General features: G+C 43.1%; 1 long non-coding RNA gene across 1 annotated transcript; it reads left to right on the plus strand.

Annotated features, from left to right (window-relative positions):
• Positions 1 to 21,286: 21,286 nt before the first annotated feature.
• On the plus strand, positions 21,287 to 34,540 carry LOC118363138 (uncharacterized). Its single transcript, XR_004821359.2, has 3 exons — positions 21,287 to 21,664; positions 30,425 to 30,592; positions 31,457 to 34,540. It is a non-coding gene; the product is annotated as an uncharacterized LOC118363138 (long non-coding RNA).
• Positions 34,541 to 72,089: the final 37,549 nt, after the last annotated feature.

The raw sequence follows: 72,089 nt of genomic DNA on the forward strand, positions 1-72,089 counted from the left end.
GGGTCTTTGAGCAAGTCTCAGCAGGTGCCAAACACTTGTCTGTGGAACGCCAGTAGAGCAGTGCAGCAGACAGACCTCCCACGACTAACGTCCTCCATGTTGCTCGACTCGAGCTGTCTGACTGTCCTTCCAGAGTCGTGCAGTCACTTCACCTCACCTCCAGTCTGACCCTCTCCTAGAAGTTAATGCAGTGGCCCTTAGGAGCCATGTAGGGTAACCTTGAGTGATGAAAACGCTGAACATTTCCTATAGAAAGCAACAGTGTTGTGTGTTTTTTGCCTCTGATTTAGCATTTTTGTCCCTGTCATTATGTCTTATTTAGTACATTTTCAACTGTTATTAAGTAGTCAATATTTTCCTGTATGATGTCAGTCATCCATAAGGTTGATTAGCAATACAATAATTCAAAATATGGGCATTATGAAAATAATCGACCCCCCTTCTCCCTCTCTCTTTCTTCTCCCTCTCTCGTTCTTCTCCCTCTCTCTTTCTTCTCCCTCTCTCGTTCTTCTCCCTCTCTCTTTCTTCTCCGTTTCTCATCCTCTCCGACTGTGACATTGTCCCTTTCCCCCCAATCCCTTTTGTTGATCCGGGCCACATTTCAGCGTAGTGCTGGAGTTTGCTCTTTGACATTGGGTCTCAGTAAATTATGTAAATCCTAGATTGAGCGGGAGCCTGTGAGCAGATAAAACCTGAGCTAAGTGGATTACCTTTAATTACATTAATATTGTGTCTCTGTGTGACCTTATCGGCCCATCCCTCATCGTGTGTGGCAGACAGGCTTCAGTTCACCCAGAGATACCACCTTGGATGATACCGGTGCACACACAGGTTCGGAAGCACAGACACACACACACACACACACACACACACACACACACACACACACACACACACACACACACACACACACACACACACACACACACACACACACACACACACACACACACACACACACACTCAGTCCTCTAGTCCTCTATGTTCAAGCACAGCAACAGGAGAATATGAAAAATCGCACCAAACTGCAAATAGCGTGACATCACCTCTCCAATGCTTATGATAAACCCTCATTCACTGGTTTCTAACACTGGTGTGTATTGAAAATTGGAAGGATATTACTCCCCTGACTGGAAGGTGGATTAATAAATCCCCTGATCTTTTATTCAAGGTCCAGTATTATCACTTTAGTAACATGCAGCCTAAATGACCATGAATCAGCACTGAGGCTACGTCCCAAATGGTACCCTAACCCATATGCAGTGCACTACTTCTGACCAGAGCCCTATGGGCCCTTGGTGAAAAGTAATGCACTACGTAGGGAATAGGGTGTCATTTTGGGACTCAAGCCAGAGTGTCCTTTCCTCTGTCTGCCTGTCCTAATGCAAATTAATGCTGCCGGCCTCCTTTTGGCTGCCACCACCACAAGCAATTAAGATGAATATTCTCCATTTAGGGCTGTTCTGTGTGTGCGATAATCCCCAATTTCCCCTATCTCCTCTCCCCTTTTGAAAAGCAGATCATGTTGAAAGTTTCAAGGGTAGTTGTTTTGTGGTGTCATTTTCAGCAGGAGTGTGAAATAGAGTAAGTGGTATGACACTGCTGCTCACTGTTTGAAAAGCTTAAACAGTCTATTATTGCAGGTTATTAGTTCATACGAGTCCTGTTTCACTCTTGACGTTCTGCAAAAATCATGTTCAGTCGATGAGGGTCAACGCCAAGGAGAAAGTGCTTGCACCAAAACCTTTGGTGTGCTTGAAAGATGAGTAACTTTCCCTTGTCTTCTTTTCCTATTAAAACATTCTGTGTATCCCCTTTCAACCCTGGTGATGCAGCTGTATTGCACGCTACCGATTTGACTGCGCATATTATATCTTCTTCTCTCTCTCTTTTGAATCGGAGTCTCTGCCATTTAGACCAAATCAGAAAAGCCATTAGCCCTCCTGCTGGTTGTGAATGGGGTTGGTTTACATTTGCATCTACTTAGAGAATTAAACTGGCAGTCCATCTGGTATCATCTCTTTCACAATACAACTGTGAATTGTTTTGGAAATACAAATGAAAAGAGTGTGTTCCATAAGAAACAATTCAATTGAAAGCGATCTTTGTTAGTGGCTATTTAGCTGCCAACGATGATAGTCAGAATCATTACTGCACCAGTACAGTATCTAGTACTAAAACTGAATGGGTCACGATCATTTGTTCATACTGAGCTTACAACAACATCACACAGATCACTTCTTCTCGGGCTCAGCTCAGGCATCGTATTCAGGCATCTTATTCAGGCATCATATTAAGGCATCCTATTCAGGCATCATATTAAAGCATCAGATTCAGGCATCATGTTCAGGCATCATTCTCAGGCATCGTATTCAGGTGTCGTATTCAGGCATCATACTGTATTCGTCCAGTGGATAATTGACATAACCATCTAAACATGTTGTGTTTCCACAATGAGAAAAGATGCTTCTGCTATGACATCATTACATGATGGGATACCGGTACGTGATTGGTTCGAGAGGAACATTCAGCTGACAAAGGGGAATTACATATTACTTAAAGAGGTTGTCAATTGAGGCTCATTGTACAGTGTGTATGTGTGTTATTGTGTCTACGTGTGAGTATGTCAACATGCACAGGGCTGAGTGTACATGTGCTCGGAATTGGGTAGGTGATTTTGTAAAGGGCGTGGGCCTAGAACGAGTCATGTGGGTTAAAGCGTGTACACACGCGCGCACACACACACACACACACACATGCGGCCCCCCCAGTTAGTGTGAAACAAATCCATTTTTAATAACGGTTGTACCTAATAATCCTCTCAGCACCGGCAGCAGGTGAGGAAGAACATATGGGGTGAGCTGAAGGAGGACAACTACTCCAGCAGCTGTTTGTTGTAGCTGAGTCAGTGAGCTACGGAGCACGCTCAGTGTGTTTTTGGGCTGCGGTCCAACACAGGGAGGCAGACAGGGAAGGACACACACACATACGCAAGCAGGTATACACACACACACACACACACACACACACACACACACACACACACACACACACACACACACACACACACACACACACACACACACACACACACACACACACACACACACACACACACACACGCGGTCTGTCCTTGAAGCAAATGAGCGGTGAAAAGGGAAAGAGAGAAATAAGAGAGAAAACAATGTCCTCCTCTGCATCAACAACACACTTGTTTTTCTGTCATTTTCTCGTTTCGTTGCTAATAGGTGGTCAATTTTTGTGTACAAGATGGTGCTCTCTGCAAATGAGGCTATGTGGTCTTACATTGAGCCTGTTTGTTTTAAAAGAAGGACAGAGTTTGCGGTAGTGTAGCATACTTCTCCGTGTGAAAATTGTACTCAGCAACCTTTAAATATGCAATAATATAGCTCTTAGAACCCATTTACCCCCTTATACTTTTACACAGAGTGAAAATACATCTTTTGAGCAGAGTGAATGGGTTAGGCACGCAAGCGAGTACATAGGTAAATGTGTTTACATAGGTAACTTCGCACTCAGCATAAGTCATGCAGTAAGTGGCTCCGAAAGCATGTTTGTTCGACCCTCCATGGGATTTTCACACTCGGTGAGCTTTAAAATCTCTATAACCTGACATATTGGAATAGGGAAATGGAAAAAACTGAAAGCATCGGTCTCTATTCTCTCCTTTCCCTTCTGCCTCTCTTCTAAAGTGAAATCAGGGGGAGAACTCGGCCGAATCCAGTTTAATGGGGGTGACAAAATGAATCACAACTACTCAAGGCATCCATCACTGGTTACGAGGTGACCACAGATGATCTGTGGACCACTATATATTGATTACTCATGTAGTACAAGTGTCGGGTTTCATGTCGGAGGGCCGCAAAAAAGGCGGGCAAGACAGCTGGAGGCTTAACTCTTCTTTGATAGATTTTAATGGTGAATTATTGATTTCTGTCCAGCCAAGGTCTGCCGGTACGGGCCAAAGTCATTTGTTGGATGATGCCGGACACCCAGTTTGCTAGTCACAATCAATCATTTTGGCAACTGTGCACCGAAAAACTGGCAACAAACAAAAAAAAAAAGGATAAAAGGGAGAGAAAAAAATCAGAGTGAAGCAACTTGGACCCGAAACACAATTCCTGTTGGCTGTTCCTGTTTTACAGAAACCTCTGACGAAATAGGCTCGCCGTTACCTGAAGGAAATGAATGGGAAATATGAATCCCGTGTCAGTTTATTGAGTGGCGACGGAAAATTGCACCCGACGTGAAACAGTTTGAGTGCCCGAGAGAGTGAAAATGAGAGTCTCGGTTAAAAAAAAAAAGAAGAAGGATGCATTGTTTTATTTCAACATCCTTGAGGGAGAGACGGGAGCGACTGGAGGTTCAGGTAATCTGTTGTGTTACAACTCAGTGCCCGTTCTCCCCCCCCCATCTCGCCCCACCCTCATAGTGATAACACACAGCCACTAATAGGAACCCATCAATCACAATAAGCTTCCAATTTCGCCTGTGTCTCCCCACTCCCAGCCACTGTTTAAAGCTCCCTAATAGCGGTGATAACATAGTTCTATGGCTCCGATAGCGCTCGCCGCTCCTCCTCAGCCACTCTGAGGGTCATAGTCATTCCCAGATTGCGCAGGCTGCAAAGTCAGCATCTCTTTTACACGTTCGGAAATGAATACGGGGGAATGTGACAAGTAGCCTGAGAAGACAAGGGGAGGATGAGAGGTGGGTTGAGGTGGGTTGAGCCGCGAAGGAGGGGAGACGAAAATGTTGAGTGGGAGACTTGAGATACCGGTAGCTTGTCAGAGCACAGGATACACAGATGAACTGGGGATAATGGCTGATTTGGTTTTGATTATCTTGCTTACCTAATGATTTTTGCTCCAGCGCCCAGCTCAATTGCACTCGTAGGGGGAGAGGCATTCTATTAGGGTGTCAAGGAGGCTGGAATCGTTATCTGAGGGAGGGAGGGCCCGATGCACAACAACCTCTTCAGCGCTAACTGTTAAAGGGCCTTGGTCTGTCTGTGTGTGTGTGTGTGTGTGTGTGTGTGTGTGTGTGTGTGTGTGTGTGTGTGTATGTGCGCACTTTGCCTGGCTTTGCAGTGCCTTAATTAAAATGCCACATTAAAATAGGCTTTGGACAGAATCTGCTTCATTGACCTTTGCAGTGTATGTTTTGCAGTGTGTAAACAAACACATTAGGGTTAAATTCAAAACCAAAAGACTGCAAAACTAGAAGACTGTGCACTGCTCTTGATTGGATCATTGGCGTTTTAATAAGCTTGGCGTGACACCTAAAGCTTATTAAAGAGCAGTGATACCATCAAGAGCGGTGTCCATGTTTCTTCTTCTTCCTCCTCATCTTATTCAACTGTTTCCATGCACCTGCAACAAAGATCAGCTCAGATGTGCGATTGCCTTTAGAATTTCTAAACGCGAAGACTAAAACACATAGGATGGGTAGAAGAAGAATACTTACTACCACTTAAGACAACGCAAGGTCACAGTAAAGTCTGTGATACACAATCATTTGTGCATGCAGTGATGTCCAAATCTATATTCAGCATAATGTTGATCGTATTTCTATACTTTTGTCTCAATGGATTTCAACCTCTCAAATGATTGTTAAAATGTGTATTCTGAGCAACCAGAAGGGGGCACAAAATCACTGTACCCAATATATATATATACCGGTAGATTGAGGCCCACGTTGAACAGTAATCAACTCCTACTGTCAGAGGACTGCCGGGCTTCTTCGATAGACTGCAGGGAAACTACTCCAATTTTTATGACCAATTATCATTTTTTTTAAATGAATTTGAAACATTGAAAAAACATAAAAAAATTTAACAATAGGTTAAGATCGTTGTATGCTTGAAGTACATTTACATTTACATTTAAGTCATTTAGCAGTATTTATATTTAAGTGTTTTCAGATACATGTCAATAATGTAATGCCATACATCCCATAGTATTGTTATTTCTCAGTGTACTATCAACATTATAAATAGCATATGTGGTATTCAATTGTATTTCAGGATAAGGAAGATATTATTTTATGCATTTCCATTTTAGGGACTAGTATTTCAGAATAAAGTAACGTTATTTTTATGTATTGTTTGATACTATAATTGAGACACTCTTAACTATCCGAATCGAAACATAGATACTGTGTATAAAAAATACCTTCCAGACAATGATAACATTGCTGTCTAAGTTAATTGAATTGCATTTCCTATATTGGTTGAGAAAAAAAATGACTCCAATCATGGATAGTAATATCTTGTTATCATGGATAGTAATATCTTGTTATCATGGATAGTAATATCTTGTTATCATGGATAGTAATATCTTGTTATCATGGATAGTAATATCTTGTAATCATGGATAGTAATATCTTGTAATCATGGATAGTAATATCTTGTAATCATGGATAGTCATATCTTGTAATCATGGATAGTAATATCTTGTTATCATGGATAGTAATATCTTGTTATCATGGATAGTAATATCTTGTAATCATGGATAGTAATATCTTGTTATCATGGATAGTCATATCTTGTTATCATGGATAGTCATATCTTGTAATCATGGATAGTAATATCTTGTAATCATGGATAGTAATATCTTGTTATCATGGATAGTCCAATTTGTAAGTCGCTCAAGTCGCTCTGGATAAGAGCGTCTGCTAAATGACTTAAATGTAAATGTTAAATGATAGTCATATCTTGTTATCATGGATAGTCATATCTTGTAATCATGGATAGTAATATCTTGTTATCATGGATAGTCATATCTTGTAATCATGGATAGTAATATCTTGTAATCATGGATAGTAATATCTTGTAATCATGGATAGTAATATCTTGTAATCATGGATCATGGATAATGTAATGTGTAAAATATCTTACTCTTGGAATTGTAGAATAAACTATTTTGGTTTGATAAAACAAATAAATATATATATTTATATATATATATATATATATATATATATTTTTTTTTTTATTAATGGAAAACAGCATTTTATATAAAACATGTAAGCTTATGTGCATATGCACAGCTCTTTCTCTGTGTGTGTGTGTGTGTGTGTGTGTGTGTGTGTGTGTGTGTGTGTGTGTGTGTGTGTGTGTGTGTGTTTGCGTACGGCATGGGTGTGTGTATACCTGCTTGCTTGTGTGTGTGATTGTGTGCATACAAACATGTATGTGTGTGTTTTCTTGCATGTGCTCCTGTTTGTGTAGTAAACAATTTAGCCTGTGAATAAGAATCAGTGTGAAGGTTAATTAGCTCAGAAGCCTGGATAATGGCTTTACTTCCAAGATGGTTTTGTCACCTTTAGTGATAAGTGCATTGGCGGACTGAACCTGTCAATCAGGACTTTGAACAGGAGTCAAAACACCATGTTGTCCCAGCAACAGGACAACAACAAAGTAGTACCCAGGGCTCTTTAAGGGCGTCTGGGACATATGAGCGCAACAGAAACCCTGCGATTGTTCCCAGTAAATTCACCATGCAACATGCGATGTGCTACAAAACTGCTCAGAGACTGGTGCAAAGATGAGAAGGCAGGAACAATATCCTAGATGTGGATGTTGTCTCTGTCAGACCTCATTTCCAGCTTAAAATATACATGTTATCTTCTGAGTGGGTGCAGTGTTTAGGACCTTATGAACATTCTCTAAACTTACGATGTCGAGGTTTTGTTGATTTGAAAAAATAAACACACATTTTGTAGATTTTGACCCGTAAATACATCTGTCTATTTCTGTGTTTTTATCAGTTGGTCTTTCATTCTAATAAGCAGTCTGACTGAACACACTCTCTTAGGCATTATTGATTTTTGTCGCATGGAGGGTGGATGACGTTTATGGCATTTTTGGGGTTGTGTTAGCTCCTCAAACAGACCGGGGACTGAAAAGAGGAAAACAGAGGACGGATAGAGCAGATTGAACAATAAAATGTTCCTCCAGTTAGCGGAGCACAGACAGGTCAAAGTGAAGACTTGGTTTGGGAGGAACAATGGTTGCAGTCACACACGAGGGGTCTGAGTGTTGTTGCATGTTTGCTCCCCCGAATCCCTGCAGACAGCGAAATCACTGGCTTATTAAACCAGCAGATGCTACAGCTCTCGAAGAGAGAACAATATTATTCAGACTGTGCTGAATCCCAGCTAGGTGGTGTGTAACGGAAGAAAGACAAAGAAGATTGAGGAGGAAGATACATGGAAGAGGATGTCATCATTATAGCCGGCAAATGAAGAATCCTGTTTCACTTGGATTTGTTGCAAATCTTCCTTATTAAAACTGTTGATTCAATCGCATTTCCTACAATGCAATTTGATAGTGTGAATGTTTACTACTCCTTAGGTGACATGGACACATGCAATTGCAGCATTGCTCTTAAATGCGTATAGGATATATCCCATGACTGAAGATATCCAGAATGAAAATTAATGGATGAGCAATGAAATCGAACTTACTGAGGACATCAAATGTATTCTGCTTTTGACAGAGAAATATCTGTTTGGGAGCACATGGGAACGTCATTACTAAGTGATTTGCAGTGTTGACATTCTCATAACCCCTATGATGCTCCAGGCATTGAGGTCTAGGAGACCAACCCTCTCAGAGATCAACCCTCTCAGAAACCCCAACCAAGACCTGGGAGGATAATGTGAACCATAGAGTGAGGGAAGAAATATATATATATATATATATATATATATATATATATATATATATATACAGTGGGGCAAAAAAAAGTATTTAGTCAGCCACCAATTGTGCAAGTTCTCCCACTTAAAAAGATGAGAGAGGCCTGTAATTTTCATCATAGGTACACTTCAACTATGACGGACAGAAAATCACATTGTGGGATTTTTGATGAATTTTAATGAATTTATTTGCAAATTATGGTGGAAAATAAATATTTGGTCAATAACAAAAGTTTATCTCAATACTTTGTTATATAGCCTTTGTTGGCAATGACAGAGGTCAAACGTTTTCTGTAAGTCTTCACAAGGTTTTCACACATTGTTGCTGGTATTTTGGCCCATTCCTCCATGCAGATCTCCTCTAGAGCAGTGATGTTTTGGGGCTGTTGCTGGGCAACACGGACTTTCAACTCCCTCCAAAGATTTTCTATGGGGTTGAGATCTGGAGACTGGCTAGGCCACTCCAGGACCTTGAAATGCTTCTTACGAAGCCACTCCTTCGTTGCCCGGGCGGTGTGTTTGGGATCATTGTCATGCTGAAAGACCCAGCTACGTTTCATATTCAATGCCCTTGCTGATGGAAGGAGGTTTTCACTCAAAATCTCACAATACATGGCCCCATTCATGCTTTCCTTTACATGGATCAGTCGTCCTGGTCCCTTTGCAGAAAAACAGCCCCAAAGCATGATGTATCCACCCCCATGCTTCACAGTAGGTATGGTGTTCTTTGGATGCAACTCAGCATTCTTTGTCCTCCAAACACGACGAGTTGAGTTTTTACCAAAAAGTTATATTTTGGTTTCATCTGACCATATGACATTTTCCCAATCTTCATCTGGATCATCCAAATGCTCTCTAGCAATCTTCAGACCGGCCTGGACATATACATGTACTGACTTAAGCAGGGGGACACGTCTGGCACTGCAGGATTTGAGTCCCTGGCGGCGTAGTGTGTTACTGATGGTAGGCTTTGTTACTTTGGTCCCAGCTCTCTGCAGGTCATTCACTAGGTCCCCCGTGTGGTTCTGGGATTTTTGCTCACCGTTCTTGTGATCATTTTGACCCCACGGGGTGAGATCTTGCGTGGAGTCCCAGATCGAGGGAGATTATCAGTGGTCTTGTATGTCTTCCATTTCCTAATAATTGCTCCCACAGTTGATTTCTTCAAACCAAGCTGCTTACCTATTGCAGATTCAGTCTTCACAGCCTGATGCAGGTCTACAATTTTGTTTCTGGTGTCCTTTAATGGCTCTTTGGTCTTGGCCATAGTTGAGTTTGGAGTGTGACTGTTTGAGGTTGTGGACACGTGTCTTTTATACTAATAACAAGTTCAAACAGGTGCCATTAATACAGGTAACGAGTGGAGGACAGATGAGCCTCTTAAAGAAGAAGTTACAGGTCTGTGAGAGCCAGAAATCTTGCTTGTTTGTAGGTGACCAAATACTTATTTTCCACCATAATTTGCAAAGAAATTCATTAAAAAATCCTACAATGTAATTTTCTGGACTTTTCTTTCTAATTTTGTCTGTCATAGTTGAAGTGTACCTATGATGAAATTTACAGGCCTCTCCCATCTTTTTAAGTGGCAGAACTTGTACAATTGGTGGCTGAAAAGTTTTTTGCCCCACTGTATATATATATATATATATATATATATATATATGACAGAGAGAGAGAAACAGAGAGAGAAACAGAGAGAGAAACAGAGAGAGACCGAGCGAGCGAGCGGGGCTCCAAACCATTCAACATCTTTCTCCTTTTGCTTTCCACATCCGTAGTTAGTCCTAAAAGCGAGAGAAAGTACACTCCACACCATCACTGAATATCTCTTATTTTCTGGAAGTAACCCCCATGTAATATAGATTACTGATGTCAATGCATTATGGATATAAGACTAACACTAAATGTTATCCTTGTCAACATATTGTGTAATTCAGTGGTGGCTCCTCAGTGGAGGAAGGGGAGGACCATCCTCCTCAGTGAATCTCATAAAAAATAAAATAGTGAAAAATGTCATAAGTTAATAATTATGAAAACACACTGTTTTGCAGTGAAGGTTTACAGTAGCCTCAGCAGCACTCTGTGGGGTAGCAACATGCTATAGCCGGGGGACAGATGGCTTCCGTCCTACTCTGGGTATATTGACTGCAACACAAAATCTAGGAGGCTCGTAGTTTTATTATATTAGTTATATTTCATTATTTCTTTACACAATCACTTACTTATCTAGCTAGTTTAGTCTACTCAAATACCTGGCTCAAAAAGAGGGATGATATGTTACCTAGCTGGCTATGACTATCCAACACTGGAACTCTTCCAAGTCAAGGTAAGCTTTTGGTTTTACAAATGTATTGCCACCTGGGCCCGCCGGTGTAACTGCTAAACTGCTTACTGGCTGTACACTGTACTGCATGATTGTCGCGGGTTTACTAACGCGTTAGTTCTATTAGCTACAGAATGTTGACTGTGAGTTTAGCTAATATGCTGACAACGATGTAGGCTGTGTGTAGCAGTTATGGTAGGAAGGTTTGACTGGGAAAAGTTTTTTTGCCTCGTCACAGACAGGTGAGAGGAGGAGAGCGCATAGATGTGAGAAGGAAACAACAAGCTGTTTATATGTGGCTATGAAAGTGAATTCTTTGCGTGTGATCAGGGGTGTATTCATTCCGCCGATTCTTTTAAAACTTTCAAGGATCTGACCCCTTTTTTCAATTTTCGCCTAAAATGTCATATCCAAATCTAACTGCCTGTAGCTCAGGACCTGAATCAAGAATATGCATATTCTTGATACCATTTGAAAGGAAACACTTTGAAGTTTGTGGAAATGTGAAATTAATGTAGGAGAATATAACACAATAGATCTGGTAAATGACAATACAAAGAAAATCATCATATTTGAAATGCAGAAAGCCCATAATGTATTATTCCAGCCCAGGTGCAATTTTGATTTTGGCCACTAAATGGCAGCAGTGTATGTGTAAAGTTTTAGACTGATCCAATGAAACATTGCATATTTGTTCAAAATGTTGCATCAAGACTGCCCAAATGTGCCTAATTGGTTTATTAATACAATATCAAGTTCATAATTGTGTGCTCTCCTTAAACAATAGCATGGTATCCTTTCACTGTAATAGCTACTGTAAATTGGACAGTGCAGTTAGATTAAAAATAATGTAAGCTTTTTGCCCTTTTCAGATCTATGTCCTGGGCTTTCTTTTTGTGTTACTTACAACCTCATGCTAATCACATTAGCTCAACCGTCCCGTGAGGGGGACACCGATCCCGTAGAGGTTTTAAACGGATCCGGCCACCATTGGTGTGATCATATAACAGTGCATACAGTACCTAGCAATGTCCCTGCTATTTCATTTGAAACTAATCCACCATTTCAACCCATTGAATTCTGGGTAGGGTGGTCGTGTGCCGTAGCTTGAAGATATTGGCTCCACCGGTTCTTCATTCGATAACCACTGACACTAAATAAACCATGTCAATGCTTTAATTACCGAAATCCACTGTGGAAAACAAATAACGCCATTCCCCCACAACTAGCTCCTTGTCACTCCTCCCTGAAGAAATAGTTCCTTTGGGAGACAGACAGAAATCACTGGAGGCGTCTGTCCACCCGAGTGTACAGTCCCCTCACTGAGGAGGAACTCAATAAGAGGACTGAGTGGAGTGACTTGATCAGCTAGACCTAGCACCATAGACCCCTAATCATTGAAGTCTTGGTCCCGGTTAACGGGAGCTACTATTGAATGGAAATGCCATTGATCTGGAAGGTCTGCTAATGTGAGCTCATTATTGAATTAATTAAGCCTTGGTTAGTTGAGACGAGAGATAGAGGGGAGAAGAGAGCCAGAGAGAGAAAGAGCCAGAGAGAGAGAGAGAGAGCGAGAGAGGAAGAGAGAGAGAGAGAGAGAGAGAGAGAGAGAGAGAGAGAGAGAGAGAGAGAGAGAGAGAGAGAGAGAGATGGAGAGGATGATGGAGGATGGAGAGAGATGAGAGAGAGAGAGAGAGAGAGAGAGAGAGAGAGAGAGAGAGAGAGATGGAGGAGAGAGAGAGAGAGAGAGAGGAGGATGGATGGAGAGAGAGAGAGAGAGAGAGAGAGAGAGAGAGAGAGAGAGAGAGAGAGAGAGAGAGAGAGAGAGAGGATGGATGGATGGATGAGAGAGAGAGAGAGAGAGAGAGAGAGAGAGAGAGAGAGAGAGAGAGGATGGAGAGGAGAGAGAGAGAGAGAGAGAGAGAGAGAGAGAGAGAGAGAGAGAGAGAGAGAGAGGATGGATGGATGGATGGATGGATGGAGAGAGAGAGAGAGAGAGAGAGAGAGAGAGAGAGAGAGAGAGAGAGAGAGAGAGAGAGAGAGAGAGAGAGAGAGAGAGAGAGAGAGAGAGAGAGAGAGAGAGAGAGAGAGAGAGAGAGAGAGAGAGAGAGAGAGAGAGAGAGAGAGAGAATGGCTATGGTCATTAAAACAACATCTTCAGAGGATGGTGGGATCACATGACATGACCTTTGGTTATTCTTGGAGGAGAGAAAGATGATGGTCCACAACTGTTTCCAGTGACTTGTGGTTAATTAATGGTTTGGGTGTTAGTCTCATAGCATAACGTCCCTGTCTAAATGGAAATACCAGCATTGGCTTTAAGGATAGTATGACCAAAATATTACTCCTCGGTAATGGCTCTCTTCTTTATATTTGCAGACCAGTAAGGGAAAGAGGATAATATTTGTATGTCTAGTCAATGGCATGTACTAAGCATTTCAATTGATTGGTTCAACATTGATAGGTTCAACATTAAGTATTTTGTTGTCATGTGATACATTTTGTTTGTGCTGTTTGGAAATACTTCCATTGCTATCATTTCCATTCCGTTTGAAAACCCCAGACAAACGCTCTCACCAGAACAGAAAACCAAATGTAGAAGAGAGAGGGGAGGGAGACCAGACATCTCATATATCATCGTATCGCTTTAGGTGTGTGGCTCGTGCTGCACTTTGTTGCAGACGTGCCCGCGACAGTGCTGCTGTGAAGGGTTAACCGGCTGTGAATGGCGTTGAAATGGCGTTGACTACCCCCACAGGGGGCGGGGTTAAAGCGATAACCCCGGGTTCTAACCCGAACAGCGGTAGGGGCCGTCAACGCCGCCACCCTGCGCTGATGTCATGATTGGATATCAGTGACACAGCTCGCGCCTCGGCCACCCCCGACACAATATGCCGCTTTAATTAACCTAATCTCCACAATCACCGCATCTCCAAGACCAAGGCTGAAAATTAATGAGTCAAATGACCCTCTTTCATTGGAGCAAAATTGGTTTTTCTAAAAGATTATGGGATTAAACTCCCTGTTTAAATCCTTAAAGTGCTCCAAATACCCCAAATATTCATTACGCATGACACAAAAGGAAGACAGGAGCCACTCATAATGACTTGCCTTCTAATCGTTTCTAACCAGGAGCTCACCATCTTACAAGCCACTGGTCATCATACAAGAGCCTTTCTCTCTCATTATCACAGGGGACATTTACATGACATAAGGAGACACAACAGGCTGGAAATGTATGCATGAATGAATAGGGATTGTTTTTGATCAACAGTGTAGCGTTCCCGGGCTGGATTGGAAATCTCATCCCTGAGAGTTGAAAGGCAGCGCTGTTGTCAATCGGCTTCAGCTACAGTGAGGCTCCCTATCTTACTGATGCTAGGCTTAATCATTTCCTGATGTTAGTGGGTCTGATGCGCGTGAGGTCTGGCTCCCATAGATATTTTTGGACTGAATAATAAATCAATAGCTGAAGAGCCATCCCACCGAGCAGACAGCTTGGGCTTTCCACCAGGGTCCTCTTATGGAAGAAATGTCCTTTAAAAGGTTCCCAGAGAAGATTTTAATTGAAGGTGATTGAGCGCACTTCTCACCATGTCCTTTTTCCACACAGCAGGTGGTGGCTTGTTCTCTGACAGCGAGAGAGAAAGATTGTCTTACAGTGTGTGTGTGTGTGTGTGTGTGTGTGTGTGTGTGTGTGTGTGTGTGTGTGTGTGTGTGTGTGTGTGTGTGTGTGTGTGTGTGTGTGTGTGTGTGTGTGTGTGCGTGTGTGTGTGTGTGTGTGTGTGTGTGTGTGTGTGTGTGTGTGTGTGTGTGTGTGTGTGTGTGTGTGTGTGTGCGTGTGTGTGTGTGTGTGTGTGTGTGTGTGTAAGGGAGGGAACGCTGTCTTAACAAGAGCAGAATTGACGTTGTTTTGGGTGGAACGTCATCTTGATGGTTGCCAAGCGTTGCTGACATTCAATTCCACAAAATATTGTGGTGGGTTTTAAAGGTCAGGACCAAGGACAAGACCCCACAATGAGATCTCTGTGAATCCCAGGGAATTCTTAGTATAGTTAGTGTCCAGAATAGACTTCAACTGTAATTGTAGGATTAAATGTATCAACTTCATATTAGTATGACTGGAAATGTAATTCAAACCAATTTATGTCCTAATAGTCATAATATTCCAGTCAAACACCCACAGGAACAAACACATTTCAAAGTTATACAAAACAAATGATGTTCATTAATAATACAAGCCATTTAGCAGACTCTTTTTCCCGAAAGCGACTTCCAGTCATTGCAGGCATACGCTTAACATGTGGGTCGTCCCAGGAATCGAACCCACTACCCTGGCATTACAAGCACCATGCGCTACCAACTCAGCTACAAAGGACCGATGAATAACATAAGTAATAGAAGAGATACGGTACAATCTACACACCCCATCTTAGGGGTAGGCATCGTGTGGTTGCAATGATAGCAACTATGTGGCGATCGACTGTTCAGGCTTGAAGATAGCAGTTATGACGTTCCCGTACTCACACAGTCAGATAGGACTGATGTATAGCTAACACGTTAGAGGCCGACTCGGGGGTCTAAGTGAAACCTCGAGTTGGTCCTCACACCGAAGGGTTAGGTGTTCTTTCCCTATGTTAGAAACTGTGGCTCGTTCTACCATCATGTTTAAATAGCTCCTGATGATCCCGATAACACCTTGTGTGTGTTTCTGTGTGGGAGGCTGTACCAACTCAGACAGTGAATCACCCCCTTAGACCGGTTAAACATAACTAAATGTAATCGAGAATGTAATTTATGTCAAGTTGTGGAAACGTCTCAAGGGTGATCAATGGAAACAGGAAGCACCTGAGCTCAGCGTCGAGTCGTATATCAAAGGGTCTGTAATACTTTATGTAAATAAGGTATTTCTGTTCATGATTTTTAATGCATTTGTAAAAATGGCTAAAAACCTGTTTCCGCTTTGTCATTACGGGGTATTGTGTGTAGATTGAATTAGGGCATTTTTCATTTAATCAGTTTTAGAATAAGGCTGTGACGTAAAACAAAATGTGGAAAAAGTCAAGAGGTCTGAATACTTTCCGAATATGTCACACTTCAGTCTTTCTGGTGAGTGCTATGTCTTTACATAATCTATACTCTAGGGATTCGGTCCAATATGCAAAACAAAATAGATAGGCTCTCTCTCAGAGGTCAAGCCACGTCATGCTTTCCCACATATGCCAGCCAATAAAATGTGTTCATCACAGCCCCTCATTGTGTGAATGTATGAATACATCTAGGTCCCACTGGGGTCGACGTGGATCTGAGAGAAAAACTTGGCAACATTGGGTATGGAGCTGATATGATAAGACAGAGTGGCTGGGGGTTTGAGGTGGTGACTGTGTGTGTTTGGGGAGGTAGAGAAGGTCCTGGGAGGTCCCAGGGGGCCTCTTCCTCTCTCAATGCCCAGAAATTAAGAGGAAGCCTGGGGAGTGTTATCTCCCAACCCCTGGCGGTGTGCTGGAGATGCCAGGTGCACCGTTCGGCATTCAAAGGGACCCAGTAGATACAAAGGTGACATTTTAGCATTGAAAAGGCGGAGGGGGGTGGGGGTGGGGGGGTGAACAAGGCTGAATGGAGGGGCCGGATGCCCATACTCACAGGGGAACTGGGGATACGAACCCTCCCCTTTACAAACGGCGGCTCAGCACCGGCTTCCTTAAAAGGTGAGTAGCAATATAATTAGAAAGATAAACCCGATGAACGTGGGGACCTGAGATAAGCGCTAATGAGAAGGAGATGGAGGAGGCAGGATAGAGAGAGGGGGAGGGAAGGAGGGAGAGTGGGTGGGTGAGAAAGAAAGGGATAGACAGAGAGAGGGAGATGAAGGGAGGGAGAGAGAGAGAAAGAGGGAGGAGATCTAGAGAGAGAGAGAGATAGAGAGGGATGGATAGAGGGAACGAGAGAGAGAGAGAAAGAGAGAAAAAGAGGGAGGGAGGCAGGCAGACAGCCCTTAGGGTTATTAGTGCGAGATGACACTCTGGAGGAGGCCAGGACCGCCAATCTGATCTCTCTTCCCTCCCGCTGGTAGAGACTACTTTATTTCCATCTGGGTACAACATCCACACACTGTGAGGTGTCACTGATTATCTATATCACCCCTTAGAAAGGCCATCAGACGCCCCCTCACTGCTCCCATGGAAGGCCATCACCTGCCTCACACTGGCCCCCCTTGCCCTTACTGCCCCTGGTGACGTCATCAAAGATGGACAAAAGGTCGTCGGTTCATCAGAGGAACAATATTTAATACCGAACCAGTGATTGTATCGATAAGAACGGCCAAACTGGTTGAGCTACCAGAAATAAGATGATCAATCAATGTTGGGGTCTCCGGTCACCTGTTTTAGCTTCTGCATTAATCCAATCACATTATAAGAGAGTATAATGGATTTGTGCACTCTAACAGAAAATGGCTTTGAAACCACATACAATTAGCAAAATAGTTGGGGAATCATAGCCATATCAACATAATGGGAAATAGCCCAAGGATTTGAAATGAATTAAAGAAGGAAGGGGTAAATATGTATGGAAAGTTTTTCGACTTTAATTTATTATATTAGGATAGACCATTCATCAAAACAATTTGAAGTGAACATTTTCGTATTGATTTTAATCTGCCTTTGCTTAATTTCCCTCACGCTACTGTATTTTCTCTCTCAGTTCTCTTCTTGTACAAAGCATTGGAGTCAATAATGACCAGGTTAACCACTAATCTGGGATATTTCATGCCATTACAGAATATATCATAACATATTTTGTTTGAATTTAAAGTTATGAGTCTACAGTAAAAATATGAGTATTTGACATTAAAAATTGTGCTGGTGCATTTTAAATATGGCCTCAATCATTTCACCTAGTAGACACAAAAATGGAGTAGAGGAAGCATTCAATTGCAGTACAGTAGTCTCTCTCTCTCTCTCTCTCTCTCTCTCTCTCTCTCTCTCTCTCTCTCTCTCTCTCTCTCTCTCTCTCTCTAAAACCCATTCAAAATCCCTGCATTTCATAGCACAACAGAGAACGGGGTCAAATATGGAAATCCAAATCCCGTTATTAAACATGATGCCTCTTATAATTACAAGAAAGCTTCTCCCACCCTCCATAGCCCCATATCCTAACACTCCAAAAGTGTCGACACAGCCCCTACTAATTCCTAATTCCTAATGCTGCCATAACGATGAATCTTTGGGGCCCTGTACACAGACAGATCTACTTCTTTCCCCAGGTATGATCTCACAATGCGTAATCTCTTCATATTCCTGCGCCCGTCAGCGCGTGACCTCCACAGGCCAGCGCTCACCGAATGACAGCGCGCTCATCTCCGCCTTGCCATGCTGTGTTAAATTCATGAACACGCCACACACACACTCACGCACACATCTCCGGTGTAATGCTTGCGCTTTGACACCCCCAATTACAAGCCGCCACAAAAATACATCTCAAACAGAGATTGTCTGGTGAACGGTGTAGTTTTCTCTAGGGGTGAAGGAGAAAGAAAGGCAGGCACCCACATCTTTCGGTTGAGGTGCTTCGAGTGTGTCGTCGGCTTTGATGATTTACTTTTGAATTGTTGTTCCTGTGAGAGGGGGATGATTTGTAAGGAGTTGGAAAGAGACCCAAATACATCAAGAGTTGTTTGATTTTGGACAGCAAAACAAACAGGTCAATGTTTTTTTTTTTTTTGCGTTTCTCTCAAACTAGGGTGACGCGTGCTATGTTCACTAGAGTATCCAGTAAGGCACGTTTGCCCTTTCAAAAACAGTGAGAGCGAGGTCTACTTCAATTCGCTTAAAACAGAAAGGGCTCCCACCTGCAAATGCTACAGGACTCACTTAAGGGAAGAAAGGAGGGATAAAGGGAAAGAGACAGAAAACAGTTGAGAAGCCCCCTGTCTCGAGTAGGAGAGAATTTAGCTTGCAAATCATCACCCTGCTGCTGCAGACAGTCTCTCTCTCTCACCCCCCCTCTCTCTCCTTTTCTCCCTATCTCTCTTCCTCAACCTCCCTCTCCCTTTCTCTCCTTCTCGCTCTCTCTCTCTCTTTCTTTTTCCTTGCTCTCGCTCACTCTCTCTCTTTCTTTCTCTTTCTCAAAGCCAGCTGGAAAGGCTGTTTCAGTCCTGTTTCTGTTATGGAGGTTATCTGACCTCACCGTCGCCACTAATCCGGCTTAGTTCACTTAATGATGCCACTTGTGGTGCCCCGAATGCCGCCGAGAAGTCTATAAACTGCTTCCATTAAAATGCAAATCCAACGGGGGGGGCAAGTGACACAAAAGTGGGAGAATTCGGCCATAGAGCCCCGCCGCGTCAGGCGTGCACGCTGCAAATACTCCTATAATAACTGATGCACTGATTATCATTCCGCCAGCACATTGCTGATGAAATAGACTCAGTCGGCCAGCTCGAGAACACAACGAGAAGGAGACAAAATAAGAGAAAGAAAATCCCAACCTATTTCATTTTGGAGGGGACTCATACATTTTTTTGTTGTTGTCAGGAAATGAACAAATGGTTATCAATGTAACGAGGGAAATCTCCTATCTATAGGGTCCCAGGTTTTTCTTGCTGATATTATTTGCTCCGTATAACACAGGAAATGAATTCTCTGTGCGGTTTTCTGTGCGGCTCCTCACTTCCCCTTTCACCTTTCTACTTCCCAGTTTTATATGGATGTCCCTTACAGAGAGGATTCTTTTCCCCTCTCTCTCTCTCTCTCTCTCTCTCTCTCTCTCTCTCTCTCTCTCTCTCTCTCTCTCTCTCTCTCTCTCTCTTTTGATTCAGAGTAGTTGTCCCGAACAATAACATGCCTTCCACAGAAAGACAGCCATGCGGTGCAATGCACTAGTTTCAATTGACAGAATTATGTGTTGGGGGGTTACAGGAAGATTTCCTCTAGTTTCTGAGCTGGGATTAGGTATAGTACAATCATCCTACCTCTAGTGTTTGTTTGTGAATGTATGCATTTGTGTGTGTGTGTGTGTGTGTGTGTGTGTGTGTGTGTGTGTGTGTGTGTGTGTGTGTGTGTGTGTGTGTGTGTGTGTGTGTGTGTGTGTGTGTGTGTGTGTGTGTGTGTGTGTGTGCGTGCGTGCGTGCGTGTGTGTGTGTGTGTGTGTGTGTGTGTGTGTGTGTGTGTGTGTGTGTGTGTGTGTGTGTGTGTGTTGTGTGTGTGTGTGTGTGTTTGCGTGTGCGTGTGTGTGTTTGCGTGTGTGCGTGCGTGCGTGTGTGCATGCGTGTGTGTGTGAGTGAGTGTGTGTGTTTGTGTGTGTGTTTGCGTGCGTGCGTGCGTGTGTGAGTGAGTGTGTGTGAGGTGGTAGTTTTTACAGGTTCCATATTTATTACAGACAACACATACTCTTAAATCAACTTCAGCATTTGCATGTAACAACAGGATATGAGAATGTAACTGTACGGCCAAAGAAAGTATTCACTGGTAAATAGCCCCTGTCGTTGACACCAGAGATTTTCACCTTTGTGATGATTACCTACTATAGCCTACAATTGTTTCTTGAGCACAAAAATTTAAAGGGCCTCACAGCCATATCATGTTTTATAACAGAATAATGAAACATCCAACGGTTCGATCCGTTTATAATATCTTATAATATCTTATAATATCTTAGACCATTGTCCATTATTCAATGAAAAACGTGTTTTCAAATGTGAGAATAAAATGTCATGTGCTTTGTTTTTTTTAAGAGAAAAAAAAACAAGGCAGCATTACACCAGAGGTTAATTTTGTCATGCTTCGTAATTATTGAGGTCTTGAATTAATTAATTCATGGCTCATTCTCTTTGTGCTTTTGTTTCACTGCTAAACAGATATATCTGTCACAGCAACGCTAAAAGTAATGGAATGAATGGTAACACTTAGATTTGGACTGATTTCTCACTTTAAAACTAACTGTAAAAAGTAGAGATGTACTTTTTAGCCTTACAATGGAATCCCCTAGCTTCTCTGACCAATGTTTTCAATCTATGAAGTTGAAATCCCTGTGCATGAGTATTTTTCAAAGGAAACAAGCAAACATATGAACATATACTTTCTGTCCACTGTTTCAGACAAAGTTATTTAAATAATGTAAAATAATTGAAATGCATTTCTGACCTGATTCTGGTGCTTGTTTTAGCGCGTGGGAAGTTATGCCTCTCTGGGCTCTCTATATATCTATCACATTAGGTCAGAGAGCAGGGTGAGAGTCGTTGTGGGCCCCTGACTCGGGCTGCTGGGTCACTGGCCAAAAGACCCAGACACAGCCTCTCACCACGGGGGAACGTTCTGCTTTTACGCCCGGGCGGCCACGCTTCGCACACGGCGCCTCTTAGAGGGAAATTGTGGAGAGCTTCGTGGATAATCGACAATACACGGACGCTGTTTTGTTAAAAATATATTTTTTAAACGGATTGACGTTGGTCATGCTATACATCACCATCAAGAATTGTAGTGAAATGGCAGTGTTTTGGAAGGTGAAGTCGCCGACAATGTTTTGGATGGATAGCCTGCCACGCTGCCTCTGTGACAGTTAGTTGTGGTCACAGCACCAGAAGATGAGAGGCTTCATTGAGTTTTGTGTAATCTAAAGGTATGTAAAGTGTGTTATATTCATAAGAATTCTACATTGTTTCAAATAAATACATTTTGAGGGTATTGATGGCAAAAACAGTATACCGTGCCGGCGTATAGGTTAAATTATGATTGTGTGAAATAGGCTACATTATAAATGTAATTCCCAATATGAACATTCTCCGGCACGAGATTTGCACCAATTCCTAATGTTACAGACAAATGAAGACATATTCCCAAAGATGTGCCAGAATATATAATCACTCATTCTTGTGGCCCGATAAATGCCATTTTTTAATTAACAATAAACAACATTCTCCAAATGAAACTTCTCTTTCTATAAGAAAATGGCTGACAAACCGTACACCACTCCCTGTCAACAGCAACAAAAGAATTGTGAAGAACACAAAATGATTAGTTATCCACCATATGCATGTTGTTTTGTGTGATTTCAGAAGGTAATTTTGCTGAAAACGGTACTTGACACTGGTGTACACATGTACGTGCAGGTTACCACTGAACAAAAGACGAGTGCTGGACCTGAAACAGCTGCGGATCAGAATCTGAGTCCTAGTGTCTTATGACAGTGATACTAAATACTGAAGTGTATAAACTCCTGAGCTAGGCCCTGTAAATCACTCGTGTCAGCGAGGGTTGTCGGCAAACACTGGGACCACTCACGTTGACAAAAGGTACCAAGGGTCAAATGGCAAATCCTCTCTCTTTCAAACCCACATCAGGAGCCTGGAACGCTGTAATCCAGGTAAACTACTGGTGTGTTGTTATTCTGATCTCAATTCCTCTGACTGGATTTACTCATAAAGTATTCATCCTTTGAATCATTCAACCCTCTCTTTGAAAATTTCATTTGATCATATTCATTAAACCTTTATTTGTCCAATTGCCATGTAATTGGCCCTTTATACTTATGTAATAATACTATATCTCTGTATTTTCTCTAGTAACAACATTGCATTTGTATGTTGGTACTTAAGACATTTAGTAACTTTCTGTACAAATACATTAGTGGGTTACTGCACAAGTATAAATGCAAGAAAACATTTCCATCTGCGGTCCTCATGACATTAAAACGAGGACAAAACCCAGAGCGAGTCAGGATATAAAATGGCATTGGCTCAAATATGTAAACGCAAATAGAGTCCACTCAAATAGAGATCCCTTTTCAAATAGAGATCCCTTTTCAAACAGAGATCCTTTTTCAAATAGAGATCCTTTTTCAAATAGAGATCCCTTTTCAAATAGAGATGCTTTTTCAAACAGAGATCCCTTTTCAAATAGAGATCCCTTTTCAAATAGAGATCCTTTTTCAAATAGAGATCCATTTTCAAATAGAGATCCTTTTTCAAACAGAGATCCCTTTTCAAATAGAGATCCCTTTTCAAATAGAGACCCCTTTTCAAATAGAGATCCTTTTTCAAACAGAGATCCCTTTTCAAATAGAGATCCCTTTTCAAATAGAGATCCTTTTTCAAATAGAGATCCATTTTCAAATAGAGATCCCTTTTCAAACAGAGATCCCTTTTCAAACAGAGATCCCTTTTCAAATAGAGATCCCTTTTCAAATAGAGATCCCTTTTCAAATAGAGATCCTTTTTCAAATAGAGATCCATTTTCAAATAGAGATCCTTTTTCAAACAGAGATCCCTTTTCAAATAGAGATCCCTTTTCAAATAGAGATCCCTTTTCAAATAGAGATCCTTTTTCAAATAGAGATCCATTTTCAAATAGAGATCCCTTTTCAAATAGAGATCCCTTTTCAAATAGAGATCCTTTTTCAAATAGAGATCCATTTTCAAATAGAGATCCTTTTTCAAACAGAGATCCATTTTCAAATAGAGATCATTTTACAAAGAGATCCATTTTCAAATAGAGATCCCTTTTCAAATAGAGATCCTTTTTCAAATAGAGATCCATTTTCAAATAGAGATCCTTCTTCAAACAGAGATCCCTTTTCAAATAGAGTTCACTCAAACAGAGATCCCTTTTCAAATAGAGATCCCTTTTCAAATAGAGATCCTTTTCAAATAGAGTCCAGAGATCCTTTTTCAAACAGAGATCCCTTTTCAAATTGAGATCCATTTTCAAGTTTATTTTTCAAACAGAGATCCCTTTTCAAATAGAGATCCCTTTTCAAATAGAGATCCTTTTTCAAATAGAGATCCATTTTCAAATAGAGATCCTTTTTCAAACAGAGATCCCTTTTCAAATAGAGATCCCTTTTCAAATAGAGATCCCTTTTCAAATAGAGATCCTTTTTCAAATAGAGATCCATTTTCAAATAGAGATCCCTTTTCAAATAGAGATCCCTTTTCAAATAGAGATCCTTTTTCAAATAGATTTTCAAATAGAGATCCTTTTTCAAACAGAGATCCATTTTCAAATAGAGATCATTTTACAAAGAGATCCATTTTCAAATAGAGATCCCTTTTCAAATAGAGATCCTTTTTCAAATAGAGATCCATTTTCAAATAGATCCTTCTTCAAACAGAGATCCCTTTTCAAATAGAGTTCACTCAAACAGAGATCCCTTTTCAAATAGAGATCCCTTTTCAAATAGAGATCCTTTTTCAAATAGAGTCCACTCAAACAGAGATCCTTTTTCAAACAGAGATCCCTTTTCAAATTGAGATCCATTTTCAAATAGAGATCCCTTTTCAAATAGAGATCCCTTTTCAAATAGAGATCCTTTTTCAAATAGAGATCCATTTTCAAATAGAGATCCTTTTTCAAACAGAGATCCCTTTTCAAATAGAGATCCCTTTTCAAATAGAGATCCCTTTTCAAATAGAGATCCTTTTTCAAATAGAGATCCATTTTCAAATAGAGATCCCTTTTCAAATAGAGATCCCTTTTCAAATAGAGATCCTTTTTCAAATAGAGATCCATTTTCAAATAGAGATCCTTTTTCAAACAGAGATCCATTTTCAAATAGAGATCATTTTACAAAGAGATCCATTTTCAAATAGAGATCCCTTTTCAAATAGAGATCCTTTTTCAAATAGAGATCCATTTTCAAATAGAGATCCTTCTTCAAACAGAGATCCCTTTTCAAATAGAGTTCACTCAAACAGAGATCCCTTTTCAAATAGAATCCCTTTTCAAATAGAGATCCTTTTTCAAATAGAGTCCACTCAAACAGAGATCCTTTTTCAAACAGAGATCCCTTTTCAAATTGAGATCCATTTTCAAGTAGAGATTATTTTTCAAACAGAGATCCCTTTTCAAATAGAGATCCCTTTTCAAATAGAGATCCTTTTTCAAATAGAGATCCATTTTCAAATAGAGATCCTTTTTCAAACAGAGATCCCTTTTCAAATAGAGATCCCTTTTCAAATAGAGATCCCTTTTCAAATAGAGATCCTTTTTCAAATAGAGATCCATTTTCAAATAGAGATCCCTTTTCAAATAGAGATCCCTTTTCAAATAGAGATCCTTTTTCAAATAGAGATCCATTTTCAAATAGAGATCCTTTTTCAAACAGAGATCCATTTTCAAATAGAGATCATTTTACAAAGAGATCCATTTTCAAATAGAGATCCCTTTTCAAATAGAGATCCTTTTTCAAATAGAGATCCATTTTCAAATAGAGATCCTTCTTCAAACAGAGATCCCTTTTCAAATAGAGTTCACTCAAACAGAGATCCCTTTTCAAATAGAGATCCCTTTTCAAATAGAGATCCTTTTTCAAATAGAGTCCACTCAAACAGAGATCCTTTTTCAAACAGAGATCCCTTTTCAAATTGAGATCCATTTTCAAGTAGAGATTATTTTTCAAATAGAGATACCTTTTCAAATAGAGTCCACTCCAACAGAGTTCCCTTTTCAAATAGAGATACGTTATGTTGTTGATCAGAGAGATGAAACCTCACAACTTTGTCTTGAACTGAGTCCAGTCAAAATCATTAACCTCACAAGATGAAACATGAAATAGGCATTGCATGATCTTGGCAGATATAGAGACTGGGCTATACGTCCCTCTGGTTCAAGACATTGTATGTGAGAGCTGAGGTGCCTAGTGTAGAGGAAAGAAGACGAGATGACTAGAAGAGAAGACTAGACTAAAGAGAGGGAGAGCATCTGCTGGTGGTCATGGTGAATTCTAGCCTTCCTCAGGCCCCCCTGCTCTTTGAAAACGCACCGGGGTGAAAGAGACTTGGCAACACGCCACCATTCCCCCGTCTCATTTTCATCTGCTACATTCATCATATCTTTGTGTCATCCCTCTCTCTCCCATTTTTCACCGGCCTTGTTGCCAACCCCGGGGTCTCAAAGGGGTCTGCCTCGACTCAGGAAGTAAATAAAAGGGAATCAGCCGGACCACACTGGATAAAGGGTGTTTGATCCCAGGGTCTAAACAACCCCTTGGGATGGCGCTCACTCTCTATTGGTTGGTTGACATCACATCTTTCCCATCTGCCCCGGTGGCAGGGAGAGTCTGTACCTCTGTGTGGTCCAGACAGGAGACGAAGACTCCCCCATTAACCTCTGTTTCCAACCTCTCGATGGTCTAAACTCTTAGATCCCATGACCCTCCCCCCGATACGATCTTCTCTTGCACATGCTCTAACAGTGTGTGTGTGAACGGTTGTCTTTGAATGCTCCCAGGAACTATAAGGGAGCTAAAACAGGGAGGAAAGCAGATTAACTTGAAGATAACTTCGTGCCAAAAGTGAATGGTTATCATGGCCAGCTATTGGCTTTCTAGCACTGTTGACCATCAGTTTTTGTCTATATTAACACATATACAATTAAATTTAAATAAACATAAAAAGGTAGAATATTTATGGATGAATGATGAATGATCTTACAAAGTATTTCAAGAGAATTTCAGGAAACCAACCAAGAGTTTTGATAGAAGTGAAGCACATTGAACCAGTTTTATCCAATATCCTTATGTTGATTCAACCCACTGTTTTAAAGTGGCTTTTCTAAGAATTCTGGGAAAAGAGGAATCGTCGGTTGGTTTCTAAATCAAACAGGGCTCCATCATCTCCCTGTCGCGGCCCCGCTCTGATTCCAGGCTGGTGCTGGGGACGGGGCCTCCTAAAAGGGCACCAGGAGCCAGAGAAGACAAAGGCAGGGTGTTTGCATGTTAAAGGAGACGTTAGAGGGGATGAAGGTGTCTCGCCTAAAGGAGCGGGTCAATGTCTCTGAGGCACCCTGGGTCGGGGGCGATAAGGCGAACACAAGCCAAGGCGTCCGACAGTGGAAGATGTATCTGGGATTAATTCGGCATTGTGCCCCGCCCAGCCCCGCCCGACACCGCCCTGGGTCTATGGCGTGGGGAAGCAGCCTGCCAGTCTCCCCAGTCACTGTTTAGGAAAGTCGGTAACCCTTTACCTTTCAACTGTCACCCCCCTGAGACACACGCTGGTCCAAACTGTCACCAACGTTTTAGAATCCCAAAGACAACATGTCCACGCAACTCGGCCACAAAGACGTCAACAGTCACATCGTACACACAGTATTCTGTTTTTCTCTGTGCTGTTGGTTAGAGGGACTTTTGTTGACTCCGGGGTCAATGCCTGCGGGTACGATATGTCAGTACAACACAGTGGTTGCATTGTCAAAGCTGATAACACCGTGGTTGGAAGACACGTCTATGTGGCAGACTAGAAATAGGCAAAACAAGGTGGGAAAGGTCAAAGAGCAATAAGTCATGTCATTGGAGACACAAGATAGTGGGACTTGGTAGAGCATGACGCTTGTAACGCCAGGGTAGTGGGTTCGATTCCCGGGACCACCCATACGTAGAATGTATGCACACATGACTGTAAGTCGCTTTGGATAAAAGCGTCTGCTAAATGGCATATTATTTATTTTATTTATACCAGGGTCAGTGTCTATAGTGATAATAGCTGTTGCAAAATGTTGGCATCATAGTTTATTTTGAAGGCTTATAATCACAATGAGAAGACCTGGCCACGGGGTAGAATATAAATAGGTAAAAACAAGGTGAGAAAGGTCAAAGTACATGAGACATCCATGTCATTGGATGCAGAACATACCAGTATATACCAGTGTAGCCCTTTCCTGCTGTCAAATGATCTACTGGACTAATGGTAGGAGTTGTTATTCATATTTTTCATCGTGAATAAATATTGTGAGAAAAAAAAACAGATGCTGAAATGTCGGTGTTTCGATGTCAAATGGTTTTGTTATATTGCAGTGGTCTGTGATGTAAATAAAGTGACATTTTGGGATGCCAACTCAAAATGTAGTACATTTCAACTCGATATCTGAAATGGTACAGGTGTCCTCTTTTTTTTAAGCCCATAACCATGCGTGTGAAGTGTACATTTTTTGTTTCACAGTGGATTTGTTTAAGACGACCAAGAAACACTCTGATTTAGCCCACTGCAGTAATTCATTAATTTTGGGTCTAAAGACAAATTGAATAGTACATAGGGTTATTACAATTAAATTATATGACATCCCATATTCAATAAAACAATGAATAACAATTTCAGAGAAAGAATATCATTTAGTTTGACTGGCATATTTCAATTTCTTAATATCTTTGCAAGAAAAATATAAATGTTATGCAGTTGTCTAATAAAGTGAATTGTGACTTTCCCTCATTACCCAAGGCTATGGTTTCATGTGTTGTAGGAGAAGCCAACATATTATTATGATATTCGACTGAATCACTGTTTCTCAGGAAGAAAATATGCCGTATGTGTTTTCATCGTTGTCAAGTGTCATCTGAGCCTCACTTTTCCTCAGTAACATGTTATCCAAGGTGAGGAGTAGCAATGAGCATCACAGACAAGATGAGATCGTGTGAGAGAAAACTCATCCTCTAAATCTTCTCTACAACCTCTCCTAAATGCACTGCCTAAGTATGGTTTCACATCCCCTTTTCTCCGTCTCTCTCTCTCTCTCTCTCTCTCTCTCTCTCTCTCTCTCTCTCTCTCTCTCTCTCTCTCTCTCTCTCTCTCTCTCTCTCTCTCACTCTCTCTCTCTCTCTTTTTCTCTCTCTGTCTGCTTAACATTTTCTTCAGAGGCCTCATTCCTTCTTCTTTTGTGTGTGTTGTAGTCCTCTATTGGCCCGTTTTTTTGTCCCAGTGAGTCTTCAGTTAGTGTTCTAATGTGTCGAGGCATGCCCATCCTAAGCCCGGGCCGTGGTGGCAGAACAGGGCAGATGGTTGCCAGGGAGGCTCAGCGCCTCGCGGCCACGCTTCGCCCACGGACAATGGCAGAGCTGGGGCCACGCCGTGGCACCAAGCCGCGCCGCAATAATGCCGGCGCCGCTGAGGGTTGCGACCTGGAAACGGGGACGACTGTGATAACAGCTTTGTGGAGCGGCGGTAGGCCGCGGCGGGGGCGGATATCTCGCCGTCCGTGTCAATGTCGCCATGTCGAATCCCGTGAATGTCACTGTCCTTCCGGCACCTCTCACCCTGCAATCTGACGAAAGCAGCTTTCCATTCCAATATAGACCGTTTGTACTTTGATCTGTGCTGAAATCTGAAATCACAGAGGATTTTCCTGATTTATTGCACAGTTCTAATTTTAGTTGTTTCGAATGTCTTGGGAATGTAAACGTTCTGGATTTTATAAAGACTGTCATTTTTCATATATAAAAATCATAGTCATATGATGAGTAGTCTTAACCATACTTTGGTTTAAAATCTGCCTGTTCTTGACATCAATTTATATTTGGATTTAGCCTAAGGAGGTTCTCATGTCATAACCTCAGCGCCATGTCAATTTTTGGATTTATGTAGCAACAATGGCACTCTATGCAGTGTTTGAGAAAATATTAAAATGAAATGTCATTTGCGACATTTACCATTCACTACATTCGAACACCACACACACACACACGCACGCACGCACGCACGCACGCACGCACGCACGCACACACACACACACACACACACACACACACACACACACACACCCTCTCCACAGCACAGTAACAGTGGGTAACATGAACAGACTGCACAGTTGGCACCCACTCTTACAGGAATAATACAACTAATGGACCACTTTCAGAACTCCTGGGAAGAATATCAAATGATGTCAACCATGTCATAATCCTGCTCCTGGTTTTGCAGCCATAAATCACTTGTCTTCTTATTTTGGAGGGAAAACAATGTTAAAGTTATCTGAGGGTATTAGACGTCCTCAGAGTAAGGAAATTATTTTTGGAGAGACTGAAAAGCAGAGAAAAGTTCTGATGTAGTCATGGACATGGTATTTTAACATCCTAATGGAATGATCCTGAAGCTCTACATTAAAAGCGCCTTGTGTCTATTTCATGCAGGAATCCTCTGGGACAACTTCCAATAGCTCGCCTTGAAATAAATATCGCATGCAGCTAAAACTGAATTGTTGACTTTTTTTTTGACGTACGTCTTGACTATTAATACTTGTTTAATTATCTCAAATTAAGAGGCAGTTTTGAGGAAGACTGAGTTCAGGTCTCAGATAAGTAGAACATTTCCATATCTAATCGGGCTCATTCAAATATCTAAAAGGTGTCAAGCGGCTCTCACTTCACATCTGTAAGTCCAGGCTGTATATCCCCTTAAAGGCCACCCTCCATCACGTGTTGAGGACTTTAATAACATTAGGCTACAGCAGTCCTTATGTGAAGCACTCAGGAGAGCTGACCGTTGAGACTGACCGTTGATGCTCCACAGTTGCTCAGCAGGGAAGCGGTGAGAGAGCTCTATCATTAAATGAGGAACCTCCTTGTCAGCTCAGAGAGGGGGTCACTTTAACCCTCTTTCCCCTCTTACCCCCCCAGGCCATTCAGCCCTGTGACTGATGAAGTCCCCCTCCTGTGGCAGCCGACAACAGAGCACAAGAGACCCCACAAAAGGCACTTCGGATAAAACAAAACCTCTCTAATTGTGCCTTTGAACCGGTCAATGGACCAGCGGGCCGGTTGGCTGGTGGTCGGTCCCAGGGGTCGGTATGTCCAAAGGCTCCGGTTTTGGGGTGCTGTTGTGTGGGGAGAGAAGGCAGGACGCGGCCCTATCCAAGGCTATGATAGATGGGGGATGCTTGTGGCCTGGTGTGGACACAGACACTCAGGCGATTTGTTCCCATTGTTGGGGGTGGTATTGTGGGGCAGACCTGATGATGTGTGGGGTTAAATGGTGACAGCTGATGGTGCCATATAGGGGCAAACACAACCAGTCCTTGAAGTTTATATGAGTAAATACATCACACATCTGAACAGCAGTGGCTTATTTTTATTTCCAGAATTGTTATAGTCTGGCGTTTCCATGAAGAGGTATTATTTCAGTAGAAAACTAGCGCAAATGGCACTAATACATCAGTGTTTTAAAAGTATGAAAAACATACATTTTTTGGGATTTAATATCTGGATTTATTATCTAGCTTAATAAACCAGAAAAACACTGTTTAAATATTTTCATCAGCATCCTGCTTTCCTGCCTTGGCCATATTGAACTGTCGGGTGAACAGACTATAGAAGCAGCTTCAGAAAATAATCAAGTGGCCCTTTTAACACAGCAGGACAGAAAGCCACTAGTATTTCCTCAGTCCGGATTTAACCTACGACTCGCTTGGTACTGCGAGGAGGACTTGTTTCTCCTGCATGAAATCATGTTTTCCAGTTCACACAATCTTCTCCATTTAAATACAAAACGTATTTTGTTTCATAGTGTCACAAAAGTGGTTATGATTATCCTAAAAATATTTTTGCTACAATTTTCACTATTACGGTGTCCATATTAGGACAGCCTTACATTAAAAAGCTGTGTTTTAAGTCAGGAGCTAATTGTGCTCTTTAATTGTGTTCTTTCCCCAGGGCTCTCCTCCTTTGCCATCCCGATTAGTTGTTGCTGTGAAAAGTGAACAGCCTTGCTGGTGTGAGTGCTATGGCGCTGCAGTGTCAGACAGACAGAGACAGGGTGGCAGTCTGTTCCTCTCCCGCAGGTCCCACACCGAGCGCTGCTGTGCTCTCTCAAACCACTAGAACGTGCTCTTCAACAGATTATCCACACACTCCTCCCTCTCCCATCTCCCTCTCCTTGAGAGCAGGGCCCTGCTTCTCATTTGTAAAAGAGGCAGAAAGAATGCAATTTATAACTGTGAAAGCAGTATAAAGCCAACACCGACGGTACTCCTGAGGTTCTAGCGCCAGAGCCGGTCTGGTATAAACATTCATAGGCTGGGTCCATCCGGCCAGCACTGGACCCTCTCCTTCGATCTCCCCAGCAGGACTAAAGCCTTACTGCTAGATTCCCATAAGACAGAGCTCTGGAAAAAGAGAGGATGATGATGATGATGATGATGACACTGATTTAGAGAGAACATTTAGAAAAACATATGACTGTTAGTGAAGACATACAGTTTAGAGGTTAACATACACCTTAGTAAAATACATTTAAACTCAAGTCTTTCACAATTCCTGACATTTAATCCTAGTTCAAATTCCTTGTCTTAGGTCAGTTAGGATCACCACTTTATTTTTAGAATGTGAAATGTCAGAATAATAGTAGAGATAATTATTTATTTCAGCTTTTATTTCTTTCATTACATTCCCAGTGGGTCAGAAGTTTACATACACTCAATTAGTATTTTGTAGCATTTCCTTTAAATTGTTTAACTTGGGTCAAACATTTTGGGTAGCCTTCCACAAGCTTCCTATAATAAGTTGGGTGGATTTTGTTCCATTCCTCCTCACAGAGCTGGTGTAACTGAGTCAGGTTTGTAGGCCCTCCTTGCTCGCACACGCTTTTTCAGTTCTGCCCACAAATGTTCTATGGGATTGAGGTCAGGGCTTTGTGATGGCCATTCCAATACCTTGACTTTGTTGTCTTTAAGCCATTTTGCCACAATTTTGGAAGTATGCTTGGTGTCATTGTCCATTTGGAAGACCCATTTGCAACCAAGCTTTAACTTCCTGACTGATGTCTTGAGATGTTGCTTCAATATATCCACATCATTTTCCTACCTCATGACGCCATCTATTTTGTGAAGTGCACCAGTCCCTCCTGCAGCAAAGCACCCCCACAACATGATGCTGCCCCCCCTGTGCTTCACGGTTAGGATGGTGTTCTTCGGCTTGCAAGCCTCCCCCTTTTCCGCCAAACATAATGATGGTCATTATGGCCAAACAGTTCTATTAATGTTTCATCAGACCAGAGGACATTTCTACAAAAAGTATGATCTTTGTCCTCGTGTGCAGTTGCAAACCGTAGTCTGGCTTTTCTATGGCGGTTTTGGAGCATTGTCTTCTTCCTTGCTGAGCGGCCTTTCAGGTTATGTCGAAACAGGACTCGTTTTACTGTGGATATAGATACATTTGTACCTGTTTCCTCCAGCATCTTCACAAGGTCCTTTGCTGTTGTTCTGGGATTTATTTGCACTTTTCCCACCAAAGTACGTACATCTCTAGGAGACATAACGCGTCTCGGTATGACGGCTGCGTGGTCCCATGGTGTTTATACTTGCGTACTATTGTTTGTACAGATGAACGTGGTACCTTCAGGCCTTTGGAAATTGCGCCCAAGGATGAACCAGACTTTTGGAGGACTGCAATTTTTTTCTGAGGTCTTAGCTGATTTCTTTTGATTTTCCCATGATGTCCAGCAAAGAGCCACTCAGTTTGAAGGTAGGCCTTGAAATACATCCACAGGTACACCTCCAATTGACTCAAATTATGTCAATTAGCCTATCAGAAGCTTCTAAAGCCATGACATAATTTTCTGGAATTTTCCAAGCTGTTTAAAGGCACTGTCAACTTAGTGTGTGTAAACTTCAAACCCACTGGAATTGTGATACAGTGAATTATATGTGATATCATCTGTCTGTAAAGAATTGTTGGAAAAATGACTTGTGTCATACACAAAGTAATGTCCTAACTGACTTGCCTAAACTATAGTTTGTTAACAAGACATTTGTGGAGTGGTCGAAAAATGAGTTTTAATGACTCCAACCTAATTGTATGTAAACTTCTGAGTTCAACTGTATTAAGATTGTTGAAGATAAAGATATTCCTACAACATAGGGGAAAACACAGAAATAGTTTTACATAGTAATTGTATTTCTATGGGGAAAACAATTGGAATGACATCATCAGACTTAAAAACTGGAGTCCCTTGAAAGAGAGGTGTCGTATTGCACCCATAATCTATTTTCCCCCACTTCACATGAGCTTGAAAGGAGCAGGAAGAGCAGATGACTTTGATTGACAGGCAGAAGGGGCTGTGGATGTATCAGTGTCTGGCTGGAGGGGAGGGAGGGGTAACTTCCCTGACTGACAGGCAGGGGGCGGGGCTCTCCACATCCAGATGGAAAGAGGAAGGAACCAGACTGCTCTTTCTCTACAGATGGCCATGTTCAATTAGAACCACTGAACTCCGTTTCTATTTCATGCCCTAAATGACACAACTAGCTTTTCATCCATTGATGTGTTTTTTTCTTTTCTTATGTAGTTCAATATGCTGACATATAGGCTAGGTGTTACATTTAAGTATAACACAGTAAGGAATATACCTACTGAATTAGAAACAATTATTACTAATGTATAAGAGATATAAAAAAAGCCCTATCTAAATGTTCAGTTAAAATACCAACCAATGCCATCCTTCTTTGTTCCATATGTCCATATGGTGAGGGTGCAGAAATGACCGGCACAGCCCCCTTTTAGCAGGGTCCTACATGTAAATAATGGAGTGAGAAAGGGAATTAAAGGGATATGCAAGACTGCACCGGAGATTGAAAGTTGCAGATGAGGACCAGTCCGAGACACCAACACTGTTCCAGGACCCTAAAATCTTTGTGCTCCTCAAAAGGACCAATTTAGATTGATCCATTTAGATTCATTATCTGAGTTCAGCTAGCCAGATGTGATTAGGGGCCAGTCCCCAGGGGACAGAGGATAGGACACTGGCCCCCCCCATGCTGACTGACTACCCTGGCATCCACCACATCCACCATCATAATCCCCCAGAGTCGAATGGGTCTGAGCCATAACTTAACACTACCTATAGGATTCACCCCAAAACCAGGAAGTAAGATGTGGCATTATTTGCACTTGTTTGCGTACATGTGAATGCTCATGGAAATGATTCAATTGGGTTCACAATGAGGGAATTGTTTGTTATAAGCAGAGATGGGAAAACACTCACATTGTCTGTAAGCCAATAGCATAAAGGGGGCTGATTTTCTGTTATGGGAAATGTTGATGCCAGTGGAATTGATTATCTCCCTGTAGCACAAAGAAAGTAATTAGTCTTAATTAAAGGGGTTGTGTCATTTGAGGTTTCAGGACCACGTCTCAGACTAACGCAAGTGACTCGGCTGTATGTATTTTTTAATTATCTAATGAATTCATTAGCTCATTCATTCAACATCCCAAACATGATTAAATAATGCACGAGTGCTCAACATCCAAGAGACAAAAATGCAACACTTCTAAAGGGACATCAACTGCATTTACAAGACATTCATAACAACCGTCCTAATTGGCATATATGCATCACAGTCGAGAAGAATACATGATGTCATCTGAAGGCATTGTGCTCATTTATCTCTGGGTATTGTCCACAAAGCACCAAATCTAATAACGTTAGCTTGGAATATGAATGGTAAATATTGTGTGTGGCTGTGGGTTACTGAGGCATGGTACCCCCAAGACCCAGTGAGCTGGAGAACACACACACACACACACACACACACACACACACACACACACACACACACACACACACACACACACACACACACACACACACACACACACACACACACACACACACACACACACACACACACATGGTTTGGGGAGCCGAGATGGGGATTTGTTTTAATATGGAGCTCTGCATGTGAAGTGAAGCAGAAAGTGGATCCTGCGTCTCAGAGGCCCGGGGACTCAAGCCTGGAGTTATCTCTATTATTCCTTTATATCCTCCATATTGTTCAGGGGGGATGGATGGATGCAAGATGCATGAGGGGCCTGGGGGGGTTGAAGGAAAGAGGGCATTATTAAACATGATCAAGGCTCAGGGTGCCAGGGGTATACAGAGAGAGAGAGTCTACAAAGAACGTGGTAATTTACGGAGAACTATGGTGCTTCTACAGTGGGGCATCGGGCTTCGACAAGCTTGGAACTCACTTCTTACGCCTGATTTCACAACATTACAGCGAGATAACATGTTGTCCCACTTTGATGATGTCACATCTGTCCCACTTTTCTCTGTCTCCCTCAGATGGTTTTTGATGAAGAGCTAAAATAGCAGGGATGAGAGATGAGATGGACGACCAGTCTGGTTGGACTGACTAAAGGCCACCAATTCGAAATCCATTTCAGGACACTTTTCAGTCTTCAAACTTCATTGCATCTATTCTAACCTGAAAGGGTGTCCTTTCTTAACCCTGAAGGCATTAGTAATGCATTGTCTGCTGGAAAAGACTGATGTCCTAAAATGGACACCGTACATTTGTCTCTGCATGGCTTTATGCCTTCCTCTGGAAGGTGCCAAACTCCTCCTGTTCCAGGACTACATTATAAATTCATACTGATCTCTCTGGGTTCAAGAGGGATGTCCCTCTCAGACTCTTTCAAGTTCCACTTAACTGGCCACCTCTCTCACCATTGTTCAGGTGCACTCAAACTTTTCTTGCTTAACACATGGACATTTTTCAATTGCACTAATTAAAGCAATTATGAGACCATACACGCTGCTGATAGTAGAGGTGATTAAAGTACTGTGTGAAAGTCTGCCATTATCAGACTTCATCATTTCCCCTTTAGTTTTGAATTAATTGGAGTGAAATGTACGCCGCACTAGACACATAATGTGGATCCACTTAATCTCTAGGCTTTGTAAAGGCAGAGATAAAACTAACCTTTTCCCTTTATACAGGTTCGAGTTAATTAAATTCCTTTTTAATTGTATTTCATGAAAAATCGTACATTTCCACCACTAATGTGTCTCCTCCGGTCCCCCGCTAAAAACTGCAAAGGCGGGAGGGAGAAAATCAAGAAAAAGAAATGAAAATCATTATTTTTCTTTTTCTTCTTCTTCTTCCTCTTCCTCTTCTTCGAAGAAGAAGAACTGAACTGTCAGCGAATTCGGGGGCGAAAATTAATTATTTCAGCTTGATAAACCTTTTCATCTCCTTGACTCCTTTGCACAGAAAAGCCAATTAATAATGTCAAACATGCTCTCCTCTCCGGGGACGGCCGCGGCGCTGATGAGTGTGTTTACCGTCGAGGGCCGGTGCGGAATGAGCTCGCTGTTAGAAACTTCCTAATCACGACGCACCTGTCAGGAGCTCGCCTCATTATCTGTGTACAGAGGGCAAACCTCATTTTGTCAGCCGCGGCTTTTCCCAAGAACTAACTGCCTTGGGAAGCATATATGACTGTCGACCAGTAGATGATTCACTTAATTATGGAATCGGGCTCGGGCTCTGGTGGAAGGTGCATATCTAATGACTGTAGTGAGAGACATGACTGGGCCAAGTCCAGTGGATAATATGCTGTAGCTTCAGCCCATTTTACAGACGGATGGAAAGGTCACCTGTTTCTACAAGGCCTCTGTGTGATCTTGAGACAGAAAGGTTTCTGAGTCTTTCCACTAGTATTTGGGAAATAGTATTCAGTTCAATTCATGTTTGTTTGGAGTTTGAAGTCTTTTCAAAGTTGAGGACTTCTCAATTTCAAAGATTCCGTACAGGAGTGGATATTTATTATTTCTGTTTGGCAATGCCATATACACCTAACAGGCACAGGAAAACCTTTGCATACTTAGTGTATTCATTTATGGGTGCTGTGACATTCTCTAGCATCCCGTGACTTGTGACTGCTCTTTCAGAATATAGCAAGAGTGACGTTACGTGTGGTGTGTGTGTGTGTGTGTGTGGCTCCCCACTATGTATTTAACAGGCCCATTAATGAAATATAGACCTGGGCAAACGGTGCACTTCTGGAAGTAGACGAGCTGACGCTGATCACTGACAGGATAATCAAGATGTTCCTCGACTAGTGCTGCGGTGGCTAAATAACTCCTACACTCACCCCCTCTTGTATGTGTGCGTGTGTGCGTGTGTGCATGCCTGTGTGTGTGCGTGCATGCTCGTGTGTGTGTGTGTGCGTGTGTGCATGTGTGCATGAATGTGTGCACACGTCCTTCCATGTGTGTGTCCCATCCCACCAGTAAGTACTTCGGCTAATCAAAAGTCACGTCCTCATTCGTTGGCCCAGCATGCAGGATCCTTATAGGAACCATGTGGAACAAACTGTCTCTGACATTACACTCATCATCTCACTCACTGGGCTGCCCACTGCACGGTCGTTAAACTTTCATTTGGAAAGGCTGGCCCGGCCTGCTCGCAGCATATTGACGGCATTAATGTGAGTCAGTTATGGGACGGATTTTTATTTCTGGATGGATCTGGATGTGTGCGAGTGATTTAGTCGTTAGACGATTGTTTGCTGCTGGTGGAGTGTGTGTGTGTGTGTGTGTGTGTGTGTGTGTGTGTGTGTGTGTGTGTGTGTGTGTGTGTGTGTGTGTGTGTGTGTGTGTGTGTGTGTGTGTGTGTGTGTGTGTGTGTGTGTGTGTGTGTGTGTGTGTGTGTGTGTGTGTGTGTTTGGAGGGGTATGTGTGTTATGTGTGTCTAATACATGTCCTTCTGTATCACTGTCGGGAAAAGCCATCAACATACCCACATAACGATGATCAAGATATCAGTTTTTCCATGGAAAAAAGCCAAATCAGCTCACAGACAGAACCCAGCACGAATACAGTGCATCTCTGTATTACAGTGAATCTCTGTTTTACAGTGCATCTCTGTATTACAGTGCATCTCTGTATTACAGTGCATCTCTGTATAAGCCTTGTCTATTTTAAATTTAATTGTGAGACACATTTTACTACAAGCATCACATTTTACTATCCTGCGCCTGGGTGCCGGGGTGTAGAATGACCAGCCTTAACAGTACCTCCCGTTATCTACTAGTCCTCTGACCCTCTCCGACATCAGCTGTAGTCCTATGTCATGGGCTAGGGGGACTGGGGGGACGAGGTGGATTGGGGGAAGTGTCTGGGGTCAAGTCAAAGACAGGCCCACTCCTTTACTCTGCGTCTAAGTGGCGGAGACAGATAGTTGGACCCCTTCCCTGGACCACTGGGAAGAGTGCCCTACACTTGAGCCCTTTTCTTATTTGCCCTCTCCACACAACTGCCACAAAGTCCTATAGCATCAGCTGTATGGCTAACCCCTGACTAATTCAAACCCCTCACATACCAGATTCAAGCAGGCACCTTGGTAAGCATGTCGGTTAAAATATCGACAAGGCTTCCTCTGTTTAAATTATTAATAGGGTGCTCAGTTTTCATTGACATTCATTCACAATGTACACGAGTGGCTTACAAATCCCTTGAAATGAATGGCAGACCTCTCCGTCTAACCTTCTCTCAGCTCCGGCAGCCAAGAACTCTTACGGAGGATTGTCAGTAAATCAGAGCCTTGCCGGTTGCCAAAGCCCTGATCCTCTTGCTGACGGACGTCACATTCACTCGCTGGAGAAACCCGCAGATCATCACAGAGCCCCCGTGCCTCAGCACTGACTGTCGTTGGCATGTTTGGTTTAATGTGTCAAAACAGGCACAGTCAATGATTTGATTTCATTCTATGGCAGGATTTGTTCTCTTTTTCAGCACACAGCGCTGTATTCAATTGTATGCCTGAGGCGTATTTCTACAAGTGACAGAAACAAACAGCTGCAGTGTGTAGTTGGTGCATCTCCGGGCTCACGGCGACAACATGTAGTTGAACTCTGGCATAAAACTGATTCATCCTTCACGGTGGTCTTTAGTTCCTATTCCGTGATAAACCCCTTGTCCTAACAACACCCAACCAACAAATAAAGTTATATTTACGACTTTGGTCAATCAGCATATCAGCAATGATTAGGTCCAATTGTTTTTCCTGACCATGTAATCTCAGCAGGAAAAAAATTGAGATCTTTGGCGAGGGCCCCAAGGTTTTCCACACCCAACCTTGGAGACTTGCTTTTACTCCTTGTGCTTTTTTACATCAGAAAGCGTTTTCTGTTAAAACGTTCTACGTCTTAGTGTGCAAGACTTTTATGCAAGGGAAAGAAAGACCAACTAAAACCTCAGCTGGGACAAGACTGCCAATTTGTGGTGTCGACATCTACATTCTCTCACGTCCTCTGTAACTCGTGCTAAGCGAGGGACCCGATTTGGCTGAGTTTATTTGTGTCTTAATGTTCGTGGCTCGATGGATGCTCCCGCCTTGACATGCTCACCAAATCAAATCAAATCAAACTCTATTTGTCACATGCGCCAAATACTACAATTGTAGACCTTCCCATGGAATGCTTACTTACAAGCCCTTAACCAACAGTGCAGGTCAAGAGTTAAGAAAATGTTTACCAAATAAACTAAAGTCAAAAATAATAACAAGTAACACAATAACATAACAATAACGAGGCTATATACATGGGATATGGGTACCGAGTCAGTGTGCGAGGGCACAAGTTGGTTGAGGTCATTTGTACATGTAGGTGGGGGTGAAGTGACTAAGCATAGATAATAAACAACGATTAGCAGCAGTGTAGAAAACAAATGGAGGGGAGCGGGTGGTGTCAATGTAAATAGTCCGGTGAACATTTGATTAATTGTTCAGCAATCTTATGGCTTGGGGGTAGAAGCTGTTAAGGAGCCTTTTGGTCCTAGACCTGGCGCTCCGGTACAGCTTGCCGTGCGGTAGCAGAGAAAACAGTCTATGACTCAGGTGACTGGAGTCTCTGATGATTTTATGGGCTTTCTTCTGACACCGCCTGTTATATAGGTCGTGGATGGCAGGAAGCTTGGCCCCAGTGATGTACTGGGCCGATCGCACTACCCTTTGTAGCGCCTTACGGTCAGATGATGAGCAGTTGCCATACCAGGCAGTGATGCAACCTGTCAGGATGCTCTCGATGGTGAAGCTGTAGAACTTTTTGAGGATCTGGGGACCCATGCTAAATCTTTTCAGTCTCCTGAGGGGGAGAAGGTTTTGTCGGGCCCTCTTCACGGACTGTCTAGGTATGTTTGGTCCATGATAGATCATTGGTGATGTGGACACCAAGGAACTTGAAACTCTCAACCCGCCCCACTACAGCCCCGTCGATGTTAATGGGGCCTGTTCGGCCCTCCTTTTCCTGTAGTCCACTATCAGCTCCTTTGTCTTGCTCACATTGAGGGAGAGGTTGTTGTCCTGGCACCACACTGACAGTTCTCTGACCTCCTCCCTATAGGCCGGCTCATCGCTGGCGATGATCAGACCTACCACTGTTGTGTCATCAGCAATCTTAATGATGGTGTTGGAGTTGTGTTTGGCCACGCAGTCGTGGATCAACAGGGAGTACAGGATGAGACTAAGTACACACCCTAAGGGGCCCCAGTCTTAAGGGTCAGCGTGGCAGATGTGTTGTTGCCTACCCTTACCACTTGGGGGTGGCCCATCAGGAAGTCCAGGATCCAGTTGCAGAGGGAGGTGTTTAGTCCCAGGGTCCTTCGCTTAGTGATGAGCTTCGTGGGCACTATGCTGTTGAACGCTGAGCTGTAGTCAATAAACAGCATTCTCACATAGGTGTTCTTTTTGTCCTGGTGGCAAAGGGCAGTGTGGAGTGCAATAGAGATGGCATCATCTGTGGATCTGTTGGGGCGTTATACGAATTTGAGTGGTTCTAGGATATCCAGGAGGATGCTGTTGATGTGAGCCATGACCAGCCTTTCAAAGCACTTCATGGCTACCGACTGTAATCATTTAGGTAGCCTAGCTTCGCTTCCTTGGGCACAGGGACTATGGTGGTCTGCTTGAAACAATTCAGGTTATTTACAAATAGACACATTCTGTCCCCAAACTGGACACTTGTCCCAAAATAATCTCCCCAAACTCAAGCTCAAGGAGTTAGATATGGACACAATGCAAGTCACCAAGTCATAACTGTTTCCCTCAACTTGACTTCACCTTGAAGTTTCAAATCAAATCTGGAAGACTGTTGCATGTGGTACAGCTTTAGGGTTCGTTTTGACTAACAGTGCTGTACTCTCTAGTGAACTTAAACATTTTAAGAGGACATTGCTGGATATCCTCAAAAGCACAAAGCAGCAACTGGAAAAGCATGCTGCAACTCTAATCCACCCCAATCATCTGTAGAGCAGGTGAGACCAAAGCCAGAAATATGTCAATCAAAATATATCCATCAAGAACCGGACCGTGTGACAATGGCAGGCATCCTCCTACACTCCCCTTTAGCTTGTAAAAGACAAACCATCTGCCTATGAGCAAAGTTAGAGGTGTAGACAGTTGAAGCATACCAACTTGGGACACTTCCCAATGCCGATCTCCCTGCCTGCAACAAAAGTCCTCTTGGAAAGAGCATCAGCTTTCTCCAAGATAACGTCCTTTTATGGAAACATCTCACTTTACTTTGATTTGGTAGCCATATACTGCGGTCCCTGTCCACCTCCTGTCCCAGTGGTAAACTGAAGAGGACCTGTGAATCCACAATGTGTCTCATTGTTCCCGATGGCTTCTCTTGGAATGACAAATATCTGGATGTTTGTGCAAGCTGCGTATGCATTTTATGAGCTCCCAAAAAACCATAAAGAGTGACAGAATCGTTGCTCAACAGCCAGGCTACTCGACTTTCCGGAAATGTACTTTTGTGGCTTTTTTCCCGCTTGAACATTGGAAGAGTTTGGGGTTTATGTTGCTTAAGTCGCCGTTTAGCTCCGATGCAACTGTGTGGGTTTATGAAGCACTCCATTCATCATCTAGCCACTAATCAAAGAGCACTAAGCTTTACATGAAACACAATGGATTTCCTGAGGGGAAATTGTCGAAGAATATTCCAATCAGTCAAGTCTGGAGAAAAGTTTTAGTCTCACTATGAATTAATTTATGGGTGAATTTCCGAAATATTACCATGACTATAAATTGGGAGAGTTACATATTTGGGCATTTTGAAAGGGTACAAAGAAAGCAATACTTAAAAAAAATATATATATATATATTATTATTTTTACAGTCGGTAGCTGTGCATTGCCAAAGCTGCATTAATATCATGTGCCTCAAACTGTAACAATATCTTGGCAGATGCTATTAAAGAGTGGATACTTTACTACTCATGGGATACAGCACATACAATGACCGAAAGACAGAGGACGAGCTATATCGAAATATGACTATACAGTACGGAGAAAAAAATATTGCCAGATGTGGGTACATAAAATATTAGTCCTGAAAATGTAGTTGCATACGGTCATGCAAAGGAGCCTCGAACTATGACTGGGATCACGGTGAGGCCTTTGAAGATGAGTGTACATGTTGTCTGTATTCTACAGGTAGCCTCGAGGTTTGAACCCAGGAACGGGCATTAAAAAATGGGATGGGAAACACATGGATTCTCTTTCAACATCTACGGCTTGATATGCTTATAAATAATATTTATTTCATATATAATGTGCTTTTCTACATCAAATTCTAGGGCCATCATCACCCTCTGTCCTTAGAAGATCTTCTAGGATGGCCGATCTAAAATAGAACGTATGGATTTCTTATGTTTTCGTTTTTACAAAGACTGATATTTCTCTCATGCATCTCAACGTGACAACTTCAATTAGGATGATTCCCTTTGACTCGTTCTGTCACACTTCCAAATCTGGCCTGATGAATAACACAGTAAGGACGCGAGGGCCACCCTGGAATCCAGACGAATGTTGTGCACAAAATCACACTCCATTTCTACCCAGCCGACATGTCTGTCTTTCTTTCCTCAGACCTGGGTTCATATGCTATTTTCTTATGCAAATCTTAAACATTTGCTCTAGCCTTGCTGCAGATGGGCAGGATCTGGATTTTTGGGGGGACTATTATATTGGTTCCATATAGCCAGGCATGCTCAATCGAGCACAGATAAAGTGTAAGAAATGATTTAAAATCGTTTTTGATCCCAGGTTTGGTGCTCTTACGGTGCCTCCTCCAACATACCATTAAAAAAAGAAGATGGCATAGATTAGGGAAAGTACGTTTTAGGTTCCAAAAGAAAACGTGTGGCACTTGCATGTCAATCAGTCCGATCGTATTCGTCGGCACCAGCCACTGTCAGTTGAATGAATTCTGAATCGTGGTAATAGCTCTCTCTTCATGGGTCAATATTATGTTTTTCTTTGGCTGTATACCATATGGAGGCAAAAGAAAACAAAGGCAGCAGAAACTCCAGAGGAATTCTGGGTAAGCAATTATTTAATGCAACTTCGGAAGAGCAGAGGGGGGGGCAAACTCAGTGCAGTAGGACTCAGGCCTTTGATGTCTGCATGACAGACCTGGGCCCTGTATTCTCTCTGGCATATCAGCGCTGTGAATGCTCAAGTTTCATTATTTTGATGGGAAAATCAGACAACGTTTCAGGGCCTAGGTTTATTTTCAACCGTCAGACCCCTGCCAGAGCACAACTTTGGAATAGCTAGAGTTCACTTTAGATCATGCGATGGAGAACATATTCATCTCTGTGCTCCAGGATGGAAGGATGAATGGAGGGATGGGTGGATAAAGGGATGATCTGGCCTGTTTTGTATTTAGTTTTGTTGTGTTGTTATCCAGTGGTAGTTATGTTTTATTTGATGGGATCCTATTTATTTTGTGTTCAGATCAGAAACACATGTGCTGGAAGATATGTGTCTGTTCATTGCAATATTAGAATAGAGTATGTCATCAATCACATTTTAAAAAATCCCTTAAAACTAGCATTTTAGAAATAGCAATGCTAATTTCTGGTTTCTTCATTACCCTGTTAGTGTGCTTGACATAATGGTTTACAGATGTAGGATCAAACCCTTTTTTTTAATTACAATTTTCGCCTAAAATGACATACCCAAATCTAACTGCCTGTAGCTCAGGACCTGAAGCAAGGATATGCATATTCTTGATACCATTTGAAAGGAAACACTTTGAAGTTTGTGGAAATGTGAAATGAATGTAGGAGAATATAACAGATTCGATCTGGTCAAATATAATACAAAGAAAGAAATGTGTTTTATTTTTTTTGGGGGGGGGGGGGACCATCACCTTTAAAATGCAAGAGAAAGGCCATAATCTATTATTCCAGCCCAGGCACAATCTTTATTATGGCCACTAGATGGCAGTAGTGTATGTGCAACGTTTTAGACTGATCCAATGAACCATTGCATACCTGTTCAAATTGTTGTTTCAAGAGTGTCCAAATGTGCCTAATTGGTTTATTAATACATTTTCATAATTGTGCACTCTCCTCAGACAACAAACAATAACATGGTATTCTTTCACTGTAACAGCTACTGTAAATTGGACAGTGCAGTTAGATTAACAAGAATTGAAGTTTTCTGCCCATATCAGATGTCTATGTTGTGGGAAATGTTTTGTTACTTACAACCTCATGCTAATCACATTAGCCTACGTTAGCTGAACCGACCCGCGGCGGGGACACCGATCCCGTAGAGGTTCATTTGGGCCAGTTTGCAGCAGCAGGAAAATAATCTTGCAGCAATAGGAAATGTGAATAATTATGTGGATTATAATTATTTACATTTATTTAAGGGGTTTATGCATTTTGTGTGAGGGTAAATCAAGTCTGAAATTTTGAATTTCTTTTTTTCTTTTAAATGTATGTCCTGCATTACAGGAAGGTTCTCCTGCAACAATGGTGATCAAATTAAGACCCTACATCTGTACCCATTCAAGTGTTTTCAATTTCTCTAGTGCCTCCTGCACGGGTTGTCACTTCACTTGAGCTTTCTCATGTCATTCTTACAGAGCAGGTGAAATTAAAACATTCAGGTTCTCTCCATTTCCCATGATCTGCAGTTACCATTCCTTTGTGAAATTGGTCTGTTTACACTATTTTCCCAAATGCCTTCATTCAAGTTGAGAACAATTATTAACCAACATGTTTTATTTTATTTTTACTTTCACATTGTTAATATTATTTGCAATATATAAAAAAAATCAATTCAGGGTTACTGAGATGTGTGTGTAGAGCATCTGTTTGGTCCAACCGAGCATGTCTAGATGGGATATAGCTTTTGTAAAATAAAAATGGCCTTTTAGCTAACCCTAACCCTTTTCCTAACCTCAACCCAATTCCCTTGACTTCCTACTTTAATGATCATAACCTTCTGTATAAGTTCTCATAAACCTGCTACAAAAAGTCAATTTTGACAAAAGATGTATCCTTTCTAGACAAATCCGGTCCAACCTCTGAGTCATCCATTGTCTAAGGGGGAGGAGACCGAGTGGAGAGGCCTGCTGGTGTTCTTCTGACTGACAGGATACAAGTCCTTATTAGCTATAATGTCACTCATATTGTCACTCATACTTCTGTAGCAGCTGCAATTGATTTATCAGTACATATATGTTTTGGGGGTTGTATGTGTTTATGAATTGTGTGAGAGATTATTGGGAATTAATATAAATCAAATAGAAATGATGTATTTTGTATTATATATTTTTCTTAAAGCATACATTGAGAAATGTAGTTATTCACACATACAAATTAGTGTCTATATGTCTTTTTTTATATTTAAGAAATCTGTGAAATAGTTGTAAAATTAACCGTTCTTCTTTTAGCTAATGAAATTGCAAGAATTCAGCAAATCTCCTTCCCCCATAGTTCAAACAGGCCATATGAATACATCGTGTTTAATGGCTTTCCTCTGAGCCCTGGAAACATTCTGTTCACATCAAAGGTCCGGCAACAGTGGGAAGACACAGCGTTTAACTTATCCTCCCCATAATCCTTCTCTCTTTAACCCCTATTGTTTGTGGTGATGGGGCCAAACCAGGAAAAACCTACGGTAAAGGTTAGGCTCAAACTGCACTGTGTGGAGTGGAATTAAAAGATGAACCAGGGGGTGCTTATTCAACGTTAAGTGAAAGTGTCGGGATTAGAGGGGGTGTGGAATCATAAAGGGTTGACCTAATCCGTGAAATCTGCAGGGGGTCAGAGGTCAGCCTCCAACAGCAGTCAGTGTGAGGAAAAAGGTAGTCGTGGAGAAAATGAGGGGAGAGTAAAGGGGCTTTATCCCAGCTACACTCACTTTACAGCCGCACACTGGGGACCACTCACCCAGGAAATGGAGAGGGGGGACTTGATGTGTGATCAAATACATAGGCACACACACACACACTTCTTGGTAAACTTTACATTCATTTTTGTCATTTTTGTCTTTCATTGCTGAGATTTTTCCTTTTTGATTTACATACTGTAAATTAAAAACCTCTTAGTGATCCCTTCGCGCGCCAATCCCGTTATCGGGGATAACGTTATGATTTGACAACATCCAGTGAAATAGCAGCGCGCCAAATTCAAAAACAAAGAAATACTCAAAATGATAATTCATAAATCATACAAGTGTTATACATTATCTGAGGACAGCACCCCAGCAAACATACACATGAAAAACATAATTCAACCCGCCAGGCACAACACAAAAGCCAGAAATAACGATATAATTCATGCCTTACCTCTGAAGATCTTCTTCTGTTGGCACTCCAATATGTCCATTAAACATCACAAATGGTCCTTTTGTTCGATAAATTCTGTCGTTATGTATCCAAAATATCCATTTATTTGGCGCGTATGATTCAGAAAATACACCGATTCCAACTCGCGAAACATGACTGCACATTATCTCATTAGTTACCTGTAAACTTGATCCAAACATTTCAAACAACTTTCCTCATCCAACGGTAGGTATTTTTAAACGTAAATAATCAATCAAATTTAAGACGGGATAAACTGTGTTCAATACCGGAGGAAAACAAAGTGTAGCGAGCTTTCAGGTCATGCGCCTCAACCACAACTTCACTCGACCGTCGTTCTGAACAGGGCTACTTCTTCATTTCTCAAAGGAAAAACATCAACCAATTTCTAAAGACTCTTGACATCCAGTGGAAGTGATAGGAACTGCAAGCAACTGCCTTTTAATTCTCGATTCCCAATGAAAACCATTGAAAAGAGAGTGTTCTCAAAAACATTTTTTCCTGGATGGTTTGTCCTCAGGGTTTCGCCTGCCAAATAAGTTATGTTATACTCACAGACAACATTCAAACAGTTTTAGAAACGTCAGAGTGTTTTCTATTCGAATCCACTAAGAATATGCATATCCTCGCTTCTGGGCCTGAGTAGCAGGCAGTTTACTTTGGGCACACTTTTCACCCGGACGTGAAAACTGTGCCCCCTAGCCTTAAGAACTGAACACCCACGCTAACACAGTTACATTGTGTTACATTTTTCATGTAACCTACTTTTGGCAAGCTAACCACCGATCAAGCAGCCATGACTAAACGTTCAAATCCTGTTGCTACAGACAACACAGGTAAAATTAAGATCCTACATCTATCAAAGGGATTTTTAATATTTTACGGTATTGCTGGTGTATGCAATAAAATCTTGTTGCTTAGCCCCGCCTTCTTGCCCTTTAAATCAGCCAATAATTACAGAGGGATGGTGATGAATGTCACTTAGCCGCCATTTATTAAACCATTTCTATTCACAGAAGCTGCCGAACCATAATGCCAGTGGCGTGTATTCATGGATGACAAGAGAAGCCAGGCTTCCCCAACAAATTTACCAAGAACAAAATAAATAAAAAATACAATGATTTATTTTGTCTCTTTGTGTTTCATAATTTTCAATGAATTCACAAGAGGCTAAAAGTACCCTTGATTAAAAAAAACACCAAAAAGAGATAGGGATTTGGACTTGTGTTTTTACTGAATTCTCGGAACTGGCCAATTAACGGTTATTCTGATCCAACCATTCATTCATACATCGTTGTGCCCCTGGCCTAAAAGATGGATGTTCAATATGTAGCTAGATGTAGAAGGCTAATGTTAGCTAGCTAACGTTGCCCATGAATGGAAGATGGGCTAGTGAGCAAGCGTTTTAGCCAGGTAGCCTATGAAAACAAACATGACATAGTGTACTGTATGACAGAGTGATAGACCGTTTCATCAACATGAAAGAGAGGAGGATGGCATTGGCATTTCTCTAAAATTAGGGTGAGTCAATATGTTTTTCTACTTGCGCGAATATGCACGCACACACACATATACACACACACACACACACACATACACACACAGAAAACAGAACCATTGACAGTCACAACATATTTAGCATACGTTTATTGGACTAAATGTCGGAAACATTAACTTGCTTGCCCATGCTGTCTGTTACATGCAATATGCTTAGTGGACTTCAGATGTTGCTCTCCGGTTACGTAGTTGAATTTATTCTGCCACTGTGTCTTCTTATTGTCTTGGCCTTACGCCTACATCTCACAGTGGCAAAGCATGTGAACTAACATGTTACAGAGCAAACAACGCAATTATCACAACGCATAGGTTCCCCAGTGATTTTACCCACAAACCGCTACTGACCAATACAGAGTGAGAGAACACTACCCCAGAGGAGTCGAAGACCTGTAAGGAGCATGTACATAGAGGCAAATTGCCTGTCCCTGTAGAACACCATCCCCACTCTGAGAGCACCACTAGAGTGGACCATGATCATGGCTGTAGCCCTTGTCCTTGTATTTCTACATTTCATTTTAGTTTACTGCACACAAGTGTAGTTCTCTCTCTCTCATGCCCTTTCACATACAAGGCATGTGTAAGATGTGTGTGTGCTTGTGCATATGCCTGCACAAGTGTGTGTGTGTGTGTGTGTGTGTGTGTGTGTGTGTGTGTGTGTGTGCGTGCGTGCGTGCGTGCGTGCGTGCGCGTGTGTGCGTGCGTGCGTGCGTGCGTGCGTGTGTGTATGTGTGTGTGTTATAGGTTGGCTATTCAGCATGAATTCTCATTAAGGTAAGATAGAGATGGTAAGCTTGGCAATCAAATGGAAAACATCTATAGCAATTGCAACCACGTTGCATCCAGCGAACGCCTGGTTAATGTAGATGTTTTAATCATTAATTATAATGTAGCATGTGATTCCCCTTTTAATGAGTCACACAGACTTGTTCTGCAGAGTGTAAGATGTCTCTGATACCTCTTTAATAAGACAGTATTCTGCCCATAAAAGTGTACTTCAAAGCCACAATACCACAATTTATACCACATTAAGTTATATTGCTAAAAAACCAATGGGTATGTTTATCATTATTTGGCCTTTAAAATGATAATGTAATAGTAATAAATAGGTCACTTTATCTCAACAAGACATCCAAAACAAACACAGATCATCTGGCTCAGAACATCATCGGTTGAGCTGAATGTTGAACTCACACACTGACAACAGATAGGGCCATGGTTACTCCAAGTGCAGTCAGACAGTGCAGGTGCCTCTGAGGTCAGGGGGCAGAGGTCAGGGGAGTCCTCCTGTAGTGTGATCGCACACCAAGGTTTAAATGTTCCCCATTGGCCTTGCCACCTGTCACGTCTGTGGAACGTGGGGGGGTAGTGGGGGTGGAAGGTTAGAGGGTTGGAAGGGTTGGAGGGCTGGGTTGGAGGGCTGGAAGGGTTGGAGGGGTGGAAGGGTTGGAAGGGTTGGAGGGGTTGAAGGGTTGGAGGGCTGGAAGGGTTGGAGGGCTTCGCAACTGATGGCCTTGCCTGGCTGGTGGATGGACACCAGCAGCAGTACTATGGAAAAAGGGAAGAGGAGGAGGAATGCAGGGTATGTGGGGGCGAGATGTCGCTTACCACCTTGACATGTGATGATGTATGGGCAGAGAGGATAGAGGGGGAAGGACACCTTGCATGCTGCACCTGTAAGAGCCGGTTTAAATGACCCCCGTGGTGGATTCCAGGGCTGGAGGTTAGAATGTGTGTTTAGTCTCAGACCGTGGTGGGCCACAAACCACACAAGAAGACACACCAGCTGGGCAGAGGGGAAAGAGGGAGCGCGGCTGAAGTTCGGCCCTTAACTTACTGTACATGTGGGTTGGGCAGACAAACAAATACACTCAAACACACACGTGCATACGTATGTAAGTACTCACACATAAGTACACACACTCTCATTCATGCTAAAGGCGTCCGCATGCTTCTGTTCAGCTGGTGCTTAGACGAACTCGGCTAGGCGAGCCGAACGAGTGTGCTCGCATTCTCCCTTAAAAGACATTCGCTTGAAATAGTATTGTTTGTCCATTTTGAGACGCCATAGCCAGTACACACTTCCTCAAAATATTCAGATTGAATCTAAAATAGCTCAAGATATTATTCATTCATTTTGACGTTTTGCATGAACACAATTCGTCTCTCGTTGAATGCCGACAAAAACTTTATTAAAGTACCCCAGCTGTTGACCAATCACAGGTCCTAGACTCCGGCTTGCCTCAAGAAAACATTTTGTGTGCACAAACAGCCGAGAAAACCTTTGCCAAAGACCAAAACGAACCAAAAACGTCACAAAATGTTGTCATAAAATATGCACTAACTGTTCCACACTGTTTCGGATGGGAGGAATGCGCACGACTTAACACTTGCACAGACACACACAGATACATACTGCATGCAGATGTAGGATCCAGATTTGAGCTACAGGAGCTTGCTTTAGCAGAAAAATAATCCTGCAGTAACAGGAAATGGGAATTATTATGTGGATTATAATTCATGGACATTTTTGTAGGGGTTGATAAATTGTCGTAAGGGTAAATGAAGTCTGAAATATCTAAAGTGAAAATTACAAACTTGAGAAACCTTTTTAAACTTCAAATCCACTACCCTGTTTAAAATGTATTGCATTGCATCAATTTAATATCCTACATCTGTACTTACACATGGGTTGGGCAGACACAAATATACATGCAAACACACACACACACACACACACACACACACACACACACACACACACACACACACACACACACACACACACACACACACACACACACACACACACACACACACACAGGTGTACTGTATGATGGAAAATGTATGCAGTCACTACAGTAAGTCGCTCTGGATAAGAGCGTCTGCTAAATGACTCAAATAAATAAATGTATCTATGTACTCACCCATGCATGTATACACACTCATTCATGCTAACACTTGCACAGACATGCACAGACACGTGCTGCATATGCTATTTGCGATAGATTGGTTTTGCCATTACATTTAGCCGTTAGTCTCTGCTGGGGCCCTGTACATGTCTCATCACCACTGACTTATGGCCCTTGAGATAGGAGATGAGATATCTACACGTCTGAAGTGCCCACGGATACAACAGTGAGAAATGTATGTCACATGGCCTGGTTGAAGATAGTTATCCTATCCCAGCAAACATCTTCTTATCCAGATTGACATATAGTTTAAACAGTATGTACAACTTCAATAGCAATAATATCTGTGAACTCCTAAAACAGAACAAACAGAAGAAAGAAAGAATGCCCCTACAGCAGCTTAGTCACCATACGCAGAGGCAGTTGTGAGTTATCTGGGACTGAAGGCTCTCAGCCATATGATAGATAGATGTGAAATGGATGTTTTGACTGGTGAGCTACTCAAGTTTCCTCCCATGTGTTTCACTCGCTCGTTTGTCGACACTTGGCCTTCCTCTCTCTCTCTCTCTCTCTCTCTCTCCCTCTCTCTCTCTCTCTCTCTCTCTCTCTCTCTCTCTCTCTCTCTCTCTCTCTCTCTCTCTCTCCCTCTCTCTCTCTCTCTCTCTCTCTCTCTCTCTCTCTCTCTCTCTCTCTCTCTCTCTCTCTCTCTCTCTCTCTCTCTCTCTCTCTCTCTCTCAAAATACACTCATTTTCATGCTAATAAAACATAAGCTCCTCTTCAGTCAGCACGGTGAAAGCTTTTGTGCCGTGCAACATATTAGCTCATTTACATCACAGAGGCTCCCCGAAAGTGTCCATTCTAGACACTTTGCTTTAGACTGCAAGACAACACATTTTCATTTTATTCAAATCATTACAAACTGTGCCTCATGTCTCAATCCATTTGTGAAAGGAAGAGAAAAGAGCCTAATTCCTAGGCACGTGTTACGTTATTGAGATGATGTGTGAGAAATGTTTTGTGTTATTCGTATGTTTATTAGAGTTGACATTGATGCATTATCTTTAAATGGTAGGCTAGGTTAGCTCCATCAGTGAGCAGTCCTTGCTGTTAATAGCAATTAGCAATATAACAATCACAAGACAGCATAAAACACTTCTCCGTGGATCCTGCTCATTATCGGTGCAATAGCTGCACAACTTAAATATTGCGAGCCTTAAACAATTTGATGAAGCTGAAAATGATCCACAAGCGTATCTCTAAGCCATCTGGAAAAATAAATGATGTTCGTTTGCTTACTTGTCCAAAACGGCACCAGGCGGTGTGTGTTTGTGACACACTCTCAGCCATGTAGAAATGTCGTACAGCCCTACTACTAATTAATGACACCGAAGAAGCCGCACCAAACGCCTCACCCAGGGCCAAGCATAATCCGCCACCATCTCCTCAATGTACAAAGTGGGGTTAATAGCAACATACTTTAAGAGAAGTATTTCACGACCCCGAGACGCAAAGGGATTCAATTATAAACCGAGTGGATTAATTCATCGAAAATATTTGTTCCTTTTATGGGTGCGGCGGAGGGAGACTAGGAGGCGGCGTAAGGAAGGTTATGTGTGCGCCGGCTCGCCTTTGTCTTGATAAAAGGGTGGGCATGCCTGGGGAGCGCCTCTCAACAAGCCCCCAAGACAACGCTAGGCAGAAGGTTATTGCTGATACCAAATGGGCAGAATGCAATTATCAGTCACAACAAATAATTAAGGGGGATGATAATAAGGGAAATTAACATTTTCATTGTGCACGTTTTATTGTCTGAGTGTTCATTGTAATGGAGGCTTTGAGCGCCGGCGGAATAAATGAACGTGTGTGCAGGGCTCTCCTCCTGTGTGGGGTGGAGATGTAGCCAGTGAATGATAAGCAGGGAGAACGCTGGGGCACAGGGATGGAATGGAATGGAATGGGCTGTGTGTGTTTATGTGTGTGTGTGTGTGTGTGTGAAGGGGGTGTGAGGAAGAGACGCCGTCATCAATGGAGCCGCTAAATGTGCAGACGTGACACCCTATCCCAACCTAAACACACACACTCCGCTATGGGGCGGCCTCTGAAAATTTCAGACTGATATTCTCCGAAAACCTCCCAAAAGTAGCTAGCAACGTTTATATGAAATGTTTCGTCTCACCATCATCAATGTGACAATTAAACCCCCAAATGAGGGTTAGGGATTGTCATTGTTGAGACATGTTTGGACTTTTGGCTCCTAAACAAAATCATGAATGAAAACAGTATAGCTGAAATATGTCTATGTGTATAGATCGGTCTTGGCCCATAGTGCGGCTCCCTGCGTGGAACGGCTGTTTTCCCAGAAACTTGACCCTGGTTGCCTTGTGTTTTGACTGACACTTCTCAGGATGTTTCCGTGCTCACTGGAGTGAAGCGTTCCCGGCGTTCCCGGGTGGTAGTGGTGGGGGTATTCCCTGGCGTTTGAACTCTTCCCTGATTGGCATGACCGGTTTTGGGGTGGCCCCCTGTCGGTGGCGATTGCAGGAAATTGTAACACCCCTACATGTTTAGGAAGCGACAGTGCCAGCGTATTGTTCCCCCACAATAGAGGGCAGACAGAGGGAAAGAAAGGTCGAGGGATATCAAACAATGATGGGGAGGAAGCCTCGGACGTTTCGGGCTCCTCTCCTTTCATGCGAGGTGTCTAGACAGCAATGTCCCACACAGTGTCACTTCTCCAAAAAAAGAGAAGAAAGGGGGGAAAAAAAAAGATCATGGCTTTAGTGAGCTACAGCCATGTCTGTGGTCTTCAGTGAGCTACAACCATGTCTATGGCATATAGTGAGCTACAGCCATGTCTATGGTATTTAGTGGGCTATAGCCATGTCTATGGTATTTAGTGAGCAACAGCCATGTCTGTGGTCTTTAGTGAGCTACAGCCATGTCTGTGGTCTTTAGTGAGCTACAGCCATGTCTGTGGTCTTCAGTGAGCTACAGCCATGTATGTGGTCTTTAGTGAGCTGCAGCCATATCTGTGGTCTTCAGGGAGCTACAGCCATGTCTGTGGTCTTCAGGGAGCTACAGCCATGTCTGTAGTCTTCAGTGAGCAACAGCCATGCCTGTGGTCTTCAGTGAGCAACAGCCATGTCTGTGGTCTTCAGTGAGCTACAGCCATGTCTGTGGTCTTCAGTGAGCTACAGCCATGCCTGTGGTCTTTAGTGAGCTACAGCCATGTCTGTGGTCTTCAGTGAGCTACAGCCATGTCTGTGGTCTTCAGTGAGCAACAGCCATGTCTGTGGTCTTCAGTGAGCAACAGCCATGTCTGTGGTCTTCAGTGAGCTACAGCCATGTCTGTGGTCTTTAGTGAGCTACAGCCATGTCTGTGGTCTTCAGTGAGCTACATCCATGTCTGTGTTCTTCAGGGAGCTACAGCCATGTCTGTGGTCTTCAGTGAGCTACAGCCATGTCTGTGGTCTTAAGTGAGCTACAGCCATGTCTGTGGTCTTCAGTGAGCTACAGCCATGTCTGTGGTCTTCAGTGAGCTACAGCCATGTCTGTGGTCTTTAGTAAGATACAGCCACGCATGTGGTCTTCAGTGAGCTACAGTCATGTCTGTGGTATTTAGTGAGCTACAGCCATGTCTGTGGTATTTAGTGAGCTACAGCCATGTCTGTGGTACTTAGTGAGCTACAGCCATGTCTGTGGTATTTAGTGAGCTACAGCCATGTCTGTGGTATTTAGTGAGCTACAGCCATGTCTGTGGTCTTTAGTGAGCTACAGCCATGTCTGTGGTCTTTAGTGAGCTACAGCCATGTCTGTGGTCTTTAGTGAGCTACAGCCATGCCTGTGGTCTTTAGTGAGCTACAGCCATGTCTGTGGTCTTTAGTGAGCTACAGCCATGTCTGTGGTCTTTAGTGAGCTACAGCCATGTCTGTGGTATTTAGTGAGCTACAGCCATGTCTGTGGTATTTAGTGAGCTACAGCCATGTCTGTGGTATTTAGTGAGCTACAGCCATGTATGTGGTCTTTAGTGAGCTACAGCCATGTCTGTGGTCTTCAGTGAGCTACAGCCATGTCTGTGGTATTTAGTGAGCTACAGCCATGTCTGTGGTCTTTAGTGAGCTACAGCCATGTCTGTGGTCTTTAGTGAGCTACAGCCATGTCTGTGGTATTTAGTGAGCTACAGCCATGTCTGTGGTATTTAGTGAGCTACAGCCATGTCTGTGGTATTTAGTGAGCTACAGCCATGTCTGTGGTCTTTAGTGAGCTACAGCCATGTCTGTGGTCTTTAGTGAGCTACAGCCATGTCTGTGGTCTTTAGTGAGCTACAGCCATGCCTGTGGTCTTTAGTGAGCTACAGCCATGTCTGTGGTCTTTAGTGAGCTACAGCCATGTCTGTGGTCTTTAGTGAGCTACAGCCATGTCTGTGGTATTTAGTGAGCTACAGCCATGTCTGTGGTATTTAGTGAGCTACAGCCATGTCTGTGGTATTTAGTGAGCTACAGCCATGTCTGTGGTATTTAGTGACCTACAGCCATGTCTGTGGTATTTAGTGAGCTACAGCCATGTCTGTGGTCTTTAGTGAGCTACAGCCATGTCTGTGGTCTTCAGTGAGCTACAGCCATGTCTGTGGTCTTTAGTGAGCTACAGCCATGTCTGTGGTATTTAGTGAGCTACAGCCATGTCTGTGGTCTTTAGTGAGCTACAGCCATGTCTGTGGTCTTCAGTGAGCTACAGCCATGTCTGTGGTCTTCAGTGAGCTACAGCCATGTATGTGGTCTACAGTAAGCTACAGCCATGTCTGTGGTCTTCAGTAAGATACAGCCATGCATGGGGTCTTTAGTGAGCTATAGTCATGCCTGTGGTCTTTAGTGAGATAGAGCCATGCATGTGGTCTTCAGTGAGCTACAACCATGTCTATGGCATATAGTGAGCTACAGCCATGTCTATGGTATTTAGTGGGCTATAGCCATGTCTATGGTATTTAGTGAGCAACAGTCATGTCTGTGGTCTTTAGTGAGCTACAGCCATGTCTGTGGTCTTTAGTGAGCTACAGCCATGTCTGTGGTCTTCAGTGAGCTACAGCCATGTATGTGGTCTTTAGTGAGCTGCAGCCATATCTGTGGTCTTCAGGGAGCTACAGCCATGTCTGTGGTCTTCAGGGAGCTACAGCCATGTCTGTAGTCTTCAGTGAGCAACAGCCATGCCTGTGGTCTTCAGTGAGCAACAGCCATGTCTGTGGTCTTCAGTGAGCTACAGCCATGTCTGTGGTCTTCAGTGAGCTACAGCCATGTCTGTGGTCTTTAGTGAGCTACAGTCATGTCTGTGGTCTTTAGTGAGATAAAGCCATGCATGTGGTCTTCAGTGAGCTACAGCCATGTCTGTGGTCTTCAGTGAGCTACAGCCATGTCTGTGGTCTTCAGTGAGCAACAGCCATGTCTGTGGTCTTCAGTGAGCAACAGCCATGTCTGTGGTCTTCAGTGAGCTACAGCCATGTCTGTGGTCTTTAGTGAGCTACAGCCATGTCTGTGGTCTTCAGTGAGCTACATCCATGTCTGTGGTCTTCAGGGAGCTACAGCCATGTCTGTGGTCTTCAGTGAGCTACAGCCATGTCTGTGGTATTTAGTGAGCTACAGCCATGTCTGTGGTATTTAGTGAGCTACAGCCATGTCTGTGGTATTTAGTGAGCTACAGCCATGTCTGTGGTATTTAGTGAGCTACAGCCATGTCTGTGGTCTTTAGTGAGCTACAGCCATGTCTGTGGTCTTCAGTGAGCTACAGCCATGTCTGTGGTCTTTAGTGAGCTACAGCCATGTCTGTGGTATTTAGTGAGCTACAGCCATGTCTGTGGTCTTTAGTGAGCTACAGCCATGTCTGTGGTCTTCAGTGAGCTACAGCCATGTCTGTGGTCTTCAGTGAGCTACAGCCATGTATGTGGTCTACAGTAAGCTACAGCCATGTCTGTGGTCTTCAGTAAGATACAGCCATGCATGGGGTCTTTAGTGAGCTATAGTCATGCCTGTGGTCTTTAGTGAGATAGAGCCATGCATGTGGTCTTCAGTGAGCTACAACCATGTCTATGGCATATAGTGAGCTACAGCCATGTCTATGGTATTTAGTGGGCTATAGCCATGTCTATGGTATTTAGTGAGCAACAGCCATGTCTGTGGTCTTTAGTGAGCTACAGCCATGTCTGTGGTCTTTAGTGAGCTACAGCCATGTCTGTGGTCTTCAGTGAGCTACAGCCATGTATGTGGTCTTTAGTGAGCTGCAGCCATATCTGTGGTCTTCAGGGAGCTACAGCCATGTCTGTGGTCTTCAGGGAGCTACAGCCATGTCTGTAGTCTTCAGTGAGCAACAGCCATGCCTGTGGTCTTCAGTGAGCAACAGCCATGTCTGTGGTCTTCAGTGAGCTACAGCCATGTCTGTGGTCTTCAGTGAGCTACAGCCATGTCTGTGGTCTTTAGTGAGCTACCGTCATGTCTGTGGTCTTTAGTGAGATAAAGCCATGCATGTGGTCTTCAGTGAGCTACAGCCATGTCTGTGGTCTTCAGTGAGCTACAGCCATGTCTGTGGTCTTCAGTGAGCAACAGCCATGTCTGTGGTCTTCAGTGAGCAACAGCCATGTCTGTGGTCTTCAGTGAGCTACAGCCATGTCTGTGGTCTTTAGTGAGCTACAGCCATGTCTGTGGTCTTCAGTGAGCTACATCCATGTCTGTGGTCTTCAGGGAGCTACAGCCATGTCTGTGGTCTTCAGTGAGCTACAGCCATGTCTGTGGTCTTCAGTGAGCTACAGCCATGTCTGTGGTCTTCAGTGAGCTACATCCATGTCTGTGGTCTTTAGTGAGCTACAGCCATGTCTGTGGTCTTCAGTGAGCTACAGCCATGTCTGTGGTCTTCAGTGAGCTACAGCCATGTCTGTGGTCTTTAGTAAGATACAGCCACGCATGTGGTCTTCAGTGAGCTACAGTCATGTCTGTGGTATTTAGTGAGCTACAGCCATGTCTATGGTATTTAGTGGCCTATAGCCATGTCTGTGGTATTTAGTGAGCTTCAGCCATGTCGATGGTATTTAGTGGGCTATAGCTATGTCTGTGGTCTTCAGTGAGATACAGCCATGTCTGTGGTCTTCAGTGAGATACAGCCATGTCTGTGGTCTTCAGTGAGATACAGCCATGTCTGTGGTCTTTTGTGAGCAACAGCCATGTCTGTGGTCTTTGGTGAGCTACAGCCATGTCTGTGGTCTTTAGTGAGCAACAGCCATGTTGGTGGTCTTTGGTGAGCTACAGCCATGTCTGTGGTCTTTAGTGAGCTACAGCCATGTCTGTGGTCTTAAGTGAGCTACAGCCATGTCTGTGGTCTTCAGTAAGCTACAGCCATGTCTGTGGTCTTCAGTGAACTACAGCCATGTCTGTGGTCTTTAGTGAGCTACAGCCATGTCTTTGGTCTTTAGTGAGCTACAGCCATGTTTGTGGTCTTTAGTGAGCTACAGCCATGTGTGTGGTCTTCAGTGAGCTACAGCCATGTCTGTGGTCTTCAGTGAGCTACAGCCATGTCTGTGGTCTTTAGTGAGCTACAGCCATGTCTGTGGTCTTTAGTGAGCTACAGCCATGTCTATGGTATTTAGTGAGCTACAGCCATGTCTGTGGTCTTCAGTGAGCTACAGCCATGTCTGTGGTCTTTAGTGAACTACAGCCATGTCTGTGGTCTTTAGTGAGCTACAGCAATGTCTGTGGTCTTTAGTGAGCTACAGCCATGTCTGTGGTCTTCAGTGAGCTACAGCCATGTCTGTGGTCTTTAGTGAGCTACAGCCATGTCTGTGGTCTTTAGTGAGCTACAGCCATGTCTGTGGTCTTCAGTAAGATACAGCCATGCATGTGGTCTTTAGTGAGCTATAGTCATGCCTGTGGTCTTTAGTGAGATACAGCCATGTCTGTGGTCTTCAGTGAGATACAGCCATGCATGTGGTCTTCAGTGAGCTACAACCATGTCTATGGCATATAGTGAGCTACAGCCATGTCTATGGTATTTAGTGGGCTATAGCCATGTCTATGGTATTTAGTGAGCAACAGCCATGTCTGTGGTCTTTAGTGAGCTACAGCCATGTCTGTGGTCTTTAGTGAGCTACAGCCATGTCTGTGGTCTTTAGTGAGCTACAGCCATGTCTATGGTATTTAGTGAGCTACAGCCATGTCTATGGTATTTAGTGAGCTACAGCCATGTCTATGGTATTTAGTGAGCTACAGCCATGTCTGTGGTCTTTGAGCTTTGATGCTCATAGGCCAAGGCAGGCTCTAAGAGACCGTGGACAACACATAAAAGATCCCGTCTACTGTTACACAGCAGGACTGACAGACCGGCCTACTAGTGATAATAAAACGTGATATTATCACTCCGGGTTATAACCTCTTGAAAATTACAACGAGCTTCAATGTCAGTACTTGTGAATTGAAATAGACAGGTGCTTTGTGGATTTAAACCTATAGGCCACCTTCCCCCTGGAGTAACAGGATATCTGCTTGCCACATAGGGTGAAACAAACACAAACATGAGGCCAGGCATAGATAGATGGGCAGGGATTTACACAGAACAACAAATCAAATCAAATCAAACGTCAAATATTTGTCACGTTCGAACACAACAAGTGTAGACCTTACCGTGAAATGCTTACTTACTATCCCTCAACCAACAGTGCAGTTAAAGAAAAAAATGTTTTACCAAGTAGATTAAAATTAAAAGTAATAATAAAAAGTAACACAATAAGAATAAGAATAACAATAACGAGGTTATATACAGGGGGCACCGGTACCGAGTCAGTGTGCGGGAGTACAGGCTAGTTGAGGTCATTTTGTACATGCAGGAGTGGGTGAAGTGACTATGCTACAGAGAGTATGTGCGTACTGCCCGCCAGCCCCCGCTGTCCTATCCTATCTTCAGCTCTCAGGCAGGTGAGGGGTTAGGGGAGGGTACATTGGAAGGGTGCGCGGGAGGGGTTCAAGCCCTTATTTTAGACGTACACTAACTAGTTCATTCCAATAAACCGTTTGACCCTCGTGTCGTAAATCGCCAAACAACTGCACAGCCTGGCCTGGTCCGTGCCACCCACTGCGCCGCCGGCAGCATGCGTAGAATGGGCATGTCGCATGCCAGCAGGGATGTAACTCAATAGCCTCTGTAGCTGCTACATCTCCCATGGATGAGCTAGAGGGCTAGATGGAGAGGTGCAGTGGCCGCGTGAATGGTCCACAGCTAAAGGCATGGGGCCCCTGGGTATCGTAAGCTTGAGCGTCACACCGGTAGCAGTAGTAGAGAGGGGTATATTTGTTACCAGGGCTGGGATTTATCAGTGCTGCATGGGCTATGTCACTACATGCTAATCAGAGTTCGTTTCATGCTAATGTAGGCTCCCAGCACTCAGCACTCCAACCCACCCTGCAAAATCTCTCTCTCTCTCTCTCTCTGTCTGTCTGTCTCTCTCTCTTTCTCTCTCTCTCTCTCTCTCTCTCTCTCTCTCTCTCTCTCTCTCTCTCTCTCTCTCTTTCTCTGTCTGTCTCTCTCTCTCTCTCTCTGTCTCTCTCTCTCTCTCTCTCTCTCTCTCTCTCTCTCTCTCTCTCTCTCTCTCTCTCTCTCTCTCTCTCTCTCTCTCTCTCTCTCACTCGCTCGTTTACTTTTCCACTCTGTTCATCTGTCTGTGTCTATCTCTCTCTCTCTCGTGCAGTTGGCATTTTACATCAAATTTGATATTTGTGAGACACAAAATAATTTTATGACGATAGAGGTATTTTTTAAAGACATTTTTCCTCCTCTTTGACATGCAATTAGATCCCTATAAACGAGACCTCTTGTGCACAGGGACGTTTTTTGGATGGAAGCCAAGCGTGGTGATGAGTAGTGGGGGAGAGGGACCGAACAGGGTTAAGTGACACCCCCAATTAGTGACGGTAACTGGTTCAAAAATCATTGCATTGACCACAAAGGGAGTATAGGAAGTCTGTCATCTATTATTTTTTTGTAGATATGGTCAATGCTATAATATATCATAGTCGTATTTCCATTTCAAGGAATACATTGCTAAAATTTGTTGATGATAGAAGTGATCGGTCTTCTTTGCTCTTCGTTTCATTGGTTGGTTTGGGGTAGGGATACAGGGAACCAGGCCTACTTTCAAACAATGCCCTCTGTTGCTATGGAAACGGCTCAAACATCTCCGCATAATGAGTAGGATTAAATACTGGCAGCATGGTGGCTTGGATCTCTTTAGCCAATGAATCTCCAAAAAGAAGAGTCCAAAAACATCCAACAGTCAATGGTAGAATACGTTGTCAGATGTATTTTCCACATGCATGTTCCTAGATGTGATATCCTATCCTACTGTCACATTCATTACTGCATAATCACACAATTAAGATATTCTGCGGGTTTATCTATACATTATGTTACGGCCCATGTGATGCTGAGAGAAAACACTATAGAAATGTAATTAAGTGCTTTGAACTGGACACGTTAAGGACACATTTTGGGGTGTATCAGGGTTGAAGGGTCAATGACTCAGCAGACCTATAGTATGTCTGACATTTCCAACATGGCATTTTTCAACCAATGGTAGTTATACAGGCAGTATATTTTTCCTCTCAGATGTAGGTGGAAAATCTCAGAGTCCTTGTATTCAGGGACAATCTTTCAGAAGAGAAATGTAGATTTGTATGTAGTTTCCCTTGTCACAGATCAAGCGTCTATTCATCACCTCCCAAACCCTCCTCCCCTCCCTCTCTTCCTCCTCCTCTCCCTCCCCTCCTCCCCTCTCTACTTCCCTCCAGCCTTCTGCTGTGGGTTGCTCTCTTTTAGGGCTGAAGCGGAGGCAGGCGAGAGGCACAGTCTGGGCCTCATTTGCATGTGAAAGTCTGGGGTGAGCCGCGCGCTCAGGGAGTCAACAGCAGGCTGGGGAGCTCTCCATTCAATCCTCATTTCCTTCTCTGACAATCGTCATTGAATCAATCATGTTTGCTCGGCCCTTTTGTCGCAGCCACCCCCAATTGCAATTGACGTACATTGTCACTCAGGGAACGCGGCCATGTCTGCCCCTCTTGAGCCTTCACCTCAGCACAGCCCTGGAAGACACCCCCCCCACACACACACACCCCTCCTCCAAGCCCGTCACCTCATGTTTAGGTCACATGACTCCTGTCACTATCTGTCACATCATGACAGCACTTAGAGGGGCTGATTTATCTAATTAGCAATCAATTAGCTTGTTACCACTGGCTGTAATTACCTTTTATAGAGAAAAGAGGAGTGCAGCTGGTGTCACTAATAAAACCTGGGTGACTGGGCCCTCCCCTCCCTCCCCTCTCGGCCTATCAGGCCCTCCATCTGACAGAATTAAAGGCAGGGGCCCGAAGAGCAAACGCAGTCTCCAAGGGGCTCTTCTTCCTCTGTAATGTGCTGAAATCCCCCTTTAATGAATATAGGGTCACCCAAATGGGGAAATCATAGAAACGGTATAGGGCAGGGTTCCCCAACTGGTGGCCCACGGGCCAAATTTGGCCTGCAGGTGGCTCCCAAAGTTTTCTGAGGAAAAATAAGTAAATATTAAAACATGTTAATTGTTTTATATAAAACACTATAAAAACACCAGGATATTAATTTAGAAAATCTTTTCCCAAGTATTCCCACTCATAATAGAGAGACGTGATTGTATACAAATGTCAGCAAGGTTTGAAATGAACATGTATATATAAGTCAAATGTAATATCTGTTTAGGCATCTTGCGGTCAATTTGCAGTCTACAAATGATTGCAATTATGTTCTGGGCCCCTGACCATCCACTCAAGAAAGAATCGTTCTGCGCCTGAATCTAGTTGATGATCCCTGATATAGGGTCAGTTTTGAGTGCTGCTTCTAAGATAGTGAGGGTTGTTTCACTGCTGATTTACTGATGTTGATGTTACTTAACCTTACATTTTATTTACACAATCAGTGAATAATACAATGTAAGAAATGTCCAGGGTGTCCTCTCTAAATACAGTATTAATGATTTCCCTGTTTCTACTATTGTTATTCATTGTTTAATGTTGTCGACTGTCTCTGAGGGTTTTTCTTGGTGGGTTTCCTCAACGTCTAATTGTTCTTCCTGTCTTTCATACTATGACAATCTGTAATCCCAGGCACATTGTCTTTACAGAGACACTCCACTCAACACCTCATCCTCAACTCTCCTTCTCCGCCACAGCATCCTCTGGAAGTAGAAGAGCGAATGAGACAGGGAGAGGAAGCCACTTTAGACTGTTTGAGAAGAAGCCGTCGTCTTTACAGAGCTGTCTTACTCAACACTTCCACCTTTTCCCCTCTCTCTTCATCTCCATCACAGCATCCTCAGCCATCAAATTCACCTCTCTTTTTTTATTCATCCTTTCCGTTCACCAAGACGCCTGCTTTCTCCCCACGACTCTCCCTATCCATGCTTTAATGTGATGTATTAAAATCTCACCATTCGGAATCCTTTAAACCTAATACAGGGCTTATCCCCGACCCATGTGAAAATATAACTCACGAATAGCACGGCTATATGGGTCTTATAAATATCTCTTTTCAGCCATGCCTTACTCCATACTCCCAACAGCATCTGGACAACAATAGCCCCCTCTGACAGGCAAGGTTAATCCTATATGTTTGTATTATGCAGGGTCAACCTCCAGCTCATATAGCTGGGGATGTGTCGTTCATTTGAAATGTCCAACCTGCTTGCACACGTAGTCCCTGGGCACACAATGACTCGCTACATTAGCTAAATGGCCGGAGCTGGAGCCTCGGCGGTGTAATGAGATGAGTAGGTAAGAGTTGTGGCTCATTCATCATCCTGCTCGCTCCAATCTAAGTGTTCTTTTATCAGGGCCCCTCTCGGTGACGATGATCTCGCTGATGTCATCGCGCGCGACATCAATCAGGTGTCAGGGGACGCCTGCGCTATCCCTTAATGTCCCATAATGCCCTATTAGCCACCGTGTTCCAAAATCATTATCGACAAATGAATGAGCGGAGATGGCCATTGGACAGTGAAGACACACCCAGTCTGGAACTGTCATATATAGTCGGTCTGGCCAATTGGATGGCAGGAAACAGCAAGGCCAGAGTAGATCAGAAGTGAATTAGCAGTGTTGGTTGATGGGAAAGTCTGTCGTTTGTTTGTATGAATACTGTACCAAAAGCTTTTCTCACTACACAAAGTATAAAAAATGTACTGTCAGACATTCACATTTTTGCATCAGCAAACAACGAAAAAATATCAACACAGAAGTGAGGATTGTAATTATTGTGTCTTCAGATTAGTTCAGATAAAAAGTGAAAGATTGTGAAAGTGAAAGTATTTAGTGCAGTAGGTGTCCTCAGCCTTAAGAACACTGATTCCAAAAGAGGCCAATCCAAACACACCCATGCGTGCAGTCTTGTCTCAGTGAACTCTCATTTTCTCTTTTAAGCTCTTCCTGGGGTCAGGAATGAGGTCATTTCCTTCCCTCTCTGATCAGACCTGAGGGAGCGGTTAGAAGCGGTTTGGACACTACAGATGTGACATGAATGAAGAAAGACTAGTTTCTCACGATCCCAGAATAATGTGGAATCCTTGTTCATGTTGTTGACCATTTCTCATGGGACAATATCAATACTGATGAGTCCAGCGGGCCCCTGTACCAGACCGATTTAAACTGCCATATGCAAAAGTACATTTTGATTTTCATGCAATTAAGTCAAATATGATAATAAGCCATATATTTAAACCTAAAAAGGTGAATAGATAGTTCTCTTGCTAAAGCGTTATATTATAGATCTGGGGCGGCAGGTAGCCTAGTGGTTAAGAGCATTGGGCCAGTAACCGAAAAGTCACAGGTTTGAATCCCCAAGCCGACTAGGTGAAAAATCTGCCGATGTACCATTAAGCAAGGCACTTAACCCTAATTGCTCCTGCAAGTCGCTCTGGATAAGAGTATCTGCTAAATGACGTAAAAGTATTGCAGTGTCCCGTGTTCTGTTACACCTCTAATGATACAATGCTTGTAACGATTCTAAAGCACTCGTGGTACTAAATAAACACTTTGATTAAAGGGACTCATGTGCTCAAGTGCTCATGTATCCTCCTACCTAAATAGCCCTCTCTGTGCAGACAATACAGAGAAAGGCTGAACATCCCCATTAATGTGAGAGAAGGAAGCTCCACTGACTGGGGGAATAACACAGCTGAGATGTCCCCATAATAGCCCTCATCCCTCATCCACAGGGAAACACTGGGACCTGCCAGTCAGCTCATCAATGGCTCTCTCATTCTGATTAATTGATTCTCTCTCTGGCTAGGCCCTTTTCCTTAGTCACAGCGCAGCACAGCGCTCTCCAGTGAAATCAATCAATTCCCAAACCCATTCTAAATAGATAGCTTTGGCGCTGGAACCTGTGCCAGACAACAAGCGAACTGCCCCCTAAAAAAAGTAATTTCCCTCACGCTAACATTTGCCATTCATCATCCGTAACCACCACTGTTTGTGACGGCTTGTTGGTATAATAACCGGAAGGTAGTGTACAATTATCTAGCTCTCAGGGACACTTTGCAGAAAGCTTCGCAGCCAGGTAGCTCAGACTATAGATAGGTTTTTTTGTTGCTGTCTTCTTATGGAATAATATATCTAGTTTCTAGTATGCCTAAGTTGCTTATTTGTGAAAGGTGCGATAAAGAACAGCTCTCTCAGTAGTCTACATGGGGGATATGCATAGGCGCAAATAGTAGAGTACGATTGGTCAGTTGGATCGAATGGAGTTCTTTGATGAAAACATCAAACAACCCAAACTGGCTTTACTGTCTCCGTCTTCCTCTGCCGTTTTGTTCATGTGTCTTTACCTCCTCCATCTCACCATCAGGGTTCTCCCTACAGCAGCATGTTTGCCTGGCCATGCATGGCAGCAGAACCAGCCCCAGACAAAGGGCCACTTGGGAGAGCAAGGAAGAGGCACTGTAGCGGTTGACACCAGCACATATCCCCTGAACCTGCCCACTGTGTCAGCAGCCAATCACATTGAAGGACTGGAGGAGCACCAGGCACCATGAGAACAGCTTTTCCAATCGAGCACTTTGGTCGGCAGCCAAATGCACGTTGCCATTTGATGGCAAACTCACTGGTACACCTGTTCCCACCAGCTGGCAAACATAACCTATGTCACGGGGATATGTCAGAGAAATGCAGGTTCGCTATGTGAGACGACACTTTGTGTGTGTGTGTGTGTGTGTGTGTGTGTGTGTGTGTGTGTGTGTGTGTGTGTGTGTGTGTGTGTGTGTGTGTGTGTGTGTGTGTGTGTGTGTGTGTGTGTGTGTGTGTGTGTGTGTGTGTGTGTGTGTGTGTGTGTGTGTGTGCTCGTCCTCCCACTCTTCTGTATGTGAGTATATATAAGACAAGCCAAACAAGCAACGTACATGGATGCCTTTTTCTGCGCGTGTATTTTTCGTGGCTTACATTCTCCTCCTCAACCACAGATGTGTGCTGGTAGTGATAAAAACCCAGAGCCATAGAAGACCTCCACTCTCAGTCTCCCACATCAATAGGACAAATGGCATTTGCATGGCGTAATTAAGGCTGGCTGGCCCAGGCTTTGTAATGACAGTCACTGGGGTGCTGTTGAGAAATTGCCGTTCAATGGCTACCTAAATAGGTGAGAAATAAAGGGTGAAAGAGGTCAGTTGGGCCTGATGTTCTTTGCTGCTTGATATTCAGCGCTCTGTGATAAATTGAATTGCACAGATGCTTTGTTGTGCTCAGAGGAAGGGAGCCGGTCCAGTTTATGGAGGGAGATAATAATGTATTCTAAACAAGATGGTGTATAACTTCCGAAGACAATGTCCCGTCCCTGTAGTCTGTGTCCTAGTACGGGCCAAATAGCACCTCTAGTGTTGACACTAACCAGATTATCTGACACGGTGACGCAAGCGCTGTATAAAACTGTAATAAAACTCTATACAACTGCATACAACTGTATCAAAATGTATACAACTGTATCAAACTGTATCAGACTGTATCAGACTTTATCAAACTATATTTTATGCAGAGAAATATGTTCCTGTGGAGATATTCACCTTTTCATTGATATTAAAACAAAATAGATAAATCCTCACAATATTGACATTTTTTATCCAATATTCACCCATAAATGATACATATAGTGAATATCTGTCAACCAAAATGGGTCCAGTTGATATCGAAGCCATGTCTTTGTGCAGTGTGGCGTGTTAGCCCGTTGCCAAGGCCCTCTCTCTATTACATACCCAACAGAGGTTAATAATGTCCTAGACATGAGTGAACCCACTCAATGGAGGCCGACGTTTAGGCATGCATCCTGACATCAGACGCCGAGCAGCCTGTAAATGTACATCTAGACAGATGAGATATCTGTCTGCAGTGTCTGACTGACTGTCTGCCCTGAAAATAGATTTTATGGAGAACTCACTCAGTCATCCAGCCAGCGCATTCCTAAATTATTACATTCACTTTACACTGAAACCCAAACCTTTGACCTGACGTTTTTACGGCCATTACCTATTTAGCAACGTCTTACAACGCGAGAGTGAAATCCAGTCTCAGATAGCACGAAATCGCAGCTGCAAATGTGTAAACCGTAACATACCTGACATTAAATCAGGGATCTAATATCTTTCTCACGAATGCACACAAACACACACAAGCTCAGATGTTGCTCGGGAATAAGCTGTTTTAAGGATAGTATTGTAAAACTACGGACACTATAACCACCCAGGACTCAATCATGTACCATAATAATAAAACAATATTAGCTATATTGCAGATGTAAATTGGTGTCGTTACATGCCCGTGCTGACTTGCGGTCTTGAATTGCCTGGTAATTTTCTGTTTCTGCTGAGCCTGAAAGTGCTGCAGACAGAGCTATTCTGCATGTGTGTGCGTGTGTGCGTGTTTGTTTGTGTGTGTGTGTGTGTGTGTGTGTGTGTGTGTGTGTGTGTGTGTGTGTGTGTGTGTGTGTGTGTGTGTGTGTGTGTGTGTGTGTGTGTGTGTGTGTGTGTGTGTGTGTGTGTGTGTGTGTGTGTGTGTGTGTGTGTGTGTGTGTGTCAGCATCATCGCTCCATCTCCCACACAGCTCCCGGGAGCTGACAACTGGATAATAGCCTTTTTACTTTTCCAGAACAGGGGCCTGGAGAGCTAATGTGATTATAATTCATTATTCAAATAGAAAGGTGAGGAGAAGCTGCTCAGGAAAAGTAAGAGGAAGATCATAGCATCATTACATTTTATTTATAATTCAGATTTTTGCAAACGTGGCAAGTCACTGTAATGCGGGACTAGAGGGATTTCTCTCGGCTTTCTGAAGGGTGGGTATGCATCAACCCATCGCGGGAGAGATAAAGATGAACAGATTTGAAAAGGGTACATTCCTAAGAGGGAGATTGAGAGCTGGGATGGGGGCTGTGATATGGTACTGTGTGTGCATAGTGTTGCATCTGCCCTTAAGTAAAAAAAAACTAGCTGCTTTTGAATTCAAAGTGGTATAGAGCAATTGGTTTCTGAAACTGTCTTCACCAGCAAGTGGATTTCCCAACGAGCCTAATAGAGAAGGAATCTCACATTTGTCTGCCAGCTGATTCCCTTAAACACAGGGGCCCAGCTCAATAACTTTATTTTTGGCCATCCATGAAGTTTATAAGATCTAACAGATGTCACCATTAACTCTCTATTGCTCCACTGCACTTGAGAGACAGCGGAAAGACAAGGCTTGTGGTAAAATTGCAATAGGGTCCTCTGCTTCGTTACTATGGCGAGGTTACAATGAAAAAAGAGGGAAACGTGTCTGCCATCATGACGTATACTAGCTGTTTAGAACTCACAGAGGAAAATGGACGTTCTTGAACAGAGGCAGAAGAACTGTTTCCCTGCCCATACTAGCGCTTGACATACAGGTACTTTAATTTGTCCATACAATTGTCCTCACCTAAAACAAGACTAAGAAGACAAAAAAACATTCCATCCATGCCTGGGATGACTAAATACTAGCAAAACCTCTCAACCCAATTACTCTGCCACACCAGACGTCCATTCGCATTCAAATCTCATCATAAAAAAATGACGACCAATCCATTTCACGGCCATATTCGAGGAGTGTTTTCGAGTAACCAACCTTTTTTTCGTTGCCTTCCTTTTCAACTTTCGGTCCCAGGGATCCAAGCTTTGACCGAGTAACCCCACCCACTGTATACCGAGACGGATAGGTATTCCCTCACCTCAAGGACTGTAATAACATTAGCTAGCTGGCCACAGACGAGAAAAGGCACCGTTGGTTCATACAGAGATCTCACCACGGGGGATCTGACCGAGTGTGTATGAAGGCTATAACTTTGACCCATATTTGTTTGCATAGGAAATAAGAGGCAGATACCCATGGTGCTTAGCTAGCCTTGATGTCTGTGGTCTCCATAGAGTCATGCCAGGGAGGACATATTATCCAGAGGTTGCTTGTAACGGGTGAGAAACTGGTAGGAAACCAAGTAAAGTCCTCTCCATATTTCCATACATTCTGGCATATGTCCACAGGTTTTCTCTAGAAGAATCTTGTCAGGTGGGGCAGCCAAAGTGCATCGAAAATATCACGACAGCAGCACAGTTTGGAAAGAGTAAGCTAAAACCGCTCATGTTGCGTAAGCACTCACTGTTTTGGAAGTGACCCTGAAAATTGCCTAAGACTGTTCCTAGTTGTGTTAAGTAATATTCCCTGGAAGTCTAGACTCCAAGGTTCATGTTCATGTAGTTGAAATCGGCTGATATGACGTTGCCTCTATATTTCTTCCTCTCCACTTGATCTTTGCTTTATGCCTGTATTTTGTCAATGTTTCCGGTTGCATATTTCCATATAATTATATATATATTTTTTTAAATACATGTTAGAATCCATATCACTTATACCCTGATTACCAATATGTCACATCCATGTCGCTTCTGTTGCCCCGGGAGATAATGGGACCCCATAGAAAGCAGCAAAAAGCAGTGACGCACGCCGATAGCATCTGTATCCTCTATACTATCTCCCCTGTCACTGACACACAGCGCCTTCACAAGCAGCCACCACCGTCTGCACTGGACCAGGAAACAGCACCACTGCTGTTAAGAAAACCTTTCTTTAATGGCAGCCAATTACAAGCAACAACTACTAGATAGGGCTTGAGTATAGTCTCCTGTGTAATTAAACAGTTAACAAAAGAGAGACTTCTTTCCATTGGTAATTGCCACCTACGCTATCTGGATCCAGGACCAAAGCAGACCATTTAAACTGAGGACACCTTCACCTAACACAGCAGATACCAATCCAGACTCCTGTCATGTCTAGGAGGCCCTGCCTGTAAGCTGTCCTGATCTGCTGGAGGATGATGAAGCAGGGGGGAACCTGACCTTGTGGCAGAGGGGGTGGAAGACCGTCATTAGCGTGGCACCAGGAAGGCTGTTCCTCTGCCCTGACAGCAGAGGCTGTCCTGATAAGAGTGAGGGATACACTCTGGACACCCACCCCTGATCCCCCATTCCCCTATACCCCTACTTCCCATCCCTCAAGCATGCTGTCCCAATCTAGCCCCGACATGCACGAATAGACCAGATCTTATCTACGGACAAATGTACAGGTGAAAATAGTATCATCCTCTAAGGATCCCTAAAAAGTAAGCTGGCGGGATTTTTGCTGTGTTACCTTATTTCTTTTAGAAAAAGCCAGGGAGGATAGAGACGGCTGACCAGACCTAGACATTCATGTCCTGTTTGATCGGTTGATATCATGTCTTTCCCATGATTGAATCAGATAGCGAAGCATCGTATCTGAACGCAGGCTAGCAATATAACCTTCGAAACCTTGAGTCTCAATCACACTCGTGTGTTATGAGTTCCAGTCAGTTTTCTTGCACTAACAAAAAGCCCCAGTAAGCGCCATCAATACAGGCAAGATGCTGAGGGCTCAGAGATAGGTTGGGAAACAAACAGACTGAGGAGGTTGATTCAGATGGGGGATGCAGTCTACTTACAGTAATCTAATGGCACAGATAGGTGTTTCCTCTGATGACTGTGAAGTGTTGTGCAGGGACATCATCATGCAATGCCGTGGTACCCCTCCAATAGTGGGGGAGACTATAGTCGTGCCTGGCTTCCTCACAAGCATCCTCGCACAGCCCCTGCCGCGACTCCCCCCTCCCCCCAGTAACACTGTGCGCACAGGGAATTGTGGGAAGACTGATGTCTGCCCCACTTTAGCTAATTAATCATTTTGTGAGTGAAACGGCACTTTGCGGAAGGGAGTGGAGAACCGGGAACGCGTGGCTGGATGAGAGGCTTTTCCACGGTGGGAGATATATCATTGTGCAGGGGGGTGACACCGAGGAGGAATGTGTGCCC

The sequence above is a fragment of the Oncorhynchus keta genome, chromosome 30, assembly GCF_023373465.1.
Source record: "Oncorhynchus keta strain PuntledgeMale-10-30-2019 chromosome 30, Oket_V2, whole genome shotgun sequence".
NCBI lineage: Eukaryota > Metazoa > Chordata > Actinopteri > Salmoniformes > Salmonidae > Oncorhynchus > Oncorhynchus keta.